Source organism: Lepisosteus oculatus, chromosome 29 (genome assembly GCF_040954835.1).
Source record: "Lepisosteus oculatus isolate fLepOcu1 chromosome 29, fLepOcu1.hap2, whole genome shotgun sequence".
NCBI classification, from domain to species: domain Eukaryota; kingdom Metazoa; phylum Chordata; class Actinopteri; order Semionotiformes; family Lepisosteidae; genus Lepisosteus; species Lepisosteus oculatus.
This window is the reverse complement of record NC_090724.1, coordinates 7354403-7425168: the sequence shown is the minus strand read 5'-3', so window position 1 is coordinate 7425168 and position 70766 is coordinate 7354403. Positions and strand designations below refer to the sequence as shown.

Here is a 70766-nt window from a genome sequence, read left to right as displayed (position 1 = left end):
CCAGAGTGAGCCTGTGACGTCCGCCACGCAGTGCAGCGGCTCTTTCGGTTCTTCTCCTCCTCTCTCTCGCGCTCTGCCTTCTAGTGAAAAAGTGCAGCGCTTGCAGGCGCCCGGCGGCGCCTCACTCCAGTGACCTTTACCAGCTGCCTTGAAGCAGAGCGGGGTTCCTGTACTTCCAGACCTACCCTGCCTCCTCGCGGCAGATAAGCCGTCGCCCACGGACGCCACAGCCAGGGCCTCGCGCCGCACCAGAAATTAATAATCGGTGACTGGCTTCACGCTTCATCATCTCATTTACCATCCCCAGCTACAGCAGGAAACCACTGAAGGGGGACCAAGCCTACTCACCCTACAGAAAACGCCGGCCTGGGCTGCTGCCTTTTGGCCTTATCTGGGGGCTGACCGTGCAGGACTCTGAAGCAGGGAGCTGGCCTCCGAAGCACGAGACGCTGCACCCCGTGCAAGGACAGCCCCCCGAGAATCTGTGTGCATCGGGCCATGACCCCATTATCATTAGCCTTGCACGTGCGTCTGTTTTTTTAAATCTGCACCTCGGCCACAACACGCCTTTTTTTGCAAGCTTTAGTTGGGCAAAGAACGGAGCCGTTGAGGCCCCTAGCAGTTCAGGAGGGATGACGAGGATGCTTGCCCAGTACTGGGGTATAATCCGATCTGGCTTGGCCCTGCTGGCTGCACAGGTGGAGGTGGGGTGGAGGAGGGATACATGTGTGCAAAGGCTAAAAGGGTGGGATCTGCTCTTGATGTATAAATAGCTCTGAGGGACGACTTTGGGAACGGTTATGATTTGGGACAGCTGGGAAGAAATTGGCTTCAGCTAAGAGCTTCCATTTGTCGGGAATTTAACAGACGGGCACAATCTGGGCGTGGGGTCAAGAGCCCAGGGTACCCAGTCACCTGGTCCTGTCTGGGCTCTTCGTCCGTACCCCTGCAAGAGGTGTATTCAGGAAACACAGCTCTAACCCTAAGTCTGAAAGTAACTGGCATTTCTATCCTGAAATGTCGGCTGGTTAGGGCTGACTGCTGACCCTAGATTTTCCCCGCTGATCAGCTCAACACTGTCGAAGGGTCAGTGTGCACTCTAGAGCATTCCTGATTAATTAACAGAGGGCAGCAGCAGATTTGTACCATGGGCCACCAAGAACAGAGTCAAGTGACGTATTGCAACTACAAAGGACGTGGGATACTTTCCGGCTCTGTTTCACAGAACAGGTGTGGTTTTCTAGGTGGCATAGTCGCGCAGGGGTGGAGAGCCGGGTTCAATTCTAGACCTGCAGTGCTGTCTGGGTGGGTTTCCTCTAGGAGCTCCGTTTTCCTCCCACAGTGCTGGGTTCATTGCCTCCTGGGAAAACAGGCCCAGGTGCGAGTGTGTGCGTTTGTGTCTGTGGGTCCTGGGTGTACCCCACCTTGCACCCGTTGCTTGCTGGGATAGACTCCGGTTCCCCTCCCCCCCCCACGACCCTGAATTGTGTAAAGCAGGTTGGAAATTGCATAGATGTGTGATCAGGTTTTTAAATGTTACTTACAGCCAATAATTGAAGGACAATGTCCATCTGGCCAACAGTGAATGCCCCAGCTAATTTGTTTGGACTTCGACGCGAAGTTGAAAAACCTTTTCCGGCCTCAGGGCGTCTGGCTGGCCTGGGGCCACGTTCACAGGGCCCTGCCAATCTCTCTCACTTGACGTCATTCCCAGTACAGAGAAATGGAGCAGCTCCACCCAGACACAGACCGGAGCTTCCTCTGCCCGCGGTGATGACCCGCGAGCCCGCCCCGCCCAGCACTGCCCGCTCCCAGATGCCTCAAGACCAGCCGGGTTTCCCGACAGCCCCCCCGCCCCGAGCGTGCCAGGAATGGGATGACATCACAGGAAGACCTTGGCGTGGGGGGGGGTCAGGGGACGGAGGGGCTGTCGACAGCCCTGGCTCCTCTTTCCCAGCGCAGAAGCACTGGACAGCAGCAAGTCCGCGAGCCCACCCCCGGGGGCAGCCCCCGGACTGCACTGAAGTCGAAAAATAAAGACCCCACAAACTATGCCCCTGGCCGAATCAAGAATAACCACGACCTATTATTATTTTGAAAGAATGACTCAGCTGCTTTCTCAGCAGAGCCCTGATGTGCTGTAACAGTTTTTTGGTGGTGTCAGATCCAGGAAGTTATTTCTGGAGCAACACTCTCGCACGGCTAAATTAGGAGTCCTTCTTCATTTCTGTTTTATTTTTATTTATTTTTTTAAATCTAAGAACAAAGGCTGTGCAAAAGACGCCTCTTGCGACCAGGGAGCCCAGCTCCCGAACTTCACATTACAAACTGAGGCCGGTCCAGGATCGCGCGAATGAGGAAGCGGAATTTTGAATTGCAGGCGGCGGGTTAACCATCACAGGCTTAGGGCCCGTCTGCCGTTTTCAAAACGCTTCTATGACTTGTTTTACTCGAGACTTCGCTCGGACGCCCAGCCGAGAGGCGCCTTCTTTTGCTTTCAATGGAAAAAGGTGTAGAGAGATCCCCCCCCCGACACTCCTCTTCTTCTTCCTCCTCCTCCTCGCTCCTCTGAGCTCGAGCCCCGGCACCGGAGCGGCGCTGTGACGTCATGCAGCTCCGCCGGCCGGAGCAAGGCCGGAAGTAGCCCACGAGGAGCGCGGAGCTCAATGCCGAGCCCTTTTGAAAAAGCGTTCCGCGCTCTAAAAACTATTGACCGCGAAGGCCTTGGGGGGTACAGTGAGGCCACACAAAGCCTGCCACCCACAAATGAGACACTGGCGCTCCGTGCACGTCGTGTAAACACGGAATCGGCACAGCCATCCTTCTGGGCCGCCGGCGCTCGGCAGGTGTTGACACTTAATTAGCAACTTAACTGATTAAGGCTTAAAAGAAACAGGTGATTTAACTTTGCATACGAATCATTTGTTGAAATAAGCTTTGGCAGCCAGAGGCGGAATGAAAGGCTGACATGACGACGCCGTGCCGGAGAAGGTAAAGACGCACCGGCACTGAACGCAGCTCTCGGGCTAAATCTGTTCTCGCACACTCAGCAGCGGTGCTAATGCCTCGAGCTCCTTTTTCATTGCCGTCCCCCCCCCCCACCCGAGAGAGTGGTTGAAACCAGAAGCCTGGTTTTGCGCAGATGGAAAACGGCCGAGTCTTCGTGCGCCTGAACGACTCCACAAGGCGTGGATGAGCTCCGAGGCGGCCTGTCGGGTATCGAGGTACGATGAGGCTGGGTTGAAGCTGCCTGGCTGAGAGCCAGGCCACGGGACGAGGAGGCTGAGACCCCCCCCGGAGGGATAGGAGTAACCAAGGGGCAGGTGGGGAGAGGCGGGAGGAGAAATGTAAGGAGATCGATTTGCGCGTGTCGCCTATATACAGTACTGTATATGGCTTTGAGGAATGACGTGAGGAATGAGCGTGATTTAGAACAGCTGGGACAAAGGTGGCTTAGTTGACGTCACCCCCACCGGGCCGCTTGACTTTCCAGCACGCACGCCACGGCTGTGAGCGCCGCGCTCCTGACGTCATCAATGCGGGGCGCCGCTTGGGGTTCTGGCCGCATGGCGTGACGCGCATGCGCACACCAACGGCGGCGCGTCACGCCCTGCCTGGCGGTAGCAGCTCGGAATTTGGTACCTGCAGCTCCTAGACGCACAGTTCGCGCTTGAGCGTTGGTGAGCGCGCAGGTCTGGGGTTGCTGCGAACGTCTGTCGGCTGCGTTTTTTTTTAATATCAAAATAAACTTTATTTCACAGAAACCCTCTCACAATAAATACACATTCATTCTGGTGATGCATAAGATCAATTTATTGGCCATATACAATTTCCTGCATTAGGAATGTGTCTTTTCGCACAACTGAGCTTGCTCTCCATGAGTCACACAGACAGGGAGAGAAGCTGGGGGTCAGAGCGCAGGGTCAGCCATTTATACGGCACCCTTGGAGCAGCTGGGGTGAAGGGCCTTGCTCAGGGGCCCAGCGGAGTAGGATTCCTCTGCCGGCTGCAGGATACGAACTGGCAACCTACCAGCCACAGGCGCAGATCCTGAGCCACAGAGCCACCACACCGTTATGCTCTAATCAATGAAGATTGTCCATTATCAATCGGCACAAGTGCATGATGGGGGGGGGGGGGGCAGATTGGCGCAACAGTGTGTGTGTGTGTGAGGAGAGGAGAGCGCTAAACCTACATTACAGGTGTGTGTGTGTGTGTTTGAGTCAGGGAGATCCTTCTACACGGAAGTAGAGGGAGTTCCTTTCCTAGCAGAGGCACGAGAAGCCACAATATGTTCCACTGTTGGCTTCCTGCTGCGACTGACAACACTGAGAGGAGAGAGACAGAGAAAGGGGTGTTGGGGCCTCTCGAGTGGCGTTCTAAACGAGCTGCCCCACTTCACGCTGGGGACAGGGTTCACAGCAGCGCTGTGTCTGTAGGAATGAGGATTCCCCGTGCAGCCCAGAGGGGAAAAGTAGCCGTACAGGATTTTACTTCCTCGTTTATTTGACCACCTCTCAAAACTGTTACTCATGTAGCGGCTTCACCCACCGTTCTGCCCCAATTAGCCTCTTTCAAGAAAAGGTTGGGTCAGTCAGATAGCAGCAGCCCCCCAAGCTGTTGGGGGGGTGGTGGGGTAACCTCATTTAGTAAAGATGGCACTTTAAGGGGGGCAGAGCATCCCCAAAGGTGGGGTGGGGGGGCATCTCGACAAGTATCTGGGGGGGGTTGTCTGGCCTCCAGTGGCAGACGAGCACGGCTTGCGGTCCATCCACAGTGACCACTGGGCTGGCCCGTAGGCTGCGTCTCGTCTGGGGCTGGACAGAATACCAGTGCTCTCTGTTCGTCTGCAGTCAGACCGCTGAACAGCTGTCAAATTGACATTTACTGCCAAAAATGCGGTGTGTGTGTGTGTGTGTGTGTGTGTGTGTGTGTGGGGGGGGGTTGTTATATATTTGAGAATTTTCCTTGCTTAGAATCTCCAGGGCTATGCAACAGCCTTTTCATAACAGGCCCATGTCTAAACCTTTTTGTGTTTTTTTTTTCTCTCTGGAAAACCCTGCTCATACTTCACAAAACCCCTTTTATGGTATTGTAAACACATCTTAGTAACAGTTCTTCGTCAGGGCCGAACAAAAAAAAAACTTGAATGAAACACAGGAAGCCCAGCTCTTGCAGGAAGTGGTGACAGTTGCCTAGACGACAAACCAAAACCATCGGCGGTTCGCAGAGGCCCTGCCAGTCTCGCTCGCTTGACGTCATTTCTAGTAGAGGGAGAGCGAGCAGCTGTAAAAAAAAAAAAAAAAAACAGATCGAAAGAAATAGACCAGCTTTTCGCACGCTTATAAAAAGCTTGACAAAAGCCTGCCAATTCAGTGGCTCTAGAAAGGAGTGAGACACCTTTGGCCTGTTCTTTCAAGAAGACCTCTCTCAGCCTTTTTGCATATTCCTACAGATAAGGAAAACACACATTTTATCGTAATAACAGTAATCATTTTAAATCTGACGCCCGCCCAGGCCTTCTGAAAAGCTCAATGAGACTGTGTACTTTACTACAGGAGGAGTGACGTGAATGCAAATCACTGGCTTCCTGTCTGGAGACGAGAGGGTTGATTGTAACGCATGAATTACCCAGGGCACGAGAAAAGGTCTTTGGTGTTGGGTGGACCCCCCAATACTGGACAGGTCTGGAGCTCCTGGCTGCAGGTGCTGGCAAATGCTGTTCTTCAAGGGGACTGGTTCCAGTGAAGTGATCTGAGCTGTTGTTGGCTGGCAGGCAGGAGGCTGTGGGACAGTGTAGGGCAGAAGAGCTGCTCGTGTCAGCCCTGTAGACAAAGGGCTCTTCCTTTGGGTCCCCCCCCCACGGGCATCACGCACATTTAAGCCCAGCCCTGGGTCAGCCTGTTTCCTGCCTGTTCCCAGAGCCATTAAAAACCAGCGACGGGCAGGTTGACACCACGTGTGCATGGAGTGCATGTGTGAATGCGCATGGGTTTTCCTTCTCCAGCAACGTGTGTTGCGAAGTCTAGAGCAGACACTTCCAGACTCCTAGTTTGGAAATCGGCAGCTGTGTGTTTTTTCTTGCCTTGTTGGTGGCTACAAACCTCTGCAGCTGCACACAGGGAAGGGGGCGGGGACATAGTCATCTGCCCCGCCCACCTCCAAGCCCCTCCTCTTTTTGCAAGGCACGGGTTTGTGTCTCACCGGCGGCACCACCAGCCTGTAAGTGCGTGGGAGACCACAGGGGGGCGCCGTGAAGTCCCTAGCCCTACCCTTGGTGGTGCCCAACCCATTGTGAGCCTCGTCTTCAGTAATCCCAGTCACAGGGAAACTTAGCCAGGTGGCGATCTCTTTAAACAGAGCGTGACTGAGGATACGCGCTATACCTCTGCAGACTTGACATTCACGGTATCTGTGCATCTCGAGGGACGATGGCTTCATCTATCATTGCTGGGCCTTGCTGTGGGCTCCCTGATGAAACGGACGCGGCGCTGGCGTTAGCCGAGATGGGCGTATTTATCCCAATACAGTGCATTGCGCAACTGACGTTATGAGATTAATTTGCCCATGTTGAGCTAAGAGCATGTTGGGGGAGGAGAGGAGGCCCTGGCACAGCAGAGAAAGGTGAGGTGCAGTGACTTTTATGCTGAGGCAGCTTCAGAAGAAATGATCTCGCTGCTGCAGAGGCTTCAGACAGAATGGGCCAGGATCCGGGCCAGAGAACCGGGCAGTAAGAAGGCCTGGACCTGTTCTGTTCAGCTGTGAAAATCGAAGGCGAATATGGCAGGCCCACGTTTTTTTTTAGGGAGGCAGACATGGACACTAGAGAGTCCACAGGTCTGTGATGTCGCCCGGGCAGCGCACGTGGTCCCCAGCTGTGCTTTTCCTCTTTTCCTGGCTGTGAGATTGCTTCAGCTCAAGCAGAGGTCGCGAACCCCCAGGTCGAGGAAGTGCCCCGATTTAAGCCAGTATCTCAACTTTGCGCCCTCTGTGGTCACGACCTCACAACCTCCGTGATGCGTAGGGCCTTGGCTCAGCTTATTTCGAGCTGCAGGAGAACATGAAGCGCTGCCTCTCTTTCGGTGTGCTTTTTTTCTCTCTTTCCGAGGGGGCGGGTAGGCCGTTTCAGGGCTACAAAAGCAGCGAACGGTTTCGGCTTCCAGCTCTTGAACAAGCGGAGAGTTTCGGGTGACTGTGGCGTCTCTGCAGCAGCTTGACATCGGAGGCCTTGACGCCCTGGAACGGATCTAGAAATGAAATGCAGCGGCCCAGCTCCCCGTCTGTGGGTTGTAGAGGCAGCGTCGAATCTCTCTCGGGACCGGCGCTGGCTGGAGAAATGACGCAACATTGAGAGAAGCTGCCTTCTGTGTTCAGGGGGGGAGTTTTCACCTGCAGGACAGCAGGAAAGTCACCAGTTTGAAAGAAACTTGCCGTCTTGCCCTAAAATATCTGCTTTTCCTCAGACTGGTTGACGACCTTTGCCCTCCCCGCAGAGCCCTGTACAGAAACCCCACCCTACACCCCCAAACCGTATGGACATGTTACAGTGCAGCACCCTTGAAAAGCAAACCACTCAACACCTCTGATTAAGAGGAAGATCCAGTTCCTCAAATTTTCTTCTTCCATTCGGGTGTCATATCGTTGCCCAAGAGCTGAGACCTCCTGCAGCTCTGGAACCCGAGCTCTGAGTGTGAGTGTAGTTGCTCTGCACTCACAATTTTATGGTGTAAGCCTACCAGAGCCCAAGAAAAAAACAATCAAAGTCTGCTGAATAACTGGAAAATTCCTATTAGAAAGCCCAACCTGGATTTGCCAGCACCCTGAACTTACCCAGGCAGAAGGTAATATTTATGTTTAAAGATTCAGTGTTACTGACATCATGGTTGTGAATATCCAGACCTGGAGAGACCTTGGAATGGTAGTTTTTCACACACCGCCTTCAGCAGACGCACTCTTTTAATCATAATTTCATTTTATTAAATGCAAAACCACACCACTTGGTGAAACTGGAGTGAACTTGCTCCCATAGCCCCCCAGCGTCCCCTGTCTCTCGTCAAGGAAGGTGCTCGCGTCTCACCTTTGACCTTGCCTTGGATTAGGGCTGCGAGCGAGCCCGATGACACCCTCTCGCCCGCCCTCGGCCTCCAGGCTCTGTCCTCCTAATCGAAAACCTAGCTTTCTAGAAAAGACGCCCCCAAGAAAACCGTTCGCCCGCGTGACAAGCTCCTGTCCCCTCCCCCCGCCCCCCATGCTTCTGCTTTTCCACAGCTGTGGAATTTTCCTCTTCAGGCACCTGTGTGTGGTGGGGGGGGGGGGAGAGTGGAGAGAGGCAGGCGAGACAACTCAGTAGCAGAAGTGGTTTGTCTGAGACAGACGAAAACACCCCACGTGAGCGTGGTGCCTTGACCCAGGCTGGGAAGTGAGGAGTTTGCCCTCGCAATCGGAGGCGTCCCCATGATCCCCTGCTCCCCCCGATCACGTGATGGACAGTCCTCTCTCGGGCGTGCTGTCGCCGGAGGTGAAATACGTCAGGCGTGACTTTCTGTGAAGCGTGAGAGATTTGCAGGGATCTATGCAATGGGCCAGGAATGTGAGTTTAAAAAAACCCCAACAGAAACACGTCTAAGATGCCTGCTATGTCATTTCCCTATACACTATACTGTAAAAAAGGTGCCGTCCTTCAGATGAGATGTAAAAACCGGGGTCCTGACTCTCCGTGCTCATTAAGAATCTGGGGGCATTTCTCTAAAAGTGTAGGGGTGTTACCCCGGTGTCCTGGCCAAATTGCCCATTGGCCTTTACCAATCATGGCCTCCTGATAATCCTCATCTCTGAACTGGTTTCATCCCTCTGCTCTCCTCCCCACTGAGAGCTGGTGTGTGGGGAGCGGACTGGAGCATCATCCAGGTGGGGCTGCACACTGGGGGTGCTGGAGGGGATCCCCATGACCTGTAAAGAGCTCTGAGCGGAGGGTCCAGAAAAGCGCTATAAAAGTGTGAGGAATTCTTCTTATTTCCCCTGTGATTCCCACACCCCGAGGGGGGAAAATCATCTTTTCAGGCTCAGCCGGCACCTGTTCCCACCGACGGCACCAACCTTAACCGCTCTCGGCCCGCTGCGCTTCAGCGCTCGGCGTGGTTGTTTGCCTTTCTCTTTCTCTCCCCGCCAGACGGAAGCCCTGACACGCAGGACTGCGGTTTCCTCCTCCAGCAGACGGATCCTCGCCGGTGTGTCTGTGCGCGTCTGTGTTTGTGTGTGCGCGTGTGATTGCTGGTTGCGGATCCTGGCGCTTCGGGCGCGCCGGGGCAGCTGACAGCCGGCTCGGCCAAGTTCCGCTTTGCGGCTGAGCTCCCGAACTCTGGTAACATCGGCGTTCGGATACCGTACCCTGTGCTTGGCCCTGCGTGTTCCTCTAACGGCCTGCTTGGACCTGCTGCCATAATCCGAAGGCACGTGGGCCTGGCTAATTCCTGGCCTGGGCACCTTTCTGCAGAGGATCCTAAACCCGCCCTGCCCCTTCTCCACCCTCTTTAATTACAGCCTCTCCGCCACGGAGCGCAGGAACGCAGCACCTCGCTGATTACTGTTTGGACGGTGTTAATTAGACATCGCTCCCTGCCAGCGAGACGGCGTGTTCTCCTATCGCCAGGGGGTGGGCCCGGCAGCCTGTTTAAACCGTGTCCCGTTCCTCTCGGGTAAATCCGTTAAGGAAACCGCCTGGAAGGAGGCCGGAGCGGGATCTCCGTGGGTCTGGGGTTAGGGGGGAGACGGAGCTGGAGGGAGGGGCGGCGATAGCTGGAGATGTTGGAAGGCGGCGTTCCGACAGGATTCGGAGTGAGTCACCTCCGCTGAGTCAGGCGCCGGCGACAACGGGGCTGGGGCTGTGCAGCTCGCCAGCCTGCGCTTTCTCTGGCGGTGTGGGTTACTTCGTTTGATTTCTTCTCCCCCCCCCCCGGGCACCTGCAGCGACGTCGGCCCGGTCTCATCTGACTGGATTTGCCTCCTCTCCGCCCCTCCCTCGAACCCAGAGCTGCCCCCTCCCACCTCCGCCTTACTTCAGCCAAGCACTGAGAAGGTGAAGGCGGCCGTCCCCCTGCAGGAGAGATCCCAGAAAGAAGCCGTGACACAGACGCCCATCTGCCTTGTTGACTTACTGGTGCCAATTCTGACGGGCACTGCCATCGGCCTGTTTTGCAAAAAAACCCAGGGACAGGACTGCCCTCTTTGTTTCGACCCGCCTTTCTTCATCAACTAAAGCAATCTCTCTCTTTTTGTTTTCCCCCGACTCTGCCCCGACAGGCCCGCACTAGAGAACCCAGTGAATTCCAGCGCAGCGCGCGATACTAACGCCCAGTCATTTAACACGCTTCTGTTTCGCTCTGCAGCACGGACGCGGCCTTTTCCCCGTGAGAAAAGGGCTCTGAGAGGTCTATGGCCGCCAGCAAGCGTTTAAGAACCGGGCAAGAAACGAACAGTGTAAAACCGCAGTTTCAGTAGGAAATGGTGACTTGTGTGGTAAGGAGATAATTGGCGCTGGGCCCTGACGAAGAGCAGCAGTGTTCTCCTGTCATGACAGAGGTGCCAACGGGGAGGGGGTAGGATTGAGGGGGTGAGGAAGGGGCTGGTCTATCCAGATGTGGGCAATCTCTGTGACGGATGAGCCTCAGAGCTCAGGGGCTCCAGGGAGCAGGCACGCTCGGGCCTGCTGTGGAGAGGAATCCTGCCATATTGATCTGTTGCCATAAATGAGACAACTTCCAATAAGCGCAGGCTCCAGCATCTCCCACACATGCCTGAAAATGCAGGCGTACACACACACACACACACAGAAAGGCTGAGCTGAGCGTGACCATCGTCAGGCGAGCCCTGCAAGGGCCCATAACAAAGTACAGCGCTCTGATCGTGGCCAATACTCCGGCGCCGCCGTGACACCTTTGCGGGATCGATCCGTTCCAGCCGGGCGAGTTTCAGAATCGCCGGGCGACGCTTTCGGCGTCCTCGGCCACCAACCAAGGCCCGACGGCGCCTCTCCTGCCCCGTACAGCCGCAGAACTGAGACTGTGACGCATTCTGCACACGGCCGGGCAGAGCTGTGTCACAGGAGCAGTGGTTCTCACTATGACTCTTCAGGGCTTCAGCTGTAGCAGCTCTCTGCTACGTGTCTGGCATTTTCGAGAAACGTTTACTGTAAGCCGCTCAAAACAAAGTCGCTGCCCTGTTGACGAATGCTGTCACAGCAGTTCAGCGGGACCAACCAGAACGTGGCCCAGGCCTCTCTGCTTTGGAAACGGTGCAGGCTTCGTACAGCTGCTCGTAAATCTGCCCGGTAATTCTGCAGTGGTCATGCACCGTGCATGCCTAATGGCACATATGCAATGACGAGCGGGACTCTGCTGTGGTTTCACGAGCCTCTGCAGTGCATTAACGTGCCTTGCTGGGAGCAGGCAGGACATCTGGAGGAGGGTTTTATAGTCCGCAGATCAGATGGCTGGAATAAGGAAACGCAAAAACGGATGCAGAAAGGGGAAAAAGGTCCAGCACTGTCATCCTCACACATGTGGTTCTGACATTTGACATTACATTTCGGAGCCGAGTGTGAGGGCTCTTTTATCTCTCTTCCTCTTCTCCCCCCTCTGTGGGCGCCTCCCTCCTCTACTCCTCTGGACTCCACCACCCTCCCCCTGCTCCTCAGCCAAGAGTCTTAGTGTCTCTCTTGTTTCCTCCCTGTCCTGCTCCCTGCACATTTCTCCTCTGGCACGCTCCAGCCCCTGTCCAGGCCCGCGGGCCAGAACCAGGACCTTGCAAACCGGGCCAGAGAGGCCGGCTTGGGCCACTGTGATTCCTGCTCCTGCTCGGCCAGAGTTTGTGACCCCTCTTGTATCTCTCTCCTGACTCCGGGTCAAGACCCTGGTTTTAAGTGGAGTTTGTAAGTTCTCCCTGCGTTTGTGTGGGATTTTTTTGGGGGGGGTTCTCCTGTTTCCTTCCACAGTCCAAAGACATACTGGCAGATTATTTGGCTTCTGGGGAAAACTGGTGTGAGTGTCCGTGTGTGGCCCTGCGATGGACTGGCGTCCTGTCCAGGGTGTATCCTGCCTTACACCCGGTGCTTGCTGGGATGGGCTCTGACTCCCCCACAACCCTGAACTGGATAGAAAATGAATGGATGAGCTGTAAACATGGAAGACGCCAGTCAGCTCTGTACTGCTCATGTCCATAATGCTTGATGATACATAATTGCTCATTTATTTTGCTTTGTGTTGCACTAATGTTGCACTTCCAGCTTTTGTGCTGAGCCTTATTGTCTTTTGATTATTTTACTGAACTTGCAAGGTTGTTTCCCTTTTGTATTTACACAGAATTTAGACATTGTTTAAAGCATGAGTCACCTAAGGGCATCTGCTAAGTAAATCAATAACAGCGATAGCTCAATAACCTTTATAGCAGGAATACTTGACAAATAGCGAAGGTAAATTGACACCCTAACAGAGTGGAATAGAGTATCTAGGATAATCGAGTAACAATAGACCAGCTGTTTCTGCGCTCTGTTCCTGTCCTGTGCAGTGTTAATTGGCAGTGCTTTTAAGCTCAGTGATTGAGGAGTGTGGAGCACAATGAAGAGGATGCAGTTGGTCTTGTGAGCCTGCGAAATTTCCTCTGCCGGATTAACTGCAGGCAGTCCTGAGCCCACCTACACCTGCAGAGTCCTTGAGAATGAATGAAAAAGGGGATTTGGGATGAATAAGGATAAACAGGACACAGCTTTGGGCTAGAAAAGGATGTTGTGGATGAGTAATCGGATCACACCCAGCTCTAGGGTGTAGATCTGGGTCTCCAAACCCCTGTTTCTCAGTGTTTGTCTCAAAACCCTTCCCCTCCCCTCCAATCTAACTACCAGTCCAGCAACCTCTTAGCTCATGAAGGGGAGTTCGGACCTCTAAAATATCAGTTAAATTGTTGGGATACTGGGGTGTGGCTGCAGCTTCTCAATAAAGATTACAGATACACATACAGCCTATGCTTGATGCCGATTGTAGTTCAGGAAGAGTGACAGTTTACAAAGTGTATGCAGAAAGGGCTCGTCCCGTTACAGTGCAAGAATATTTAAGGGAGGTAAGATCCTCCAATGGCATTTTATTAAAAGCTTGTATGAAAACAGCAATTTGCGTTCCCCCAAAAGTGAGCTTTTGTTCCAGTGATGGGTGCGTCTGCCTCTGCGCGGATCTCAGCGCTGCAGGTGACAGACAGTTCCTCTGGGGTTCAGGGGGGTCGGACCTACAGCGCGTTCAGGAGTCGTCAATCTGCTGAACGCAACTGATGCGCTCGGGCTGGGACACACCCCCCCGGGACGCCCCCCGCCCCCAAGACTGGGAGTCTCTGCACTTAATAAACCAGCACTGACCCATCACCTCCCCGGAAAAGTCTGAGTGGCTTGGGGCCTGGTCACAGTCCATGTCGTGCTGACCTCTGTAGATGGGGGAATCAGTGCAGCCCTCTGTGAGTGAGCCTGTGGAAGATAGGACAAACTATTCAGCACATCTTAAAGGGCTGTCCACTCCACACACTCAGTGGAAGAAGTTACATCCTCAACAAAGCTGGATCGCTGGGCTCAGGGACTGAAGAAATAAGCTGAGCCCACTCCCCAGTGCCAGATTTCCCATGAGGCACTATAGTCACAGTGCCTGGGCCGTACAAAATTCTGAGGGCCTACGAAGGCGGGAAACACTAGTGACTATTGAAAAACGAGCTAAAACAACACACTTGCAATTGCCTCTAGGTGCTCCAAATCAATAATCAGACGCTCTCTAGGCACTTTTGTAGAAAGTGGAGGTATGGAAGTGATGGTCTCTCGACTCACCCCATCAATCACCTGGTTTAGCATTAGAACAGTTTAAAGTGCATCATGCTGATGAAATTCAACTGGCGTTGACCCCTCTTCTGGCACATTTCAGAGTGAAAGTGCCCAGGGCCCACGAGCACCAAAATCCGGCCCTGCCTCTCCCCCTTAATAAAATCTAAATTTGAAACTATCCCCCTCAATGGTGCTGAAATTCAACAATGGAAAAAAAAAACATCTCAAAACAAAATCACCTGAAGGGCGTTAGGATTATTCCACATGGTCTGGAATAAGTGAAAAATCATGCTTCAGGATTCTCGGCGTTCATGGGTTTGGCGTGTGTAGAGTAGAAGATCGAGGGTGGTGTTATTTTCTTCACTGACACGGGAGTGTATTAAAATTTCATAGCACTGTGAGAAAAAAGATCGGTGCTCCCACCCACTAGGGTTTGAGTGTCCCATAATTCCTTGTGTCTGCCTACCTCTCTGTACTCTCCATATCCCCCCCCGCAGGGCACACAGCCCTGCCGGCTGGTAAATTATTCAAATAAAACTACAGCAATGTTGGACCCTTTGATGTGAATAATTTAGAGCAGAGTGTTATAGAGCTCACTGTAAGTGCTACTCTCTGTCAGTGTTCATTCACCTCTCAGCTGCTCATTCCCTCTCTCGCAATGATCTGTATCGACAGAGGGGAAGTGGTTCAGTTCTTTCCTGCTTTTGTCAATTGAGTTAATAGATTTCTAAACTACAGCGTCAGGAGTAACGGGAAAAAAAACATCCAACAACAATAAATAGCACTTCTCGGTCAAGAGGTCAAGAGCCCAGTGAGTTTTAATGAGGAACTCTTAAAAAGTAACGAAAGGGGCTGTTCCGATGATGCCGAAACGCACCCTGTGTGTGTTCAGGCTGGCGGTAAGATTGCTGATTGTCACGCTAACTGACCAGCAGGGCCGTCTCAAGGGGGGGCAAAGTGGGCAGCTGCCCCCCCCCCATCCCAATCCCCCTTCATATATGTTTAAATATTTTAATGAAGCGACACATAGAACTCTTATTTGAACTCAAGATGAAATCTGAGTTAGTGGGAGAACAGATGCTTTATTCAGAACCGGAGGCACTCATGACGTCATGGGCCATCAGTTGTGAGCTAAACGTTATTGTGGCCTGACTGCAGAGCGGTGCCTCTGTGGCTCAGGATCTGCGCCTGTGGCTGGAAGGTTGCCGGTTCGTATCCCGTGGCCGACAGAGGAATCCTACTCTGTTGGGCCCCTGAGCAAGGCCCTTCACCCCCAACTGCTCCAGTATAAGTGGCTGACCCTGCGCTCTGACCCCCAGCTTCTCTCCCTGTCTGTGTGTCTCCTGGAGAGCAAGCTGGGGTCTGTGAAAAGACATATTCCTAATACAAGAAATTGTGTATGGCCAATAAAGTGATCTGATCTTGACTAAACTAGCTTGGAAAAAAAGTTAGCCAGTGAAAAAAGGGCAAGCACAAGCAGAGATGGGGACAAATTTGGCAGATCCTACAGTGGGGGCGAGAAAATTAAAAGGGAAGCAGAAGAGGGAGGCTGCAAATGTGGCCCTTAAAGGGTCTTTGGAAAAGGTTCGGTGTAAAAAACCAGCAGCCAAGAAGAAACGGACACGTGTCTGTTTGCGCAGGCCAGTTAGGGAGCCATTTCATCACCTGAGCGCTGCTCCCTGGCGCCAGCACTACACACAACACCTCCTCCCCCCACCACCACCTTGAGACGGCCCCGCTGACCAGCCTGGGCAAAACAACCCTTCGGAATGAGATTTTGCAGAGCTGCAAGGAAGTGTGCCGAGGGGGAAGATAATTAGCGTGACGCAGTTTTCAGAAGCTTGGGGCGGCAAGGCAGGGCCCCAAACCTCCAGCTGTGGCAACTGTACATTCTCTGTCCAGAATGTTATTTTCGAAAAAGAACAAACGTTCGTGTGGGGCCTTCTCAGTACGATAGGCGTTTGGTTCCTGGCCCACGCCCGCATACCAGCAAGGCGAAAGGAGGCTCGATTTCCTTGTAATCGCGGCCCTGAAGACGCTGTCGAGGAACAGCTCACTGAAACCGATTTGTCACCCAGAACTGCCTTTCGCAGCTCTAGCAGAAAGGAACGAAGGTGTGAAAAGAGGCAGGGAGGTGTTTTTGTCGAAGCACCTGAAGGGTGGTGTCTGATAACCGATCTGCTTGCGCTCCTGTGCTCTTCTCTGCCCCCTCCTGGACGGTTTCACACGATGGGCAAAAGTTTTAACAGATCCAAACCGAGCCCATGGCGGCCACAAATCTTTTGGGGATTTTTTCTCTGTGTGTATGTTAAGTGGATGTGATTTTCAGATGCATTTTTCCTAAATAGTCATGTATACGATGGAGAGTCTTTTCATTGTTGCCATTAAAGACCACGTGCATTTGCTCTTTGATAAAGGATGTTTCAGCCAAGGTGTCAACTGCACGAGCAACACAATATTTCCACCAGAAACCAATGCTACACGGTGATATTTGCACCTAGGGGAGAAAGTGATTCATCAGAGTGAGGAAGTGCAGTGAAGAATTGGTTGTCCTTATCCTGCCGTGTGGACTTGTCAGTACTCAGGCAGTATTTTCGTGGACCAGGAGGACACTGGAGAGCATTACGTTGTGTTTAACTTGTGTTCCCAAAACCTTCTGATAAGGTATCCGGAGCCAGTATATGCAGGACCTGTGTGTTTATACCTGTGTTCTGGACACTTTCTAACAAGATTCTGAGGCCAGTCTGTTCAGGAATGGGGTGCTTACACTTGTTTGAAACAGCAGGGTGTATTTCTTTCAGGAGCCTCTGTGCCCCCCCATTCTTTGTAAGGGGAAAAAAGGAGGACATTGCAGAGGTGAGGTGTAATTTTATTTTATAATGTTTTTGCAGTGGTGCTTCAGCGGATATGTAGTAGTATTGCTCAATGATGAGTTAGCTGAAACACTGCATTCATGCAACAAGGCAACACCCTAATGAGGTTGCTAGTTGGCTTGCAGTGTTCACTGGGAATTTCCTTTAATCGTTCCAGCCTTGACCGTGTTTACACTGGTCTAAGTACACCAGATTCCAAACTCTTGTCTGATGAGTTAGCTTGAGTATGATCTTGAGGTTTGAGAGGATATAGTTGGATTCCAGAGTGTGTTGCATTCACACTACAAGAGGTAATCTGTCCTCCCAGTCATTGATATTTGTCCTAACATAAATGCAGCTGTAGACACAGGGTTTTAAGTTACAGTAGCCTTAAAAAGTCAGAGAGTTAAGACCTAGAAAGCATATTGACTGTGTGGTTAAAGTGAATCAGAGCTCAGCAGGAAGGGGATTCCAGATGACACTATGGCTCAGCAGGACCCAGGCTGTAACCCCTGTTAAGACCGTTCACCCTGCAACCCTTGTTAAGACAGTTAAGACCAGCTCTTTTGAAAAGGAACACTAAGAGTCCTGTCTTCTGCGCAATTGAAGACTCCAGAAGGAAGATCCCCGCATGCCGATGGACTCAGTTTCCTGTGAACACATTGTTATCCTGGTCACCCGTTCTGTTTTAGTTTGATTTTCTGCTTTGCGTTGTGCAGTCTGCTCTCCATGCCGCGTGACCCCTTGCTTGATCACGTGAGTCGCGTGGAATCTCATTGTCGCGTGGGGATGCTCCTTTCCTCTCAATCCTTCTCGGCCGCTTTCTGCGTTCAGATGACCAAACTCTCATGGAAGAAACAACACAGAGCCAACGACAGCGACAGCGAAAGTGTGACTCATCTCTCTGAAAGAAGGTTGGTGTGTTTACCCAGTAATTTACCCCGCCACCCTGCAAACCACCCATTGCTCTTGAAGTGATTAAGTATCTAATGCTCTCACGGTGGTGGGCAGGAACACAGCAAGTTGACGAGACACAGGATGTTGGTGGACAGACGTCACTCGACAGGAAGTGATGTTGATCAGGGCACTGGTGATGCTGGAGGAGGGAGGCTGGGGGGGTTAAGCAGCTTCCTGTCACAATTGAGTTATCATGGTACGTCACTCGGCCAGCGTGTTCAGTGCAGCAGATGGTCTGATTTCCTGCTCCTTCACATCCCCTCTGTATTTCCCCCCCTGAGGTGAAAGACATCAGCTCGCTCTTTGCTCAGAGTCTTGTTTGGAGAGCAAAAGGGAAGCACACACTGCTTTGTCAGCACAATCTAAATGATTGCAAGCATGATCTCCCTGCTGGTTGTACTCAAAAGACAGATGTTGGGGGGGGGGGGGTTGTCACCAGATTAAGGCTGTTGCTTTTTTTTAAAGATCCATATACATCTGACTCTCCCCCTTCCTAGAGAGCAGTGCTACTCCAAACGCCTGCGTCTCTGCCACTGCACTGTCGAGATTTCAGAGGAGAGTGACGTCACTGTTGCATTTTTCCTTGTGTGCACGATCCAGTTAACACACAGATGCAAAGCTCTGTTACAGCCAGAAATTCACAGTGAAGCTTCAGATCTCTGTAAAAGATTGTGGAGACCAACTGTGATTCCCTGCTGGCTGTTTCTGGAACGCCTCGGGTCACACCTGTGCACATGAAACAAAGGCAGGAGCCAGAAAGAAAGAGAGAGAATAAGGGGCAGGAAAAAGAGCTTTATCAGTGATTACACCTCTCTCCAGGGTCATCTCCTAACAGCTGTCTGATAAGTCCAACAGGATCGATTGTCTTTCAAAGGAGACTGCACTCTCCTTTAACAGAACTTCTGTTTGATTGTTTTTTGGTTTGACCTTTTGCACAGAGAGAACGAGGCAGATCAGGAAGTTCTACTGCTCTGCAGAGGTGCGCTGACCACTTCTCGTTCAGCAAAGCGTGCAAGGGGCAGGCTCAGACCCGAGAACGCCCAAATGTCAAAGCCAATCTGAAACCGCGGCCAGGAGCACACAAAACTACTGTCCTGCGCTGAGATGCCGTTCAGATGACGCAGCGGAAGAGGTAGTCACACCTCTCGGTGCAGCCTGATTTGGGGGGACCCTTTGAATCTTAATACACAGACAAGAAACTGTTTTTCGAGAAACACAGGAACACAAAAAACAGAAGAACGGCAAGATTGTTGCATTCATATTCCCTCCACAACGTGTGTACGGGACCCTTGTAACAGGGACACTCTGCTGTAAACAGGCGCCGTCCTTCGGATGAGACGTTAAACCGAGGTCCTGACTCTCTGTGGTCAATAAAAATTCCAGAGTGTTTCTCGAAAAGAGTAGGGGTGTTACCCTAGTGTCCTGGCCAAATTTCCCCCTGGCCTTTACCAATCACGACCTCCTAATAATCCTCATCTCTGAACTGGCTTCATCACTCTGCTCTCCTCCCCACTGAGAGCTGGTGTGTGGGGAGCGGACTGGTGCATCATCCAGGTGGGGCTGCACACTGGTGGTGGAGGGGATCCCCATGACCTGTAAAGAGCTCTGAGTGGAGCATCCTGAAAAGCGCTATATAAGTGTGAGGAATTATTATTATTACAGCAGTGAAGGGACGGCAGGGAGTCTTTATGTTGTTGGGGGCAAAGTGATGCCTCTCCCCAGTGACCCTATTTTCTGCAAAGCACCAGCCCAGCACAATCTCTTTTCTCAGCCTTCCTGCAGAGCTGAAGCCATTGGCGTGACAATCCTGCAGTTCTTCCCAAGGTGCAAAACACACCGACATCACGGACGAGGTGATCAAGGAAGTGTTAAAACATTATGCGTAAAAAAATGGGGGAAGGATCATCCGCCTTTACCGGGGTGATCTTAGCACGTTTGCAGACCCCCCTTGGCAGGATGTGAATTAAACTCTCTGGTTTGATCTTTCCTGAGAAGACTTGACGACGGGGGCAAAAGAGATTGTGCTGGGCTGGTCCCGGAAGTGTTTGTTTGACCGCACGTCAACAAACGACATGGGGCAAACAGTGCCTGCTCCCATCCCACGCTGCCCTGCTGCACCCTAACAACGCCCCCCCGGGGTGTTCAGACAGTGACTCACCCCACCCCCCACCTACACTGGGGCCAGACTGGCTCAGATCTCCCACCCCCCGATCAGACGCCATTATTGATCGAAAGCTGATCGATGTCTGGGTCCATCTGCCCCGCTGCCACTGACCCGGGTCACATGATGTGGGAGATAAGGAGGCCGCCTGGCCAGCTGCCTCTGACAAGAACTCTGCTGTTCTTATCGGCTTATTCCACAAAAAAAACACACACAATGCAGGCAACCTGATATGATGAATGAATAAGTGAATGGGTCTCCTATTTGTAAAGAGCAAATGGGTCTCCTATTCGTAAAGAGCAGACTGTTGTAAGGGGCTTAATTACAACAATGCTCCTCCTGAACCAGAGGTCGAATGGTGAAGTGCTGGGGAGACCTTCTGCAATGGCAGGAGGCAGCAGCACAGGACACCCAATATGGCTTGGACCCTGTTCGTTTTTTAAATAACGCGTAAGTCGCCAGGGCCGGATTTTGGTGTTCGTAGGCACTTTCACTCCGAAATGTGCAAGAAGAGGGGTCAACGCCAGTTGAATGAGCACTGTGACTTGAAAAACCTCCAATCGCCATCACGAAATAGATTACATTTCCAGGAATGAGCAGCACCATGTTCTGTCATTCAGAACGGCAACGGAAGTTGGCCTGTTTAGAGTCTAATAGTAATAGTATTACCTTGTGCATGCATCTCTTTAAATCCAATAGACATATTGATCTCGATTTGGTCGGTTCTGCTGACCAATACCACTTACTTGTTAACTCTGCATGCAGATCACATTGGAACATTTCTGTGGTGAAATGTCTGTTGCACAACCTGCACTCATTCGCTTGTACATCACAGTGCATCAGTCATCACAGTGACTAGTGAGCAGGAAGGGCTGCATCACTTCACAATTCTCACGAACTCTCCCTCTCGCCTGTGGCGAGACCAGGGGCTTGCAACAACACGGCGACTATCCAGAACTTTCACAATGTTCACCACTTTGGCCTTGATTCGGAATTTGTTACTTTTTTTTCCATTTATTTTGGCGCCGAGATTTAATAAGCAGTCTGAGAAAGTGGGACCTCAGTTTCTCTTTTACTGTTTCCCCTTTAAATCAGTTTCCACTTTGGAAAGGAAGGCCTGTGGTCCTTATTGTTCGCTGCAGGCTCCTCTCCCCTCTCTGGGTGCACTGGTGAGACAGCTGCTGCGGCCCACAATGGGATACTCTGTGTTCATTGTCTGATTTTCTTACGGAGGAGGGTGTGGGGGACATGAAATGGCCCCCCATTGTCTGCCTCCCCTGAACTGCCTGGGCACACCTGGGTAAGGAGGAACGCGAGAGAGAGAGAGAGGCGAGGGGAACTCGAGAGAGAGGAGCTATTGTCTGAGCCCGAGCAGGCTGTCAGGCCTGAGCTAGGGCAGGCCAGAGAGCGAGACAAGCCGGCAGGCAGGCAGGAGGGGAGGGAGGAGACAGGCATGAGAGCTATGTGATGATTATCTGGAGTGTACACAGGGGCTGTTCTGTTCAAACCACAGCCAGGCCCAGAGGCACCAGGCTGGGGCTCCAACCAGGTGTGCGGAGCAAGAGGAGGGAGGGAGGATGGGTGAGGCCCTGCTCACAGAAGCTGGGCTGCAAGAGCCGTTCTGAGGCCAGGACAGGTGAGGCTGCAGGCATGCCGGAGTGTGACTCATTCAGCTGCGCTTCCCTTTAAAGAAGGGTATTGCCCCCCTCCACCCCCCCCCCACCCCCGAGCTAATCAGATGAAGCCTGTTTCAGTCACGGCAATCAATAATCATCGCAGGAGAAGGTTGATTTTGCACGGTGACCCATTTTTTTTCTCTTTAAAACAAACCACAGCTTTTGGGCACACGGTAGGGTTGGGGTGGGGTTTTTGCACCCGGCAGCGGCGGAGGAGTGCTCCGAATCGCCCTGTCATCCGCAGCTTTGATCCATCGGGGCTCTCAAAACCCCCCCTGGAAACACTCCTGCCTGCCAGCAGCTGTGCAGCAATGGAAACTTCAGCAAAGACAGGGCTGAGGGCCTTGTAAGAAGAGAGCTCTGGCTGTAGGGAACAGCCTGTCGTTTGTGCTCTCGTCTGTGATCCAACAGCAAGATGCTCTGTGAGCAAGCTGACTTCTGCACGAGCAGAAGGAGCGTCTCTCTCTCCTGGATTCATGAGGCACGTGTTTCTTCTCGCCGTGCACAGGGGGTGTGGGGGTTATAGAGGAGTTTGGTCGCGTTCTCGGCGGGCTGGAGTCAAAACGAGACACAAACCGTCCGGCCTTTTCCAACATCGGACATCGCTGAGAGATCCCTTTCCAGAGCTGTAGCAGCTGCAGCAAAGGCAGAAACGCAGCAGAGAAAAATCGACGATCTAGCCCTGCTTTTGGGTTTTCTTTGGTTTTAGGGTGCAGACAGGAGATGACCAAAAGGCTTTGTTTACCCCTTTGGCTTAAGGGCTATGTGTGAACAGCATTAAAAGGACGTGTTAATTAGAACACAAACAAACACAGACGAACAAAATAAAAAACATCATAAAAGCAACTCGCGTTTATACCCCTAGAGGTGTTTGTGAACTTAAAGGAAGGTGCGTGCATCTGACACGGCAAGCCTCCCTTCCTGAGAAACGGTCTGGAAAGGCCTGGAAGTCAGGGAGGGCAGTGAGAAGGTGAGACGAGCAAAACAGATCTAGCTTGTCCGACCGAACAACACAATTAGAAACATGCGCTTGACTGGAGATACGCCTCACAGGCGTCACTGCTCACACAGTTAACCCTGTTCCTGCCTCCGCTCACCTGTCCACCCCACACTTTGTGCCTACAACCACTTCCTGTGCCTCGGGGGCTCTGACCACACAGAATCAAAAAACAAACCGAGGAGACCCACACAATGCCAGTGGCGTCCAATAATCAACTACATTTAGGGCTCTGCTCAGAAGGCAAGATTTCTGAATTGTTATTCATTCATTTGGCTGGATCAATATTTTAAGTTATCCAAAGCAACGTATGTTTATATGCATTTATGTAGATGGACATTTTCCTAAGGTCCTTTGCTCAAGGGCACAGGAGTGTCCAAGCCCATAACCTCCCAGATACAAGCCAGGAGCCCTGACCAGTGCTTCACCCTGCAGGCTTTCGCTAGCACTTAGCCTGCAGCACCTACAGCTGCTACACCCAGCTCTTTAATTATTTAACTCCTAATCACTGGGGGTTGATATAGCAATTAAGGAGCTGGATTGATCCAAATTCCGGAATGGAATGGTCTGGCGGCGGCACAGCAGTTAACATCGGGGATTCGGTGCTGTGTGGGTGGAGTTTGCATGTTCTCCCCGTGTTCCTCCAGGTTCTCTAGTTTCCTCCCACAGTCCAAAGACATGCCGGTAGGTTAATTGGCTTCAGGAAAAATCGGCCCTAGGTGTGTGTGTGTGTGGGTGGGTGGGTGCCCTGTGAAAGACTGGTGTGCTGTCTAGGGTGTACCCAGCCTTGTGCCAGTTGCTTGTTGGGATAGGCTCCTGACTCCCCTGTGACTGGTTAGAAAATGAATGGGTGCAATTGTCTGGAGAGGCTGCAAACGAGGCATCCTTGGGCTACAGAATATGGTGGGTGGTGTAAAACAGCAGTTGATAATCTGGTAATTCATGGTCATGTCGAGCGCTGACCACACTGAATCATAGAACATATGAGTCTGCATCAAACTTTGGATGGTTTCTTTGTCAGGGTGTAGTTGCATAAACCAAAAAAATCCATGCACCTCCAATTACTGCTACTGAACTGCTGACCTTTTTCAAGAATAGCTGAAACAAGGTGGAAGAGTCCACAGCATGCTCAGCGGACATTTGAGCTCGTCAGCTAGCGAGAGAGAGATTACGCTGCTGTGCTAGACTGCAGCTGAATGATTCATTCACAGCACAGAAGCCAGGACTGGCACGCTAAGACAGAGAATTGAGTGGTCCAACTGTCTAAAAGCAGCCTTTCCGAAAACCAGAGATAAAACTATTTACAGCGACGGGCTTCTTGAAGACTGATTATCGCTGACGTCTCCTGACAACCGAAAAATGGCCCTTTTTTTTCAAAACCGTGGGTGTCGGGGGAGACTTCTCGTGAAAGGAAGTGGCCGGGTTGTGGTCCCCATTCAGCCTTTCGGATTTCGAGAAATCGCCGCTCGCTGCTTTCATATCAAATATCACCCCGGGGGCCAGAGACACACACCAGCCAGCACCCTGGAGCCTGGCCGCAAGTCTCAGCAGCACTGCTGCTCTGGAAGGCAAAAAGTGCAGCTTAAAGCAGCTCAAATGTCAAGCCAAGATGTAAAAAAAGGTAAAAAAAAAGAAAAAAGAACGATCGTTGCTCTTTGTGGTTCTTTCGGGTTGGGAGTGACTAAACCTGTGTTTTGCTTCTAGTTGGGCATTAAAACGACCCCCCTGACGAAGCCGGCTCCCGCTGTATGACATGGTCCAGTGTGCACGCTGGGAATGAGAATTTGGCTCCTTCTGATGCATCAGAGCTGCAGGCCGGCCCACTCTGGACTGATCGTGTTGTGTTCAGGGCTGGTTGTCTTGTTTCTAAACTCCCACTGAAGATGTTGGGTTGCTGTATCCCATTGCAATAAGAAAAGGAAATAGAATAATAATAATTCCTTAACTTTACTCTCCTGGGCTCTCCAGAGTGCGCCAGTCCGCTCCCCACACACCAGCTCTCAGTGGGGAGGAGAGCAGAGTGATGAAGCCAGTTCAGAGAGGGGGATTATCAGGAGGCCATGATGGGTAAAGGCCAGGACACCGGGGTAACACCCCTACCATATTGTACAGAGTTGCTTTAAGACTGGTGGAAGTGATGAACCTCCCAGTGTTGCTACATCACAGAGACCTTATCTGATCAGGCATCCAGCTAATGGGGTTGTTTTGAGCAGGGAGATGGGATGTGAGCCACAGCTGGGTCTATCCCACCAAGGCTGCTCCCCAGTCATTCAGCTGGGAGGACTGGAGATACTGGGGTAGGATACAATGCTGCAGGACAACAGCAGTGTCTGTCCTGGGGACTTGAGCCCACCACCATCACCACCAGCCGTGAGTTTAGAGATTCACCCACTACGCTGCCCGGTGGATTTTTCCAGAAGTGAGTCACTCATTTTCTTTTGAAAATAAAACACACGTGTCTTTGCTTGGTGTGGACGGCACCGATCACATTTCCTGTCTTGCTCGGGTGGACTGCCTGTGCGGTTTCAGAAAGGTCACTTGGACTCCCCGTGTCTCACCTGGTGGTCACGCCCCCCAGTGGAATAACCACTTCCTGTAGAGGTCGCTGTACTTCCGCCGAGTTTTACAGCATGGGGGGGTGTCATGAAATTGTCTTGTTACTTTTATTGCAAATGTTGTACATTTGGAGCTTTATAGCGAATGACTCAAAACAAAAATGAAGATTGCCAGTTTTTCCAATTCTGGAATAAAGTACGTTCGGGGGGAAAAAAATGAAAATAAAACTAGTGTGTTTTTTTTAAGCACACACGCAACCTATAGCGTTATTTGACATTTTTTCTAAAGTCGTATTTAAGAAAACACAGACCCGAAGGCGCCCTGGCCATCTGTAGTTTATCCTTCACTGACATCGCTGGACAAAACTGCTGTTAAGTGGTAAGAGGGAAGTGGACTTTGAGCTTTATTTTAAAAGGGCTATACAAAATAGTTTATTAGTAGTACTGTTATAGCTATACGATTTGTGTTAAGTATGTTGTGCTGCTTCGGCTGTTTGTTACGTTTATATTCAAATTGTTCCACATACCAGCGCTTTTAAACACCCACGTTGTGTTAGACCACACTTGCACAGTTTGTTAATGTTTTTATACCAATTGACAAGTTTATTTTTTTGCTATTTGTTGAAAATCCGTTAAAAAAAGTATTTGGGGGTGTTGGAGAACTAAGGGACCCCCCCCAGGTAACTTTGTTCCGAGTGATGCTTTGCTGTTGGTTTATTTGGGCAAGTTGCAGGTCTTTCCCAACGCGACGCTGACGATCATCAGGGTGAAAACGAGGGTTAAATATTTATATTAACGAGGGTTATCTCATCTGCCCCGCAAACGAAAAAAAAAACACAACATCGTCCGCTGCCCTACGGTTTTGGGTGTCTCTTGTCCTAAATTTCAAACGATTTGAAATGGAGGGGCAGTCAGTCATTTCGGGGGAGAGAGAAAAAGAGGAACAGCGTTCACACCCCTTCGCTGCATCTCAGCACACACTGACAAAAACACCTCGACGACATAAATAAGTAAATGCGTATACATCGCTCAGTGCAAAGAGTAGGCTGGGGAGACGTGATCGGGTTGCAAAGCGCCGCCGGATGAGAGTCGGTGGGAGGTGGACACTCGCTAGAAGCAGAAAATCCCGAATCGACGCAACGCTCGGGACGGTATTGCCTTTTATTTAAAAAAAAACACATCCTCGTACTGCATTACACAGCACCTCACAGGGCTTTCTGAGGTCCTCAGAGCGGGCTGCAGTGCAGATTGTATGCTTCTCTGTCTCCATGCATTTTTTCCCCCCACGCAGGTTCACTAGTGTGTCAATGCATATTCATTGAGGATAAAGTATAGCAGGCGTGAAGGTGATGACTTGGTGAAATAAATACACACGAGCTGGGAAGCGAAGGAATTCTGTTTTCCCCCCTGGGCTACATGAGCCACTTTGTCAAACGCCTTCGACCGCTATCCCGCGGGTCATTGGCCAGCTCTGTTTTCAGGGGGTTAAAACGTGCAACCTCGTGTGACGCACTGGTGGACTGAGCTGTCGTGCAGATGGTCCACCTTGAGCACACTCTGGCCTCAGCGCATGGATCAGGCCATCAGCTTGATCGTTATTCCGCTGTCTCCGTTGCATTGACGATATTGCCTCACTGGTCAAGCATAGAACAGGGCCGTTCCAGAACCAGTACATAAGGCAGCTGCTTAGACAAAGGTGTGCAGATAGGACGGAGGGCTCTAAAGGGGCCGAAGATACCAATCTGAAACATCTTGACACCCCTGTGAGCTCAGACCCTGCAGTGACACTCCATTTCTACCCACTAGAAGATGTTCACAAGGGATGGACCTGGGTGCAATCGGTGTGCACAGTCTGATCCTCACCGGGATCAGTTTAAAGGATGTTAGTTTAAAGCTCATGTTAGCTTGCATCAGTGTGCGAGGAGCAAAGAAACCAGCTCAGGCTGGAAACAACTCAAACCCTTATGTGTTTTTTTTTTGTTGGTGCTGTGTGCGACTCGTCTGGGGTGGAAATATCAAGAGCTGTTTTTTGCAGAAAAGATTAGATTACTGCGAACGGTTTAAACTGACCGCCTCTCTGTGACAGCCGGGCGGGCCGCTGTCAATGTAGGAGCAAGTCACCCAGCGAAGATTAGGCTCCTTGACTGTCCACTGTATGTGTGTTTCTATGTGCATGAGTGTGTGGGCAATTTCTGGTTTTCAGCGCAGACCCTGTTCCTTTTTCTCAGAATCCAAAAGAGGAACTGGGTGTTCAGTGTCGTGATACCCAGAGCTTAAAAACAAGCCAGAAGAACAGGCAAACATTAATTAACGATGAAGATCTTCTCTGGCTGCCGATAAAAACAGCCACTTGCTGTAGCGTCACTTGATTTCCTTCTCACTTCTTTCTCTACGATTTCTTCACCGAAGGAAACACCTCACTCAGTATCAGGTCAGATCAGCCTTTACGGTACTTCAGATGCACCGCCTCGCATGAGCAAGTGCTTTTAGCACACTTTCAGTTCAGTTCAGCAGCTGATATTCTTCCAGGGAGCTCCTATCATTAAGGTCCAGTTCTTAGTAATCCCCACACTGGGGAGCAAAACAGCAAGCAGTCACATCCTTCTAGCAATTGTCAAAATGGAAAACGGGTACTTCTCTATGTGGGCTGGTCGTTGTGGGCTTAAGAGATTTGACTCCGTCTCTTGTAATGGAAATAGTGAATGCCACATCCATTGTCCAACATATCGGGGCATCTCTGTGTGTGCTGCTGCAGCTGGTCAGTCCCATCTGTTGTCAAAGGCTGTGGCGTCGATATGCATGTGAACGAGCATTTCTGCCTACCTGCAGCTCAGGTAAATGAGCTGCTGATCTCGTTAGCTGGGCTCCACAGCTTCCATCGCAAGAGGGAAAAAAACGCAGAGGGGAAAAACACATGCAAAACTGAATTTTGAATCTCTCTCTGTATCTGGGGGGGGTCTGATATGTATTTGCCCTCCGAATGCTCAGGGTGTGTTTGGAACTGCAGCAAAGACACTCTATAGGATAAAGTGTGCAGCTTGGATACTCCCTGCATTCTTTATTGGAAAAAGTGACTTACACCTGTAAGGTTCATAAAAACCGAGAACAGGGGACACGTTTCTACAGACGAGAGTGTGGGTGTCTGGAACAAGCTGCCCAGTCATGTTGTTGAAATTATGGCTTTTTTTTTAATGAGAGATGGATGAGCAGCTAACAACCAAATGACCGAGGTGGGCCACCAAATAGCCTTCACTTGTGAATGACCATTCTTGTGTGCCCCAGAAGCATGTAATGCAAGTACCCTGGATGGCCTTCCAGTCTGAGCATGCAGGCAAACACAGGAACCATTCAGAGACCCCCGATTAGCCTGCTCTATGGGAGGAAATTGGAGTGTCTGCAGAAACCCCATGCAGACTTGTGGAGAACATGCAAACTCCACACAGATGCCACCCAGGGCTGGACTTGTTTTCTGAGCCCAATATTATGAGGCAGGAGCCTCATAACCACTGACTGAACTCCCCCCCCCCAACTCTCTCCCCCCCCCACTGTGTTAGCTCAGATGTGAATGGGAAAGCACTTTCAGCTGCATCAGCAGGATGCCTCGGCGGCGGTGCGTTGGCGAGTAGGGGTGCAGTTCCGCGGGGCTCTGCCTGTTTTGCTGATGATCGCTCGTACTGGCGCGGAGCTCGGATCTGCTCGACTCTCTTCCAGAGCTGTTCCCGGTAAACACAGTTACTTAACGCCATCGTCCCACCCCTTCAGTTGCGAGGGAGGGAGTCTGATCAGTGTCTTTCCTCGTGCGTGTGTGCGTGTGTGCGTGTGCGCGTGCGTGCGTGCGTGCGTGCGTGTGTGCGTGTGTGTGCGTGTGCCACTAACTGGCATCACTGTGCACTGGCTTCATCGGATGCCTTCTCCAGGACTGAACCTGTTCTCCTCTTTATTTTTTCCCTGAAAGGCTGTGAACCTCCTCTTTGCAAAGGATCCTCCTGGTTGCAAGGGGGGGTCACATGGCTTCAAAACCAGCTGTTGGGTTTGGGGGTTTCAGGTGGCATTAAAAGCGAGGACTGACAAGTTATCCGTGACCTGTGCCCCACAAAATATGTGCTAACTGGATTGTACAGAGCCCTCTCATTTTAAATGGAAGCTGCTGTCCCAATTTCTCTTGCCGGTTATTAACTCTCCGTGCTGAAATAAATCTGCAAATTTCAAGTTAAGCCCGAAGTCATAAACTTTGTCGAAGTTCCCGTGGTCCCCATGGTGTCGACAACCCCTGGTCTCACCACGAGGGGTGGGGGGGAGAGCGAGAGTTTGTGCTAATTGTGACGTGATGCTGCCCTTCCTGCTCACTAGTCCCTGTAATGACTAATGTAATGTGATGGACGAGCGGATCAGCAAAACCGTCCCGAAGTCGAGAGCAGTATTTTTATTGCGTTACGAGAGATGTATTCACTAGCCTGCTGGTTTACAATGTAATAGGGCTGCACACATCCCCAGATGTTTTGTTGGCTTGTTCTAAAACGTAGAACATGGCGCTGTGCACACCTGGAAATTTAGTCTGTTTTGCGATGTAAATTGGAGATTTTTAAAGTTACTGTGTACTTTTTACTTTCATTGTGCTCTGAAATGCACTCATCAGTGCCAATTCTTTCTAACTGGAAGTGCACAAATAGTGGTGCAGTTTCCCTTTAAAAAGACTAGCCTTGACGCTGAGCTGAAATCCCAAGGCAGTCGTGGCACAGGCATATGGCAGAACACTGTAGCTTGGCCTTGTGTGCCTGGTGCAGATGCACATGCAGGGTTTATACCACTGGCGGTGTGTGTGTGTGCTGGTGTTACTATCACAGGACGCTGTAAATCTTCCTCTCTGTCCGAGTGTGTAGAGAAGTGAGTAAGGTTTCTGATCCAATTACCTCTCGCAGGAGGTGATTGAGCGATTATGAGGAACAGAACCTTAACTAGATGCTTCTGCTTCCTCTTCTTCATCCTTATCTGCTTCCCTTTTTGTCCCGTCTTTCCTGATTCTGGGGCACGAGAATATCCCACCTTTGGACAGTGGAGTGGAGTAAGGGGACTCGTTTAGTTTTTTTGCTCTTCTGTAGATTCTGTAATCTCTAATGCCTTTTTGTACAACCCATGAGTATTAGGTAATGAATTAGGTGTTGTACTGTAGTGCTCTTGCTCGTTTTGATAATATAATAATATAAGGATATTAAATAAGTGGTTTATAATGCTAATAAGAGCCCCAGATCCCTAAATGCTTCTGACCTGCTGTGCATTTCTAAATAGTGGTCATGGGTTCTCCCTTTGGGACCTTCAAGGAAAGGAGTGTTTCAGACCCAGGGGGGTTGGGAGTTCGTCCCGGGAGAAAACCGGGTTTCCCTTCCGTTACTGGGGGAACCCACACCGCATCTGTGGAGCGAGGAGGTGGTGGTGGTGTTAGCGGAGGGGTCCCCCTCTGTACCCAGCTGAGCGAGCGAGAGAGGGGCTGTCGTGACTGTGCCGAGGCCCGGAGCTTGCCGATTCGCAGATGCGTGATCGCGCGGCGGCGGCGGCGGCTCGTGGCGGAGCCGGGGGGGATGTGAAGTGTGAGGTCTGATTCCGTGCCCACGCGTCTTCTGAGGCACTTCTTCAGGAGCCCACGCGTCCTCGAGCCTGAAATCCCGGAGTGTGAGGGAGGCAGGTGTGAGATGTCTGGGAGAGAGGCTCTGCTGTGAGCTGATGGAAGGGGGGAGGGGAGGACACTCTAGGTAAAAGCAGTGGAGGCTGATGCACGTATCCCTGCCAGGTATAAGGTCACCTGACGCTCTTCTGCTAAAAGGCCTTACATGCAGAGCGCTAATTGCCTGCAGCTGTTCAGGGCCAGGTGATTCACTGAGGAGGAAGGCTGTCAAGGAGATCCCCTCTCCTTTTTTTTACTCCCCTCCCCCCCCCTTCACTCTTTCTGTCCTTCTCAATACAATTTCTTGTATCAGGAATTTCTTTTCGCAGACCCCAGCTTGCTCTCCATGAGACACACAGACAGGGAGAGAAGATGGGGGTCAGAGCGCAGGGTCAGCCACTTATACTGGAGCAGCTGGGGTGAAGGGCCTTGCTCAGGGGCCCAACGGAGTAGGATTCCTCTGCCGGCTGCAGGATTTGAACCGGCAACCTCCCAGCCACAGGCGCAGATCCTGAGACACAGAGCCACCACTCCGCCTGATAACAGACTGATGATGGCCAGAGCCGTGTCCTGTGTCCTCTGGGTCACGCAGACGCTGGCCGTTATCAGTCTGTTATCGGGTGGAGCGGTGGGACTGTGGCTCAGGATCTGCGCCTGTGGCTGGGAGGTTGCCGGTTCAAATCCCACGGCCGGCAGAGGAATCCTACTCCGCTGGGCCCCTGAGCAAGGCCCTAGTTGGAAGTTGTTGGTTCCCCCTCCATCGCCCCGTCGTCTCTGTCCGGGGGGCCCATCGAGGGGACGGTGCAGGCCGATTGACGCCTGGGCGGCACAGCGCAGCGTCTGCGGCCTCGTTCCCTTCCCTCTCCTTCGCCGCCTCCGTTTTCGCGGTGTGGCGTGACTTTTCAGGGCTTGCTGGGATGCCTGCTGCTCGTGCCAGCAGTTGCCAGAGGCACGTCTCATTTGTTTCAGCCGCTTCTCAGGAATCTGGCTTGCGTTTTAGAAGCAAAGGGAGTGCCTCTCTTTTTAATACGCATCAAAAAGCAACCAGTAGGTAGTGGGGGCTGGTAACTTCTTTTTTTGTCTAGAAAAAGTAAAAAAATAATCATAGTGACTCATTATTCCAGCCTTTCTCACCTACATTGACTTTGAATTTGCGTGATACACAGGAGAGCAGTATATTATATAGCCAGCAGCCATATCACCCTGCAACTCACAACTGGCAACGAACGTGAGCCCAGCAGGTGTGAGCCTGGATGGGAGACTCCTGGGAAAAACTATGGTTACAGCTGGAAGAGGTGTTAGTAGGACCAGTAGGGGGTGCTTACCCTGCGGTCCGTGCGGGTCTTAATGCCCCAGTATAGTGAAGGGGGGGAAAAAAAGACACTGGCCTTCGGATGAGACATAAAAACGAGGTCCAAATTCTCTGTGGTCATTAAAAATCCCAGGGTGTTTCTTGGAAAAGAGTAGGGATGTTACCCCAGTGTCCTGGCCAAATTTCCCCCTGGGCTTTACCCATCATGACCTCCTAATAATCCCCATCTCTGAACTGGCTTCATCACTCTGCTCTCCTCCCCACTGAGAGCTGGTGTGTGGGGAGCGGACTGGCGCATCATCCAGGTGGGGGTACACACTGGTGGGGGTGGAGGGGAGTCCCCATTACATTGCTTACATTAGGGGAGGTCTTCAAGGGTCCTGAATCCTGCAGGATCTTCCAGATCAACCAGCTGGGGTTCTTAGAAAACGGGGGATTTGGCTACAAATTGGTCCGGTCCAGACAATTTTTTTTGTAATTGTCCCAATGAGCTCCTGCGTCTTTGTTACCCCTCTGGTTTGTTCCAGGTTAGTATCTATCTATTATTTTTCTGCGCCTGCTTGAATACCAACCCGTTTAGTCGGCAGTGGGCAGTAAATTCCTCACGAATTCAGTCATGCAGGTAGTTTATTTTAGTTTTCTAACAATTTCCCCAGTTGGTTGGCCTGACTTATTTCCTGGAGGCCGGTTTTTAAAACCCAAAGCCCTTTTATGTACCGGCCTGGGCCTCTGTACACTCCACTCAACTTTTCCTTTTTTTTTTTTTGCCGTACGCCCGTCTGGTTTATTTGCTCCTGTCAGACCACACAAACCCTCGCCCTAACCATCCGCATCAATCTCTGTCACTTTCCCTAGCCCCCCCCGTCCGAAAAATTCGAAAGAACAAAACTCGACCATGGCCTGAGATGAAAAACCCAGCGATGGGGTTTTAGATCCCTTGTTCTTGTTGGCGAAGGTTCTCGGTGCCTGAGGTTCTGCAGCGGTGTGTGTTGTCTTGATAGGCATGTGAACGTGCTTGTACCTCAGTCTTGGCTAGCAGGCTGGCCTGATGTAAACCAGTCATGTTGTGTTTAAAAGGAGAGAACAAAAGATGTCTGTTTATTTGTAGGATACCCCCCCCACACACACACATACATACACACCTCCAACACCATTTTCTCGGTCCGGGTGTCTCTTGGGTCGCCCAGCTGAGCTCTGGGGGAGTTGTGCAGGGGGTTGGGGGGGTCTGGTGATCCCGCGTGCCTGCAGTGTTCCTGCTTTTCCTCCGTGCAGGAAGAGGAGGGGGGTAGATCGTGCCTGCACGCGCTTAACTGCAGTGCACCAACAAACAAGCCTCGTGTTAGTGCCTGCCAGAGAGCCGCTTATTAACACGCAGGCTGCCTACCAATTACTGGCTGCGGGGCCAGTCAAAATAAAAAAAAAACCCTCTTCCCCACTCCGCCGCCCCCCGTGCGCGTCTGATCTCGCGGTTTTGTGTATCCGAAGCCGTCGTTATCCGGAGAAGATGCATTTGCGGATCTGTCCTGCCTCAAAGCACGCGGGATAATCGGATGCGGTTTTTGGGAAAAGGGCCAAGGGTGTTGGGTGGGGGGGTCGGGGGGGTTCAAAAGCGTATCGTCCTGCACAAGCTCCTGCAAGAGTCCTCAGCATCGTCTGCCGGGGGAATTCTCAAGAATTCAGGTATCGCGACACCCCTAGGACGAGAAGGCACAGGTGCGTCTCTGCAAAGTGTTTGGGGGTTGTTGCGCCTGAACTGGGCGCCACAGACGCTCATCTCCTGTGTTTTTAATGAAACGATGCGTTTCTTGTTTCTCCAGAAGCCAGGCTCTTGGCGGCTCTTTCTCCTCACGAAGTTGTCCGTCCTGATTGACCAAAGGACCGCTGATATGTCATTCTTTTGACGTTCCAGAGCACTTTTTGCGAGCGTGGTTTTCCCAAAATTCAAAAAACGAAGTCGAGCCTGGGTTGAAGAGTGCGCCCTGCAGCTGACCCCCGAGCTCGCTGAGGGAGAGGACAGGCCCCCGCCAAGAGCGGGCAGGCCTTTCAGCGCCGCGTTTCGGGATTCGGGATTTTCCAGTTTTGATACGGTATGACTGTGTCAGTATGACTTAATCTTGTGCCTAAGTCGTAGATTTGGGGATGTCTTGGGAGCGAGAGGGTGGAGTAGCCTGGGTTTACCAACGGTTATTCGTAGCTGCTTGCACGAGGCCTGGCACGAGGTTACAGCCACGTGTGGGCAAGGGTCAGAGGTCGCCGTGAGAGGGCCTCACCTGCTCCCAGCTTGTGCCTCATTTCCGCTGGGCATTTGCACTGGGCTTTCACAGTGCAGGTCTAAAAATGGAGCAATACCTCAAAAACTGGGAGAAAAAGAGTGAGGTTCATCCAGCATCAAAATCTGTGAGAACACCAGGACATGCTACCTTAAAAAGGGAGGGTCCTGGGAATGTTGTGGCTGTTGGTTAGCTTCATCCAGCAAGGAGCCTGTTTAATGGAGACAGTAGATAAGACAGATGCGTAGTCATATATACCAGTTTCCCGTTTTTAAACAAAAATCACAAGGGAACCTAACATGTATAGCCTAGTGGGATAAATACCAAACTCCTTAATAAGCAAACCTCCTGGGAGACACGTGCGAGGCACACTAGCGTCGGCGCTGCAGCAGATCTGTGAATCACACTTTCCCTGCGTCGGGCCTCCCAGCGCCCCCCCCCCACCGTGACCCGAGCCCCTGTGTTTACAACCCGGAGCGTAGGTTAGCGCTGTGGGCGGGGGCAGGCAGGCAGGCAGGCAGGCGGGCCTGTTTCCCATTTCTCGTCTGCTGGGGAAATCGCACCTCCTGTCTGCCGTGAACGTCAGGCCCTATTTACAAGGACCCACCGAGAGCCGGGCTGGTCACGTCTGGGCGTGAGGACCTGAGGCCCAGCTGAGCTCCCCTTCCAGGCACAACGCACGAGGGAGTGGGGTACGTTGACAGCCCTATTGTGTTTTACTTTTAATAATAATAATAATAATAATAATTGCTTACAGTTATATAGCACTTTTCTGGACACTCCACTCAAAGCTCTTTACAGGTCATGGGGATCCCCTCCAGCACCACCAGTGTGCAGCCCCACTTGGATGATGCACCAGTCCACTCCCCACACACCAGCTCTCAGTGGGGAGGAGAGCAGAGTGATGAAGCCAGTTCAGAGATGGGGATTATTAGGAGGCCATGATGGGTAAAGGCCAGGGGGAAATTTGGCCAGGACACTGGGGTAACACCCCTACACTTTTCAAGAAATGCCCTGAGATTTTTAATAACTACAGACAGTCAGGACCTGTTTACAGTATAGTGTCCCCGTCACTATACTGAGGCATTAGGACCCACATGGACCGCAGGGTGAGCGCCCCCTGCTGGCCCTTTAACACCTCTTCCCAGGAGTCTCCCCTCCAGGTACTGGCCAGGCTCACGCCTGCTGGGCTCCAGTGGGGCTGCCAGCTGGGAGCTGCAGGGTGATATGGCTGCTGGTCTACTTTTGAAAGTAAAACACGGTGTTCATGAGCCTGCTGGGTAGGCGTGCAAAGCTACCGTAGGGGAAGAGCAGCAGCAAGGTGCTGTTTTCAGCTGTCGATGTCCAGATTTTACATTTCAGTGCATCGGCGCTGAAAGTTTCAGCGTTCGCTTCCTTTTTCCATTTGAGATGCTTGCACGCCCCATCCTTGCCTCTCGGCACGCTGAGGAGCAAGCAGCAGGTGATGAGCGGTTCGGCAACACCCCCGCCTCTGGCTCTCTGAATACTCGCCGTGTGTGCGCGCGGCCCGCACCTAGTCGTCCGTCTACCTTTCTGACCAGAGCGTCGTCCCAGTTTTGCACCCTGTGCTTCCCAGATAGAATCTGGCAGCCCTTCCCAGGAGTAAGCGGCAATCTGGAAGGGTTTACAAGCACATGGTCGTCGTTAAGGAAGGCAAAAAACAAAATCGCTAGTTATCGCCTCGAGTTTCCCCGATGAGCTGCAGCCAAATCTCTGTCGCACTTCTGTTCAGACGGTTCCTTTCTTCATGGAGTTGGGGAAAAAAAAACACCGTTGGGGAAACTTAGCAGTCACTTTTAAGAAAGGGTATCAAAAACGCCTGGCTTTGGCAACAGTTTTGGACTCGTTGCCTAAAGCACTGAGAAATCACCCAGTGTTACTGTTAAACATGTGATACAAGAACTTGAATGAAGGTGCTAATACCTTGTAGTGCCCATGGGTGACACATATTGGTGTTGTGTACATGGATGAGCAAAAGGGAGTCTGTTTGGTCCACCTTGACTTGTTTGCATTAGCGAGCTGGCCTCTCAAGCCCTCCTCAGTCCCCTCGGCACTCCCCCTCCACCCTTCTCTCCTGCTGGAGATGAAAAGGAAGCAGGCTTACCCTGGGGCTTGACCTCTGACCCCAGCCCTATAATCTATGGCCCAGGCAGTGAAGCATGGTGTTGTTTGAACAAGACTTTGGTGGGGAAGGGGGCGGGGGGGGGTCGGAGACTCTGGGATGGAGGGGGATGGGGAATTAGGGGTTGATAGTGTAGGCTGGGGTGACTCAGACTTTGTGGGCTTTCATGGAAGTCTGCGTCTACAAACACCTGGACAGTGGGAACGTGTGTCTATATATTTTTCTGGTGGTGGTTTCAAGTCTACAAAGGCTACAGAGTTCATGATGGGGAGGAGATACCCGAGAACTGGTATTAAATGAGGCATTAACAAATACATTTAGGATAAATTAAGGCAAAATACTCCTCTGTGCCTGTAAGTGGCAGGTTTCATGCAGTTGCTTATCTTTACAGAGGGGTGGTGCTGTTAGCAGTGGCTCAGGTCTGACCTCTGCCCTCAGGGCTCCTGGCTCCTGGGCTGTTACACCACTGAACCCCTCTCTTCTCTCCCTCCCTGTATTTATATCTCTCATCTGTGGTTCTCTTCGCCTCGCCTGCACCAGAGCTACCAAATTCAGTAAAATCATCTCTGAAAACAGAGCAAAAGTCATTCTGAACGCCGAATTCTGCCCTTTTGCCTTGGGAACTTTTGATAATCCAGGTACCACCACGGATGTCTTTCGGGGAACGTATTCGCAAGGCCTGTGAGATGAAAGTTGTAGAAACCCCTCCAGTCAAATATTTCAGTACTGCGCGTCTCATTCTAAATATGTGGGATAGGTATAGGTGATTTTCCAAAAAAATAAAACCAGTTAAAAAATATACTTAACGAATGGAAATAAATTCCAGACTGCACCTGTGCATCTCATTTTCATCTAGCAACCTCCTGTTAATGGCTCATTTGATCATGGGGAGAAAAAAACCCAACAGGAGGCTGATTTTTGTCTGTTAATGGACCACAGCAGCCAAAAAAAAAAAAAGAATAAAGAAACAGATCAATAAATAACCCGAAAGTGCGGGGGACAGTCGATCCTTTTATAATCCCATTCAAAACTCGCTTTAATGAGCACTATTTTTACTTAAAAGGATTTGTTCTCCCCCCCCACACACACACACTTACAAAAAAATTGCTAATTATCATTATTATTAGGCCTGGTATAATTCCCTCCTCCTTTGAATTCTGAATGGTGTGTGTTGGGGGGGATTTTTTAAAAAACCGTTTTTGTCTTTCTTCACAAACCCCCCCTCGCCACCCCGCCACGTCCGTTATTTTTAAATTCAAATCGCCGGTGTGAAAAGAGGCGGCTCGGGCTCGGGCCCGGGCCCGGGCTCGCGTTCTCTCTCTCGGCTCGGCCGCCGGTGTCAAGTACCTGGAGCCCGCGGGCAGCGTGAGTGACGTCGCCTAGCAACGCCGAGGGGAAGCGAGGGAGCCGCGCGGAATGAAAGGGCTCCTTCTGAAAGCGCGGCGCTCATTCACGCCTTTGTTTGGACAGCTATTTTAAGCCCTGCAACATTTCTTTTCCTCTTTTTTTTTCTAAACAGCGACTCCTTTATTTTTAGAGCTCCACAATCCTCATTCCTCCTCCCCCCCCCCTTTTTTTGTCCATTCTAACCCTCTTCTAACTGTTCTATCCTTTGTCGCGGCTTTCGCTGGGTGTAAATTAGGATTTTGGGGGGTGGGGGTGTTGTCTTGTTCGGTTTGAATGGTGTGTGTGTTTGTGGGGGGGCGGGTTAAAAGCTTCAGGTATGATTTATTCGTAGGAAACAAATGACCTCTACTATATAGCTGTGTATACTGGTATCGGTGTATTCTGAATGTTTTAACCAGTTGCAGGTGAGGTAACAGCTACAGACCAGGAAAAAAAAATCTGCCTGGGCTGTTTTGCGGACTTGAAGCTTCGCTTCAAATGGAATCGGTTTGAACCGATTTCCGTTACCGCAGGGTCCGCTGTAACAGGGGTTTTATGGGATGGCCTTGACGGGTGTGTTGGGAGCGAAATGCTTCACTGGAATGAACGTGGGGCAGGAGCGCGTCCCTACAGTGTGGCCTGCTGGGATAGGACAGGCCTCGGCCAACCAGGGCCCCGACCTCTCTCTGTGCTGCAGGGACACCTGCGGACTTGGACCCCGGTCCTCCAGTTGGCGTGAGCTCTCTCGGAGGTCGCCAAGTGCAGACGCCCTGACCGGCACCGGGCAGGTTGGGAGTGTTGGGCTGGCTGGGTGGGGGTTTCTTCTCCCCTGTCTCGTCTAGGCTCAAGAGTCGTTTCTGCGGAGCTTGTCCCGCGCGCCTGTCCAGGATGGCGGGGTGTTCCGGCGGCGCCGAACCTCCTCCTGTATGGGGCTGCTTGCCGGGGACGCGCTCGAAGGCGAGCAGGTCTTGGGGAGTCGGCCCCCCCACACTTCCACGGGCTCCTCCATCTGAGGTCGCGGGGGTCCGGAGCCCAGTGAAAAACGCCAACGTCGAGCGAGTGCAGCCCAAGGCAGTTGGCGGTACTGATGGTTTTTAAAAATAATTGCCATTGGGGCTTAAAGACCGGGACAGCCCACGATGCCCAACTCCTCCCATTTGATTTACATACATCCGCTGATTGACAGCACCATCCATACCTTACTAATCAAAGACACAAGCAGCAGATTTCCCAGAACCCTTCAGATCCTTGACGGCAAGGTTAAGGGTGCCCGCTCTCGCCCTAGAACAGCCCCAGGAAGCAGCTGTAGTTGCTGGATGGGTGGAAAGTCAGCTAGAGAACCAGTCAGATACTCGAACCACCTTCGAAAGCTGACATCTCCAAACCCTGACCCCCCCAGTGGTTTGTCCTCTGCATAGGGGCCTCCCTCACTCTGGGGAAAAATAGGTCGTTCAAGAAGACAGAACCCAAAACGCGACGTTTCGTTAATAAAGAACCTGCTGAGAGGGCAAACAAGCGCTCAGCCCCTCACACACCCCTGTTCCCATGAAGTTCTCTGCTGCTGCTTCTTCAGAACCTCTTTCACACGAGGATGGGAGAGTAACACTAAGAGACGTGGGAGGGGGTAACTCCAGAGGAGCCAAGGGTGGGGGGGAATATTAATAGTGCATCGGCGTGCGCGTGTGCGCGTGTGCGCGTGTGCATGGCCGTGCTTTTGCACGTTCGGTTTTGTCCTCGTCCGGTTTAAAAAAAAAAAAATCTCGAGCCTGAAAACCGACAGCACCAGCCAGGAAAACAGGCCCATGTGACAGTAGACGCGCACATGTGAACGCAGTTGGGAACGCAGGGTGTACGTACCCCCTGACCCTCCGCCTTCTGCTCCGACCAACTGCTCCGAGTGGCTCTTGAACCCAGAGAAATACAGACGCCGGGCAGAGGTGTGTGCTCATTCGACCTCAGTCTTCCTCTGCCCTCCCCCCCCCCCCCCCCACCCGTGCTCTCGCGCTAAGCTAAGCACGCTCGTGTTTTCTCTGCCTTTCCTTTCTCGTGCGCACAACATGCTCGCTCGCACGCTCATGTGGACACCTCCCTCCCCTCGAAGCGTCCAAAATAAAAGCAGCTAAAAACAACAGTGCTCGTTGTGTAGGCGTTCTGTGCGTAGGTCAGGTTATGAGGTTGCCCTGGCAACCTATTTCAAGCCTCAGTTCGCAGTGCTTTTACAGGACCTGAGCACGAACGAGAGAATGTCAGCCCGGCCTGGGCTTTACACACCTGACACCCCCTCAGTGCCACCGCAGGCGTTAGTACGAGACTAAGTTAAAGGCCAGATTTGCTGAGGTTTTCTGGACTGTGCACGGTGTGTTAGACCAGTTTGTCTTCTGTTGTTTTTTTTTGTACAAGATTTTTTTTAATGCTCTTCAAATCTGAAATGGGACAGGCGAAAGAGTCTGATCTCCGAGTGGGAGCCCTCGTTTCATTGCAGGGTGATCCGAGATGAACTGGACTGCATATTTGCCATCTGCCGTTGCCCCTGTATTTAAAACAATAAACGAACACAGTGAGACACTTAAATAACTCGGTAGCATTTCTTGTTTCTCATGTTGCAGGATCAAAAGCTTAAGTACTGAACCACAAAAGCTGTTTGGTGTTGTGAACTTGGTTCCTGATAAGATATTGGTCAGAGAGGTAGGAATACACCACAACTTGTCCTGGCTTATTGCCTGAAGGGGACTTGAAGTTTGTGAAATCTCAGAAGAGAAAGGTAGGTAGTCTTTTTTGTACTGTGTCCACTGTCATGCTGTGGTCCACTCTATTCTGTAAATGTTTACAAGGTGGGATCGTGCCACTCTTGGCAGCTGAGCAAGTTGTAGAGAAGAAAATGGGGTGACGTTCTGGTGGTTGTTTTCACCTACAAGCTCCAGGCACACTTGTTTATTTATAAGTCAAGCTAGCACTCATTTTGTGTTCTATGTTCAATTTTTGAAGGGAAAAGAAAAATTATTACATGGTACCATATCCAACAATAAGAAATGTGAACGATCATCATGGCACAAAAAACTCCAAATCGCACTTTTTTTCGTGACTTTAAGATTCGACACTCCCTCCAGACTCAGCTATTGGTGTCCTGCTGAAGTTAACTCCAAGTGTTTGAGGTGTCTTTTGTTGTTTTTAATCAGCCGATGGGCTGGTTAGTTTGGAAACCCTGTCACAGCGTAATGGCTGTTGAGGACTGGGACCCCTGTAGGAGAGGCTCTGAAGAAAGCTGCCGTTTTTGTTCTTGTGTCTTTGGGGGATTTTGCTTAGAGCCGCTGTGCGCTCGCAGAGTGAAGCTGCAAATAGACCACGGTGAAATGCAAGCGCTTTTCAGGCACTGTGACCACAGTACCCTGCTCTTCCAGCTATTTTGGTCAATGCCTTTGTACATTCTACAAAATAAGCCTCCAGATCTGGTTAATTCTTATCATATAGCCACAGCAGCAATATCACCCTGCAGCTCACCACCGGCAGCCCACTGAAGCTCAGCAGATGTAAGCCTGGTCAGTACCTGGATGGGAGACTCCTGGGAAGAGGTAATAATAATTATCATAATTGCTTACACTTATATAGCGCTTTTCTGGACACTCCACTCCAAGCACTTTACAGGTAATGGGGATCCCCTCCACCACCTCCACCAGGTGTTAGTGGGGCCTGTAGGGGGCGCTCACCCTGCCGTCTGTGTGGATCCTAATGCCCTAGTATAGTGACCGGGACACTAGACTGTATAAAAGGCTGCGTACTTTGGATGAGCCAAAAAAACGAGTCATCTGTGGTCATTACAGATTCCAGGGTGTTTCTCAAAAAGAGTAGGGGTGTTCTGGCCAAATTTCCCCCTGACCTTTACCCATCATGGCCTCCTAATAATCCCCCTCTCTGAACTGGCTCCATCACTCTGCTCTCCTCCCCACTGAGAGCTGGTGTGTGGGGAGCGGACTGGCGCATCATCCAGGTGGGGCTGCACACTGGTGGTGGTGGAGGGGATCCCCATGACCTGTACAGCGCTTTGAGTGGAGTGTCCAGAAAAGCGCTATATAAGTGTGAGGATTTATCATTATTTGGTTCCCTGGATGTGTACATAGCTCTTGCCCCTCCAGTGACCCAGGGAGGGAGCAGTGACCAGCAGGAGGACTGTTGGCAGAGGAGGTTCTGGCACCGTCTGGCAGAGCCGAGGAGGAGGGCGAAGCCAAAAGAGAACCGAAAAGCACAGGGTGCCGGGTGCAGGGGCAGAAAAACAAACCCCTCCTTGTTGTTACTTCAATTTCCACTCGATCCCTAGCCGACGGCCCCTAGCTGAGATCATGTTTGCTCCATCCAGTCCCTTAATAAATAAGCTCTCTCTTTAAAAGGTATTTTATCTCTGGAGCGTGGCTGGTCCAGGTTCCCGTTTCATGCTGTATGTGCATGTTGGGAGTGAGAGTGTACAGGTCCTCATGTTGGCATGATAGACGCTATTTAAATACAGTGCGTGTGCTGGACCTGCTGGACTGTGCCTCTGCCCAGGCAGAGTTCTGTGCCTCCTGGGCGATTCTCGGCTGTCTATATGGGTCAGGTTGCCCGCAGAGACGCCAGGGTCCTCTGTCTGTGTCGCCCATCGGCCCAACCAGTTCCTGCCTGGAAATTTGCAGAGAAGAGGACTTGACTACCCTTTACAGCTCGCTGTCTCAGGAAGGCTGGGAGTATCCCTCAGGATACCAGTCATCCTGGTTCCTCACTTTTCTCCCCCTGCCCTCTGGTCAGCGTTATAATCAGCCGATGATTATAACAACATCAGGAGCATAAAGACACGAACTTCCAGATTCAGAGACGGTTTCTTCCTTCAAGCAGTCAGATTACTGACCTCTACCCCTACCACTGACTCATACTGATATGTGTTTTAAGTTGTGCGTTATTTAACTTGTTGCTGCTGCTGCTGCTGTTCTGTGTTTGTGTTTTTGGTGTTTCCTTAATGTCTTTGTGTGGAAGCAGACGTGCAAATCCGCTTTTCGCTGCACTGGTGCACATGACAAATAAACTGAACTGAACTTTCCAGATTTAAAAGCTGTACACAGGTGCCAAAAAAGGGGGGTATTTTTTTGGTGGCTGCGGGGCCAAAATAAAAAATCCGTCCTCGTTAAAAAAGGAGGACTTTGGCGCTCAGGAAAAGGGAGCGCTGATGTGTTGGCCCTCTTGAAACATCCATAAACGCTGCGCTGCACTGGAACGTTTGGGAAGAAAGGAGCGCGAGGAGGAATTGTCTGCAGCTCCTTTGGCAGCCGGAGGGGTTGGTTGGGCTGCAGAAATTCTTCAGAGGTGACGCAGAGAGGAGGCCTAGCCAGCAAAGGCTCCTAGCGATCTCCCCCACAACCCCTCCATCCCCAAACAAACAGCCCCCCCCCTCCTCCTCTCCCCCATACCGCCTGCAGCCTGTGCCGACTTAACAACTCCTGGTGCTCCGGCTCCGATGCCCAAAGGGCCCTGCTGGCCTCAGAACGTCTCTGTGCTCCCAGCTCTGCGGGTGGTTTTCACCCTGGGAAAACACAAACTTCAATCGGGAAACTTTCTATCCTCCCAAGCAGCCCCCCTGTAGGCATGGGAGGGGACAAAAAAGTTCCCATTCTTGGCCTGTGGGGTCACATTACATGTCGTTACATGTCTTCTGAGGACGTGGGGGGGGGGGAGGGGATAAAAAAACAAACTTCTACCCCTGCAGTTTTGGGGGGAGTTCAGAGGTCTTCGGCAACTCACCTGGGCAACTGTCCGGCGGCGATTTTGAGTCCCAGGACTTGTCCAGGTGTTTCTAGTAATGTTAGTCTGCTGGTAATTCTGGTTTCTTAAAAAAAAAAAGACTTTTTTGCAACGAATCCGGGACTCAAGCCCAACAACTAGACCAGCGAAAGGGGGCTTGAACAGTTTTGGCTTGGCGTTTATTTAGCTGACCACAAAATTAGGGGTTGGACTGTCCACAATGTGGAGGTGTAGTACAGAGCCCTAACCGCATGGCCACTCGTTTCTATAGTAGTATCTCTAACATTGTCACACTGGGATGATAAGCAGCATGTGAGCCTTAAAGAAAACTAAAAAAAACTTTAACTCCAGAAACCTGCATTGCACCGAACAGCAGTATCTCAAGTTCTCTAGTTAGCAATGTCAGCAAATAGTCAGCATCTGCTGCTCACTGGAGCCCAGCAGGTGTGAGCCTGGTCAGTAGCTGGATGGGAGACTCCTGGGAAAGCTGAGGTAGGGGTGTAACCCCGGTGTCCTGGCCAAATTTCCCTTTGGCCCTTACCAGTCATGTCCTCCTAATAATCCCCATCTCTGAACTGGCTTCATCACTCTGCTCTCCTCCCCACTGAGAGCTGGTGTGTGGGGAGTGTACTGGCGCATCATCCAGGTGGGGCTGCACACTGGTGGGGGTGGGGGGGATCCCCATGACCTGTAAAGAGCTCTGAGTGGAGGGTCCAGAGTGGAGAGTTATTATTCTCTAGTTTCTCCTCCTTGCCGTTGGAATACGCCCCCCAGATGTTCACCCTCCACCCGAACCTCCAGACCTTCCGGCCTCTTCTGTCTTTTGCTCTCCCTCTTGCCCAGCACCCCTTTCCCTCTCGGTCCAGCTCCCTTGTCCCCCCGGAGAGAGGCTTCGCCACGAGGGGCTCCTGTCTTCCTGCACAGCTGCTCAGATCGGTGAGCCCCTGACACAGCTCCCTGCTCTTCCCTCTTCTCTCAGTAGGCGGAGGGTCCTGGCGGGCTGTGGGAAAAGCTCTCCTCATCTGGTCCAGCTCTGAAGCTGTTGGGAGCTGGAATGAACATGTCCGATGTTATCTCGTGAGCTAGCTCCCGGCCAAACAGACCTCAGCACTCCCGAAACAGCGATCACTTATCACTCGACCCCAGCTGCTGCCCCTGTCGCTCTGTAGTGTAGCGGAAGAGCACTCTCCTCGTTTTAAACAAGAACAAGACACGAGCTGCTCAGGCCTGTGAGCAGGAGGAACACTTGAGCTGAAACGCAAATGCAGGCAACGTCTGACCCTTTAAATCAGTGGTTTCTTAATGTGGGGGCGGGGGGGCACACAATCTTCTTTCTGGGGGTAGAAGGTAAATCGTAGAAAACACAAATTGAGCCCAGGCGCTCTGAGATCAACTGCGTTGTTTCATCAAGCTAGGTGCTTAAGGTCAACAGGTGGGGAACCGCCGATTGAAATCAACAGGCCGTAAGGCGTTGTTTTGGTTTTTTCCACCAGCTCGCCTCAATAAGGGCAGCGTTATAGAGGTGGGAGGTCGGATTTAATATCCCAGCTGACTTTTCCGCGGCTGGCAAATCGTTTTCCACGACGGAGGGAGAGTTTTTCCGACGTGACCCCACAGCAAAGCGTGCTCGCGTGCTCGTTCAGGGAGGGGAGGCGCCGAAGCGGAGGAAAATGAGCAAGGCTGCGCTACATGTGACGGGCGCGGGGGGGGGGGTCTGCCTCCCCACGCAGGTCGGTTCAGGGTCAGGAATAGGCAGCCGTTATTTATCCTGGGAATGAGCTGCGGTTACATGGAAGGACAGCCTGTCACCGGCCCCCGGGCTGCAGACTTTAACGCACTGGCTTCCTCACGCTGCAGAGCGCCCCCTGCTGTAGCGTGCCAGGGGGACGTCTGCGCAGCTCCTCGTGGCTTCTGAACGCACACCAGGCGTTCGAAGGGGCGCCTGCGTCCTCGCTGTGCGCACAGGGCAGGTCCTCCCGGGACACTCGAGCGACTGAGATCTGCGAGAGGCGAGAGTCGGCTCAGATGCGCCGGCCCTCCGAGATAAGCCGGCCGGGCACAAAACTTGCAACTTTTTTTTTTAGTGCCCTCCAGCAGAGCAGCTTAAAAAAATGGGCGTCTGTGATTGAGGTCTACCCTAGGAAGTTTAGGCTGGCTGGAAAGCGGATTTAAAAGTTTGATTTTAAATGTTAATAATAATAATTGCATACACTTGCATAGTGCTTTTCTAGACGCTCCACTCAAAGCGCTTTACAGGTCATGGGGATCCCCTCCACCACCACCAGTGTGCACCCCCACCTGGGTGATGCAACAGCAGCCAGAGTGCGCCAGTCTGCTCCCCACACACCAGCTATCACTAACAGAGTGATGAAGCCAGTTCAGAGATGGGGATTATTAGGAGGCCGTGATTGGTAAGGGCCAGGGGGAAATTTGGCCAGGATGCCAGGGTAACACTCTTTTTGAGAGATGCCCTGGGATTTTTAATGATCACCGAGAGTCAGGACTCAGGTTTTACGTTTCATCTGAAGGACGGCGCCTTTTTTACAGTACAGTGTCCCCATCGCTATACTGGAGCATTAGGTCCCACAGACTGCAGGGTGAGCGCCCCCTGCTGGTCCCACTAACACCTCTTCCAGCAGCAGCCTCAGCTTTCCCAGGAGTCTCCCATCCAGGTACTGGCCAGGCCCACACCTGCTGGGCTCCAGTGGGGCTGCCGGCTGGGAGCTGCAGGGTGAGATGGCTGCTGGCTTGCAGTGCTGTCAGAACAAACTCGTCTGTGGTTGTATTTTCTGTCTGGACAGTCTTCACCTCGCGTGCGCCACAGAATCTAAAATGTAACGGCCCCGTCTTCTCCTTTAATGACTCCAGGTTCCCCTCAGGCCGGCAGCGGCCGGTGGTGGTCACCTTGTGCGGCCGAGAGGGCTTTTCTGATGCGTCGCCAACGCCGGCCTTGAGATCAGTGGGCTGGTCCATAGGCTTCCCCCCTGGTTAGCTTGATCTTTTCGGCCCGCTTCGGAAAAACACCCTTCCGTGAATCCGCTGCTCGCTGGCGGAGGGGGCGGGGAGCAGACCTGTTCTGTGGTTTGAATTGTAAAAGAGGCCAGCTCTGTGCTTTTGCATGAAGGGGAGCTGAGTTCAGTGCTAAGCCCTTGATGTCTGGAGATTCCAGGACATCAAACTTCCACTCCGGATGATTATCCACGGCTCCCGCCCCGCCCCCCCCCGCTGTCGGCTCTCTCTGCGGCTCCGTCCGGTCATGTCCTGAAGGAGTCGAGTTTCTTGTTCCACAGACTGCAGCACCACTGACCTGCGGCCTGGGGTATCCCCTTCCCTTCCCCTGCAGCCTCCTGGCAGCTGTGTCAACACGGGCAGCCTCCCTCCCTTACACAAACAATGGGAAAGCCATTGTCCCTGCTCCCAGCACACCGCTCCCAGCCAAGACCGCCGCCGGCCTGCCCACCAGGCAGGGCTCCCCTCTGTGGCTCCTCGCTGGGCCGGAGAGCTCGGGCCACATCGGAGACGGCACCGCGGCCGCCCCCTCTTTCTCCCCCTGCCCGGGACCGCTGGGGCGCTTGGCATCGTGCCCTGCTGGGGATCGCGGTGTCGGCGAGGGGTGACTGTGTCCCGGGATTAGCACGTCGCTGGTGGCTGTCGTCTTCGTAGACTGCGGAGGGGGGGCTCCGAAGCGCCCTGCTAGGTGGGATTTAGGGAATCGTGTGGCTGGGGGGGGGGCGCAGGGCCAGCGACATGTCATGGTGCCCTCTGCTGGGAAGGAGATGGCTGGAGCAGGAATCCTGCGCTTCCTAGTCAGGAAAAAATAGAGGAATTAAGGGTGTATTGGAAGACTTTTTCCCTTTAGTTTCAACTTTTATTTAAAAAAAATGTACATTTTTACCTCCGAGTTTCCCACTTGCATCGACGCATCGAAGCACAGAGGGCAAGAGCATAGAGATGCTTTCTGGTTTAATCACGGCACAGCACACATCTTGCAGGTAGAGATCACGCTGGCTTCGAAAGTGCTTCTGTAGCGGAGCTCCATCTAAAACGATCATCGGTAATAGATCTTCTTTTTTACTTCATAACCGAAGTAACGCCACTCACAGCAGCAGCCTCCAATCCCAGTACAGACCCCTCCCAGCCAAGCTCGGACTCTGAGATCAAGAAAATCAGAAAATGAGGCCGACAGTGGTGGGCATGCTGTGCACTAGTGACTAGCAAGTAGGATCTTCTTTTACAAATCCAGCTGAATAGGAAATGATTCTATTGGATTTAGTCAATGTTCTAAATGTAAAAATCTGAAAAGGGAAAGGAGAGAAACCACTCGTATTTTTTTTCCTCTCCCAGTTCCAGGGTTAGAAAGTCTGTTCGAATAACAGCCCCCCCCCCCCCCCCCCACCCCCACCCTTCCCCCTCCTCCATGAATGCAAATCTTCCTGGGCCTGTTCTTGTACTTGCTTCAGAAAGAAAGCAGATCTTTGCTGGATTTAAGCTGCTTCCCGCCTCACGCCTGAGCTTTCTCCAGGCTGGGCTGATGAAGAGAACGATCTGTTGATTTCGGACGGTGATGTGGCTTTCCCGCACCGGGAGAGGCAGAGCATCGGCGCAGGGCCTTGTCTTAATAAAATCGCCTGCTGTTTTGTTTACCCCCTTGAAACTCATTTTCATGTGTTTTGAATTCTGTTGAAGGGTGTATGCACGACTGTACTGACCACCTCCCCTTACTGGAACAGTAGCCACACCTGTCAGTTTCTTCTAACCTTTCAGCGAAACTAACCTGTTTCCCTCCCGGTAACGAAACCCTGAAGTGTCTTCGCTTCCTCGATACTGCAGTTTCACCGAATAAATGCTCTTTGTCTCTCTCTTTCCTCTTCAGAACAGTGGGACCTGTCTATACTTTGACAGAAAAGATCGGTTCATAGGCAAAAAAAACACCCTTTTTTTTTTGCTTCTTGCTGGTGTGCAATCTGTGTGTAATGGTTAAAAGTTGAACAGTTTTGAAGTGAGTTGTGCACTCTGTGGCATTTGGGATTAAGGTTACTTCATGCTGTATTCAGAACCTGTCTGAGTTTCCTGTGGTGTTAAGTCAACCAAGAGTCCAATTGATGGAATACCAGTCCATTCTAACACCTGAAATTTCTGCTTGCCGCCTGTTGTGGTTAAAACGCAAGCAAACAAGATTTTGAGGACATTTGTGTGCAAACTAACCTTTAGAAGACTTATTCTTGCCTGCACCAAAATCACTGGGCTGATGAAGATCTTTCTAGTTAAAGTATTTATGTTGATTCCTTTTTATTTGCATGAGGTCTGACATGCTGTACTGTTTTTGGTTTTGTCTCGTTCTTTATTTTAAATGTATCATAATGCAAAGAGCTGTGTGATTTGGCTACGGTACCCCAGCCGGTTTAGAAACTCAATAACCTCAGATATTTGAGAACGCAAAACATTAATGGAGCCGCAAAAGAGCAAGCAGTCACTCTGGCTTGCGATCGGGGGACGTGTTGGCCATTTGGCGCTTTGGTGAGCGGCAGGCCGGTCCTTTAATAGCTGTGTGGATAAGCTTCGGGCCAAAATGATGGAGTGCAAGACGCTCCCCCCACTCCTTGCTGGGCAAAAGCCGGACCGAAAACTTCCACGGTTCCTTCGCGCCAGAGCTGTGACCCACGATCCGGAGAAGCTACGCTTCCTCTTGGGCGCGAGAGAGGCGGATGCACGCGCCAGGCACGCAGATGAACATTGAGCGCGCAAACATCGGCTCTGAGCATTGCAGAGCTGGTGGCTGTCCTCTCTGACCTGCAGACAAGCAAAAATTGCTCCCAGTTGGAAGGGACAGAGCCTATTCCATTTTAATTTTTTGGGGAAAGCCTGCATCTCGTGCTCTGGCAAGCGATACCGCACTATTGAAGCAAGAACAGCTGACTGCAGGGCCTTAGACTCGATACACATCTGCACTATTCACTTTTTGCATGGTCTGTGATGGGTTTTTTCTCACTACTACATGTTTACTGGACAAGATATTATTGTTCCTGTTATTATTTATTATGTTTGTGATGTGCTGCCTACACGGAGTGGTGCTGCCTGTTGTACTGTGTATGTCCCAAGAGATCAGCGTGACTAAGAATTCCAATATACATGTGCATATGGCAATACACTACTCTGCTACTCTACTCTTTTCACAAGCTACAAATGTGTGAGATGTGGCAATGCGTCCCTCTGTGCTGTCTCTCCTTGAAGGTTTTGGGTTGGGTGAAGAGCTCTCAACAGTACCTCAACTCCGTTTGGCACATATGAAGTTTAGGTTGAACACGTTGAAATTATATTTGTTTTATTTTGTGCCCGCTCCCCCAGAGGTATCTAAAGCATTTTTCCCCATGAAGGTTCTGATTAAACACCAACCTGTCGCTGTGAAGTCCTGTTGTATCTTTACCTTTCATGAAAGATTTTGTTCATTAGAGCAGTGGCAATTTTGCTTCTATTTTCCGAATAGCAGACCTTTTCGTGACTTAAACGTTCTCAAATTAAATGATTTTCTCAATGGCCCGCAGTAGCAGAAGCAGCTTTTATCAAGAATTTAACCGAGATGATAGAATAGTTCTTTTCTTGGAGGGGATTAGAATTAACCAGCTGCAGTAAACACTTTGCCATCAAAATATTGCCTCTTTTATGGTTGTTCCCCCCTGTGGGTCTGGTATTTCTGGTGTTGCTGTAAAGCTGTAGTCACTGCAGGAACGCTGTTCTGCAGCAATATTCAGCTCTGAAGCTGGTTCAGAATGTTCCTCATTCCACTTTTTTCACTTGCTCTGCACAGACAAGCCACCATTGTCTTCCTGTGGATGACAGGGCTCAGTGGCAGTGTTTACGAAAGCCCAGCGTATCTGATTAGCTTGCATTTGCTAGGCCTGCCTCTGTATATTTTTCTAGATAATGTTTACAGGGAGTTGCAAGAAGTTCAAACGTGCTGTGTGTGTGCCGCCACATAAACACCAGCCCTCTCGCCTTGGTTGTGCGCACATTTTTTCTTGACAAGAACCCAAACACTAATTACTGTTTGCAGCAAACGTGGCCTGAAAAGAGAGAAAAAGGTCCCGCGTTGGAAATTTCTTGCTGTTAAGCTCTCCGGAGCCCAGATGTTTTTGGGGTGCTTGAATGAACCCTTTTATTGGAACAGGATTTGCAAATGTCAAGCTTCTCAATCTGGAGAGCACGCGGGGTTAAGGCAGAACCACCGAAGGGCAGGCATCAGCCTGCTCAGCTCTAATCAACACCAGCCAGTGAATGAAACAGGGGTTACGAGCTCAGTTCCTGGAGGGCCTAGTGTCTCCAGCTCTTTGTTTGAGGTCTGGTAGTCTAATTATTTAATTGCTTAATCGCAATTCTGTAAAAGACCTTAAGAATAACCCTGTTTATGTCAAAGTCAGAAAATACTCAGCTTTAAAATATTCGACTTCTCATTTTGGAACAAAACCAAGAAGACACTAGGAATTCCCAGGATCTGATCTTGATATCTCTGGTTTATAGATTTTGGTTCTGCTTAAGTTCAATGCAATGCGATTTTGTTGAACACCTGGAGACTACGTAGGGCGCTGTATATTCATGGTCTTTGTAGGACTTTTGCGGCAAGTGTCGAGACGGACTCACAGGTGCACGATATTGGCCAAAGCGCATGTTAGTGTATCCTGGGAATGGGGTCAGGATTATTCTGCACTTTTCCGTACCTTTTGTCTTTTAAAAGAACAGTAACTAACTGGGTAATCAGTGTTGTAAAACTATACATTGATCACAAATACAGTGATTGATACATTGCTCTGAAGTCAGGTAAGGAAGAAACGAGGTGGGTGCTTAAAGTTTGAATGACAGGCCCGGCCGGAACCTGATTTAATCTTGATTCGTACTTGTTTTATTTTCCACCCTCCTAAGAAACGCCGACGTGTCCCGGCAACCTGCCCTCCTGCAGAAGCCTTCGTCCATCCATTGACTGGTTGCACGGCTCCACGGAGCACCAGAGGGGAGAAGGAGGGCGTAGCTGCAGACTGGTCGTCCCATCTGGTCCACCCGGGCTGCGTCTCCACCAGATTGGACGCAGCAGCTGAGAAGGGTCCGTCTCACAGATCAGCCCCGGCGAGCAGGCGAGAGAGCAGCGCGTCTCGCTGCCAGGCTGCCGGAGGAGCCGCCTGCTGCCAGCATGGTGGGGGGACCCCCAGCCGGCTTCGTCTCAGCCTGCTGCCCGCAGCGGCGCCATGCCGGTCAGCTGCTGGCGGCCCCCGGGGTTCGTCCTGCTGGTGCTGGGGGTCAGAGCTGGTCTCAGGTCTCTCTGGCCTCTGACAACGGGTTTAAAACAGCGAACAACAGGACCAACGTGCTCTGGTAATTGCAATTGAAGGCTCTCCTCCGTTTTTAAACGGGCTGGCAGCCCTTAAACACACAGTGCTGGTGTCGGCTGAAGGGGAGGGACCAGCACAGGGTGAAACGTGGCATTGCAGTGTCGAGTCCGATTCGTCTCCTGTTTTTCCACTTCTTTCTCTATCCTGTTTTATTGGCCTGACATGTTACACGGGTCTATATCCAGTGGCTTATGTGCTCAATAGCTCATGCCTCTCTCCTCCTCCTTCCTGACTCCTCCCTGAGCTAAGCCACTGTCCCTTACCCTTCTGGATCCTGGATTCACCACACGTGCCTTTGTGCCGATGTCCTCACTAGGGCCTTCCAGTTTTCCCGGGTCTGTGGGATTCCCAGGAAAACTCCCCAGCGCAGAAGCCCTCTAGAGTCAGGTCAGGGCTCATGCCTATGATTTGCCATGTGTTGAGGCCCAGGTGACTGAGATAAGTGTGTTTATTGTGAATCACGATGTTTGCATTAGAACATATTCTAGGGCACTTTTAAAACTTGCGTGTGAGAGGCGGCCATTAAGCTCATTTAACTGCTTTGGTTGTTTGTGGCTAAGCTGGGCGCATAGCTCCAGTACTGCAGGACCAGAATGTGTCTGGTTTTGTTTCTGTTTGAGCTTTATGGCCTATTAAAGAAAGTCACGATTTCCTGAACTGGACAAGTTGAAAGCCTTTCCCTGCTCTTGAGAGGCTGGCTATTTTTAAAGCACTGTTATCAGAACTGTTGGACAGCAGCCCTTGACCCCTCTGAGGTCAGTGATTCGGGGATTTCACAATGCCGTTTTTTTTAAGGCAGCCAGGACGTCATCTTTAAGGTCGCAAAGCTTGTCAGGCGAGGTGAAACATGGGCTCACAGGCCGTTTATACTCTGTTAGCGGTTGTTCATTTGAACAGAAATACATTCAAGCCCCTTAAATCAAAACCAAATGATAGACAAAAAATATCGGAGAAAGTCATGCTTCCATTAGGAATGTTCCATAAATCTGAGCCGTCAGTCAGGAAGATGAAAGCCCTGATATTAGGATGTGACTCACAAACGCAAAGCTTCATATTAACTCACAAAAACAAGACAAAGATAGCTTTTTTTTAAAAAAAGTAGTTTTGACAGATTTTGGCGCAGCTCTGTTCCTAACACAATAGCTGCCTAACCAGATGGGATTAGTTAATGTGATTGTTGGCTTCATTGTATTGAGATGGGATAAAAACACCACTGTAAGTAAGTAAAATCCCCTTTTCAGGCAAAAGTACTTATCCCGGTTCTTGTGTTGTGAGATTTAAACAGGAGCGATCGGCGACGCACGCGTGTAATTTTGGTGACAAGAACTGAAAGAGACATAAGCACACGTTGCAGAAGAGAAACCTGGCAAGGGGAGACTTTTTCCTGAAAGGAACGCTTGGCAGCCTTGCTCTGGAAGCACCAGGAAATTCTTCCGAACTCCCAGCGTAAGGGAGGGCGGTCACGTGTAGCAGGAGGTCTTCAGCCTCGGGCTGGTTCACTGTTCCCCAGCGCAGGAGAGGAGGGCTACGACACAGGTCAGCGGCTCTTTTCCTCCGCTGTGTACTATGGCATTTTACATGAGCGGGCCTCCGTGTGCTGCCTACATCACCGTACTAATAAGTCCTTACAATTATATAGCGCTTTTCAATAATGGGGATCCCCTCCACCACCACCTGTGTGTACCCCCACCTGGATGATGCGCCAGTCTGCTCCCCACACAGCAGCTCTCAGTGGGGAGGAGAGCAGAGTGATGAAGCCAGTTCAGAGATGGGGATTATTAGGAGGCCATGATGGGTAAAGGCCAGGGGGAAATTTGGCCAGGACACCGGGGTAACACCCCTACTCTTTTCGAGAAACACCCTGCGAGTCAGGACCTCGGTTTTAAGTCTCATCCAAACAGCGCCTTTTTACAGTATGATGATTGCTTACACTTATATAGCGCTTTTCTGGACCCTCCACTCAAACCGCTTTACAGGTAATGGGGATCCCCTCCACCACCACCAGTGTGTACCCCCACCTGGGTGATGCGACGGCAGCCATAGTGCGCCAGATCGCTCCCCACACATCAGCTCTCAGTGGGGGGGAGAGCAGAGTAATGAAGCCAATTCATAGATGCGATTAATAGGAGGCCATGATTGGTAAGGGCCAAGGGGAAATTTGGCCAGGATGCTGGGGTTACACCCCTACTCTTATCGAGAAACACCCTGGGATTTTTAATGACCACAGTGAGTCAGGACCTCGGTTTTACGTCTCATCCGAAGGACGGCGCCTGTTTACAGTATAGTGTCCCCGTCACTATACTGGGGCATTAGGACCCACACAGACCGCAGGGTGAGCGCCCCCTGCTGGTCCCACTAACACCTCTTCCAGCAGCAACCTTAGTTTTTCCCAGGAGGTCTCCCCTCTAGGTACTGACCAGGCTCACACCTGCTGGGCTTCAGTGGGCTGCCAGTTGTGCGTTGCTGGGTGATATGGCTGCTATATAGTGTCCCCGTCACTGGACTGGGGCATTAGGACCCACACAGACCGCAGGATGAGAGCGCCCCCTACTGGTCTCACTAGCACCTTTTCCAGCAGCAACCTTAGTAGCCAGGTGTCCTCTCATCCAGGCACTGAGATCGAGTGGCCTGTCCGCATGGAGTTTGTTCCCACTGCCTTCACAAGGGTCCTTTTGGTCCTTAGTCCCGTGAGCGCCCCCCTGAGGTCGTAATCAAGTATGGGATGGACAGAAAGAGACGCTGGGTAACTCATAGCCTTGATCCTCTTTCTGTCTGGGCATGCAGAGCTCCCAGTGCCTGTACCATTCAGTAGCATTCAGCATCAAAACATATGGGGTCTGCCCCTCTGACTCCCCACTCTAATCCCTTCCCTTCTTGGTCCGATGTCGGCAGGGCGGAGTTATTGAAGGGGGGTGCCGGCTGTGTTGGGGGTACCGGTCTGCCCCGGCGTGTGTGAGCAGCCCTAGGGCACTGTGCCACTTCCTCTGCAAGCTTCTGGAGGAGCAAACTCATACCAGGTCCCGGTTACACAGCCAGCAGTGTGTGGGCTCAGCAAGATGAAAACAGGAGCTTTCACTAACCACATCGGGCATGTGTGGGCTCGGTATCTCCCTGGGCTGCAACCAGAAACCGACGTCGTGTTGCTCGCTGGCACCCGGGTCACCCCAGCTCTCGTCCAGCTGCTCGCTGCTACCCAGAGTTCCCTTGGCGGGGCGAGCTACGGGGCTGGACAAGTCAAGGGGGTGAACTGCTGCACGCCGAGGAAAACCAACCGTCGGCCCCACCTTCCGAACGTTTGATCTGATATGGGATTTTCACGGGGACCGCCCTGCGCGATCCTGAGCCAAACACAGACACACACTGCAGACTAGGCACGGCGCAGGAGGGGTTAAAGCTCTCCTCTCGTCGTTCCCATTGAAATGGGTTTTGTCCCCCCCCTGCGCTCAGTCTTGCATGTGTCTCTGCTCCTAGAGGCACAGGGCCCAGACTCTTGGCTTCATTTCGCGAGTCCGCTGAGTGTAGGAGGGGAGGAATGTGTGCCCAGATAAAAGAAAGTGAAAGAAAAACAGAACGGAGAAGGGGGGTGGGCAGAGAGAGAGAGGGCAAGGGAATAAAAGGACACCTGAAAGAGGAAACTACAGGAAAAGGGAGAGCGAGGAAATAAAGAAAGAGGGGGGGTGTAGTGTTAGTAATGGGGGGCACGGGCGGGGGAGGGGGGGGATCTGGGTTAAAAAAAAGGAGAGGAATCCGTGGAAAAAGGAGGAGGAGGAGGAGAGGGAGAGAGAACAGACAGAGCGAGAGACGGAGGGTGACAGACAAAAGAAAGAGAAGCCACATGAAATGCAGCCCACTCAGAGCCTAATAATCCGCATTAAGCAGACGCCTAATGGCTTTCGCAGGTCTCGCTGTGAAGAACATCTATTCCTATCACAATGCTGCCTCCGCACCTCGCGGCGACAGGGACCTGCCTGGCTGGGTTAGAGAGGCACGGGGCGGCGGGGGGGGACAGCAGGAGCTCACACAGGCCTTTAACCGCAGTCCTGCTGCCGTTTTTTGGGGGTAAGCCTGAGCACGCACATACCAACGCGCTCCAGTGACCCCTGGGCGGGGAGAAACCCCGGGCCGGCAGCTCTCTGGGGTTCGGATTCTGAGCTGCTCGCTCGGATCACGGGTCAGAAGCTAATTCTGCTGCCCCCTCCCTGCCCTGGCAAAGGGAAGGTGTCGGCCTCCGAGTGGGGGAAGAAGAGAGCAGGGGGGGTTTTCCTAAGGCGCAAAACGGTGATGGTTACTCGCTAGGCACAGGACAGAGCTGTCAGGTGCGTCAGGTTACCTGAAGAGATGCCGATGGGCTACTTTTCACTTCCAAGACTGCCAGGTGCTAACCCCCCTCCCCACTGCGCTGGCTGAATAAATGCCCTGTGTTTCTGTGCAGGCTTAGTTTCCTCAGCTCTGTTTTGAGAAATGTGTGGAACAGGATGCATAAAGCGGACTACATGCAGTGACTTAGACATACAAGGTGCGTACAAGACACAGCTCTATCAGCGCAGGTGTGTCATTTTCAAAATGTTCCTCTCGGCGCTCCGGGTTATGTCTGAGTTGGCCTGCCGAGATCTCCATGCTCACGGTCTGCCTCTGTCTTTGTCTCTTTCGTTTTCCTCTCCTCTCCCTCTCTGTCCATCCCCCGCCTCCTCCCCTCCTTTTCGTCCTTTCAAAACTGAACAGGCACGTCTATCGCTGTCACCGCGGTGTCCGGCCGCTGGAAATCCGGGCGGAATGCAAGCCGAATCCTTATCCTGCCGCGCGAGAGGCCGGGAAGCCCAGCAGCCAAGCATTAGGAAGAGGAGGACAGCACATGAGGCGACCATGTGTGTTGACACGTATGCTTCCTCTGAGGAATCTCCTGTAATGGGATCCATAAGCTAGATGGATTTGGCCTGAAAAGACTTAAGGTTGGCTTTTAAAAAGTCATTACGGGTCAGGACATACGGGGGCATCGTTTAGCACCATCGTAAAGCACCAGCCAAAAAAGCAAGTGCAAAAAAAGATTGTGCCAGACGTTACTGCCCAGTATATTTGGTCTAAAGGACACAGACTGAGTCTGGGCAAAGTGCCCTTCTCATTTTTTTAATAAGCACCACTGAGTCACTTCGCATACTGTTGAAGAGGCACTGCAGTTTGTGGTGGCCCACTTTTTAGTGCTGATCTGTAACATGCATCTACTGTGCCAGGAGCATTAATAGTCCTCATTGTTGATTCAGTATCCTAGTAAAGGAGGAGCCTGACACAGGCCTAACGGTGCACAGCTCTTTTAGCTCTTTTAAGCCATCTGCTGCAAACAAGCTGTATTCCCAGCTGCACTATAGAGGGTATCAGAGAGGCATTGAGGGTAGTGTGAGAGCATATGGATGAAAAGCGAAATAATAAAGTAACAGATAGGCTCAAAATGCTATTGACTCACAAAAGCTGCAAAATTAACTCCACGCGAGGCCAACGGTATGAACTCTGACCTCATAGGTAGGCGGTCACATTCAATCTCTCTCGGCCAGCTCAGCTTTATTGACTTTCACCTCTGACCCCGAGCAAAACCCACACAGGACCTTTGTCCCAGCCCCGATCAATGGCTTCAGACTGATATCCTCATGCGATGACCCCCGAGGAATATGAACAAATGACCACAGAGCACAAGGGCTACTGTCTGATTTAATGAATTAAACATGATGGGGTTGGGGGTGGGGGTCAGCATGGGACACAGTTCAATAGCTTCTTCACCTCTCCAGTCCTGCATTCCACATCCAGCGTGTCCCGAAATCCCCATGGGTGAAGGATCACATCCTAGATGGCTCCTGGATTTTATTCCCCGAGCCGAACCAGGGGTCTCGAAAACAGACGAGTAAAATATGGAACACATTACGGCACACGGCGAAAGGATCCATCACCTGGCAGGTTTCTCACACGCACGCAGGCTTCACGGCCAGCTTGCACAAAGGCACGAGACGACACCCATCTGCCCCCGAATGCAGACGTCATTTTATAACCCAAAAATGAAAATGTCTGAGCCTGCAGAGAATTTGCGACTTTCGGTTTTGGTTACTGGGCCGTACTGATGCATCATATCTGATTTAAAAAAAACGCCCCAGTTTGGTTTCACACGGTAGCTGTACCCTGGCTTTCCTCCCAGCTGGTGTTGTGCGGATAAGGGTTGTAATTTTGGGGAATTCTCCTCTTTTGATTTCCCAATATGACACTTTTACAAAGCAGAAGCAGTGTCTGACACAATAGGGAGTGTGGTACCGGGCTAAGACACTGCGCTGAATTACTCACAAGTAGCGTCTGTTTTGATACTCAGCAAGAGTAAACGAACTCAGCGATACTGCAGGCCCCCAAGGTGTCTCTGTTACGTAACAGCTGTTCCAGTAGCACAGAAGTTTTCTTTGATGGATTACCTTTCTATCTAGATGAAAGACGTCCGCCACACTCTTTTTGTTTTGTTCTTCCTGCTCTGCAGCCACTGGCCACAAGCGACCTGCTTGACGTCATATCTGGCACGAGGGGAAGTCGGTTTCCTTGGCAACCAGGGACCCTGATCATGGGAAAACTGCAGCGGCGGCTCATCTGAAGCGCCCGAGTCAGGGAGCGGGGATCCTGTCTCCCTCCCGGAGCGGAGCTGAACAAAGCCAGGCGCTGCCGAGTCAGGCAGAAGGATCCCCCGTCTGATCGGATACCTGGCGCTGAGCTGGCGTCTCTCACACATAGGGGCCCCGCGGTGCTTCAGGTGTGCAGGGCGGGGCGTCTCTCACCGCTGGGGAGGGGGGGGGGGGCTCAACTACTGCGCAGCTCTGCGCTGGCGCTGCCTGAGCCGGGCTCCGGCTCTGAACGCTGCGTTCCGCCGCTGCCACCAACAGCCCCAGCAGCCCTGGGCTGAGCCTGCTCGTTCTCTGTCACAGAACGACCGCTGCCTCTCTGCCTCCAGACCCGCTGGGGTCCTTAATGTGCGCTCACTCTCCTTCTTCCTCTCCCCCCAGAAAAAGTAGGCAAACTCATTTCCATACAAATGGAGCGCGAGTCCAGAGACCCTATGGAATTTGCAAATGTTTCGGACTTTGCCTGGAAGCCTGCTGCTGTTATTCCTGTGCTCTACCTCCTCCTCCCTCCCCCTCTCCCCTGCCAGCATTCCTGGCTCTCCAAATAACCAGCAACTGCTGCACCAGCATAGTGGGCAATTGCTCTGCTAAACTGACAGCTTTGTTTCACCTGGGGGCGGTATGGTGGTGGTGGGGGGGTGGTCACTGGGGTCCTGGGTTTAAGCCCTTCTGTGTTGAATCTTCTAGGTGCTCTGGTTTGCTCCCACAAGCCCAGGACGTGCTGGCCCTGGATTGATCTAACCTGTCCCACTCTGGGTGTGAGCGCACCCTGCAGCTAAGTGCTGACTTGTGGCCCAGGCTTGTGTGATAGGCTCCAGGCTGCCAGAAATGTCTGATAACGCAGGGAGAGGTGCTTCACTGTGCAGGAAGCAGCACTGGGCTCCAGCTCAGTTATTTTTTTTTCTGCTAGTAACTGCACGAGTGGGTTAAGGGGAATATCCCAACCGCCACAATGACATTGGGGTACACGATCAGGACTGGCCTGGCACCCGCAGGTTTTAGGGATTTCAAATACTCTGTAATCAGACGATAGGTGGTTGGGAAACAGAGACAGAAGCGTAGCTCATCTCCAGTTGTCTTTGAGAGAGTACCTGTAGCTGCAGGAGCAGCAGTAGGTTATTCCAGCTCGATTCGTGTGTGATACCCAGGAGAGCACAAGAGCTGTTGCCCAGCCATGACAAACAGGCTGTAGGTCACAGCCTGCTGCAGGTAAATAGTGATGGTCCAACAGAAGCTAATCCTCCAGCCCTGTTCCCTGTCCCTGATGTCCTGGCGTTGTTACCAGAAGACCATCAGCTTAAGGGGGGCCGAAGCCAAAAGCACAAACAGGATTTTCTACAGACAGCCTGTGATAAGAAATGCATCGTGCATTAGTGGAGGAAAACCAGCTGACTGAGCAAGCTTTTTTTTCCGACAAGAAAGTAGGAGCAGCATAAAAATTGAATGAACGGATAAATGATTCAGTCTTCTTTCTTTTAGGAGGAAGTGGGTACAGCCTGCTGGGGGATGTTCTGCCTAGGAATCTGTGTTCTCTGTGTCGTCTTGCGTGTGTCAGGGAGAGGGGCAGGGAGGGAGGATGTCTGTGTGTGCGTGTGGACTTTGCTCCTTTGCGTGACTGGCTTACTCAGTCCCTCTCGTGAGAGGGCACAGCTAGTGCTGGTACAGTCACACTCCTTGGGGAGCCCTGAGAAAGTGGAGGAGAAAGGTGTCGTTCTCGTGCAGGGGTGTGTAGGAGTCACTGACTTCAGGCCTCAGACTTTAGGATGTACACTACCAGGCCTGACCTCGGCCCAGCAGCCTGAGGTGTTGCCAGTAGCTTAGTGCCAGTGTGGTTTAAATAAAGGCTCTGGGGCCTATAAATAACAACCGCTCCTCCATGCATTGTGAAAATCTCAGCTTGGCCTGCCCACAGAAAAATGCACTGTGATGTCTCTTCAGAAACAGAAATCCCACGATCCGATCCCTGTGTGGTTTTTCGCTGTGCTAGACTGGCCATGCCAGGAAATTTCAGCAGTCCCTCCTCCTACGTGGGGCACAGCGCCACGCTGTGAAAGAGCCCCTTGTGCCCTCTGCTTTGTCTCTCTGTTGCTCTGTTCGCGCCCGGCTTGATGTTCCCACTCCTGCCCGAACCCGGTGGTCACATGAAACGAGTAGCCCAGCCACAATCGTTTTATTCTGAATGAAGGGAACCAAGCTGCTGCCAGTGAAGCCCACTCGAGTGACGTGTTTGGCCATTCGGATATTCTGGAGGTCGATGCTAATCCGGTGTGAAATGTATTACTCCAGTCAGATACAGCAGCAGCAGACATTGTTAGTGTGGGGTATGACTTGGCAGTGCTCTCCTGGTGGTTATTTAAAGTTCGTGTCAGTTTTTTTATGAGTCCCTTTCAGCGGAGATGGAGGAGTTTTTGAAGGAATCGTCCTTGTGCACGAGAGAGACCACATTGTAAGAGAAGGAAAGGGTGCTTTTCCGAATAAAAGCTGCCTTTTGCACCCAGCAGCCATCTCACCCTGCAACTCTCAACTGGCAGCCCCACTGAAGCCCAGCAGGTGTGAGCCTGGTCAGTACCTGGATGGGAGACTCCTGGGAAAAACTAGGTTGCTGCCGGAAGAGGTGTTAGTGGGGCCAGCAGGGGGCGCTCACCCTGCGGTCTGTGTGGGTCCTAATGCCCCAGTATAGTGACGGGGACACTATACTGTAAACAGGTAAACATCCTTCGGATGAGACGTAAAACCGAGGTCCTGACTCTCTGTGGTCATTAAAAATCCCAGGGCTTTTCTCGAAAAGAGTAGGGGTGTAACCCCGGCGTCCTGGCCAAATTTCCCATTGGCCCTTACCAATCATGGCCTCCTAATAACCCCCCTCTCTGAACTGGCTTCATCCCTCTGCTCTCCTCCCCACTGAGAGCTGGTGTGTGAGGAGTGTACTAGTGCACTATGGCTGCCGTCGCATCATCCAGGTGGGGCTGCACACTGGTGGTGGTGGAGGGGATCCCCATGACCTGTAAAGCGCTTTGAGTGGAGGGTCCAGAAAAGTGCTATATAAGTGTAAGGGATTATTATTATTATTTTGGAAGCCACTGTAGCAGAACCTCTGTCTCTCGGTCTCTGTTTGGTGAGGAAAAGCTTTTCGGATTTAGCATGTCAGAACACAACGGCATGGGGCTCTCGCCATCAGCGCCAGGGGGCGCAGAGGGGTGCATGCTTTGAGGGGCGCCCTCCTGATACAGAGGAGACGGGGGGGGGGGGATGAGGAGTGATTGGGGTGAGACAGAGGAGAGAGTGGGTGCAGGGGAGGAGAACAGAAACGGGGTTGAAAGTGGCAGAGAGGGGGAAGGATATCCATTAAGCCGTCACGGCTCAGAGGTTTGCTTTTAAACCAGAGTTGAGGTAATACGAGGCAGCTCCCTGCTTCTGTTTTTTTTTTTGTCTTTGCTCCGTTTTTTTGTCTTCTTTCTCTTGGTTGAAATAAAGAGGCAGTCGGACGGAGGAGAGGGAGGTGTGAAAAGTGAAAGATGACAAATGGATGCTGTTCCCTGCCCACTCATGACACCCGCCCACCTGTCCTGCTGCGCATATACCCCCCACCCAGCACACACCAGCACCTCGGCTCGGTGCTGATCGCCTTTCTCTGCTGCCCGAGCAGGTGTGCCCAACCCCCCCCAGCTCTCTCTTCTCTGCCTCATGCCTTCTCGCCTGCCCACCTCTCGCATGAGGACTAACTGTGGGGCCCCTGCCCCCCCACCCAACCCCTCATTTATCACTTCCCACAGCTGTCTCCAGATGCCCCCTCCCTCCAGCGCCCGGCCTGCCCTCCTCCAGGTCTGGGAGCCCCCCCACGTCAGTCCGAACTCGCCCCGCCGTTCTGCGATCTGTTCTTTACTTCAGCCATCGGAGACGTTCTCCTTTCATCCTCCCCCGGCGTCGGGGGAAAAAAACAGCTAGTCGTAGATCTCCCCTCACCCCCAATCCCGATTCTGGATCCCAATCCCGGATTTCCTCCATCCAAACCCCCGTGCTCCCTGCCCAGATAGTGAGTGGGAACTCCAGCGAACCTGCCTGTGCCTGTGCTGGTTCTGATCCGGGGGCCAGGTTTGGCTGGTATGTGTGTCCCTGGCTCGGACCAGCTGGTTCTGGTTGACCTTGGGACCTGACGGGTAGAGATTGGCCCTGTACAATTTCTTGTATTAGGAATTTGTCTTTTCGCAGACCCCAGCTTGGAGAGAAGCTGGGGGTCAGAGCGCAGGGTCAGCCATTTATACAGCGCCCCTGGAGTAGCTGGGGTGAAGGGCCTTGCTCAGGGGCCCAGCGGAGTAGGATTCCTCTGCCGGCCGCGGGATTCGACCCGGCAACCTTCCAGTCACAGACGCAGATCCTGAGCCACAGAGCCACTGCTCCGCCCCGAGTGTGTCCTGATACTGTGACCTCGTATGGCTTTTAATGCTGGCTGGTGCAGAGGTTGGCATTGCTGTCTTGCAGTGCTGGGGCCCCGGGTTCACTTCTGGATGCCATCTGTGTGGAGTCTGCGCGTTCTCGGTTGGAGAATGAATTGGATGGCTTTCAGTTTTGGCCCCGACAAGGGAGGGCACTTCTGCAGTCGTCCCTGGATTGTCCCTTCACTGGATTGTGTTTTCTTCGAAAAAAGCACACAGATATGTGAGCTGTGCAAATATCTGAAATATATGAGTGGGTTCGTTAAAGACGGACTTCAGAGCAAGGGGGAAGGAGGGATGGGTGATTTGTTTCTGAAAAGGCAGTTGTTCTTATTCTAGCAAGTCGAATGAGGGAATCCCAGTTCTCTCCCCCCCCCGCCCCATTCCCTCCATTCCTGCATTCAGTGCCTTGGCAACATGAGTCAGCACCCCCTCCCACCACCACACACTCCCCCCCCCCGTAACGACACCTTTACCCCTGGGGCAGAGAGCTGGAGCCTGCTGATGTCACCCTCCTCCCCCACCAGGCGATAGCAGCTCCCTTCCTGCCTCTTTCTGAGAAAGAGCCGCTCTCTGTCGACTGGCACGCTCGAGACGAGAAAAACACACAGATCTGGGGGTGTTTTGCATAACATTTCACCTGTGGCCAGAGAGAGAGAGAACAGCATGAGCTCGAATCTGACAGCTGGTTACCAGACCCAGCGCAGGGGGGCCAGAGTTATCTAGGTCAGGGTGGTTTTCTGAGTGCAGCCTCCTTTATTTCGGAAAAAGGCCTCTTCTTCCTCCTTATTTTTGGCTGAATCCCAGCCGTCACCCCCCGGACCAGGGTCCGTCACCCCCACGCACGTGCATGTGGAACAGGAGCTGAAGCTTTTGCAGCTGGCTGAAAGACGGCGTCGGGCTCTGACCTGCCTGCACGGCCTTTGCAGTCAATGGGACGATGCAGCTCAAGAGACGCCGTGTGACTTTGTTGGCTTAGCGTGCAAAGCCCAGCTTGTAGGCACGTCTGCACACAAGGGAGAGTGCATGACTCCCCTTTTCTGTTGAACCATTCTCTCCCCCCAGGCCGAGAGGCACTGCTGTGCACTAATTAGGTGTTTCAGGCTCTTTGCTGTCTGGACGTGCTGGGTGATGGAATCTTGAAATAAGAACAAGTGCAGGAAAACAACACACAGAGCAAAGTGGAAGAACTGCTTGACGAGCAGTTCAGTCACATCAATCAAAGCTCCAGTATCTGCCATTGGAGGGAAGATCTGCAGGGGTTTGTTCCTGTTGCCTTTTTGTAGTTAAACAGTGGTTTTAGGGGTAAAACAAAAACACGGTTCATTTCTTGAGCATGCTCCACTGTCTGGAAAACACAGCATCCCCCAGACACATGATCACTTTTTCTGCTGGGTAAAAGGAGAAGGAGATTGGTGGGGGGGGAGGGGGAGGGGGTTGGCGCTAATTTAAAACTTGTGAATGCAGTACAGATGTGGGCTTAGAATTAGAGGCAGCGGGCCCAGGAGTTAATGAAATCAAGCAGGCTGTCTGTAGCTTGGTCTGTACCCCGTCAGAGCCAGACAACAGTGAAGACTGATGGGAGAAATGAAGAGAATTGAGGGCTCGGGATGAAAAGAGTGGAGCTTCGGACAGAAGCTAAGACCAGTTGAAAACCAGGAGGTTTCTGCCCAGGTCCTTAGCTTGTTAGTTGTTAATTGAGCTGAAGTTCTCAACCAGCAGCTTCTTAAGCAAAGCCAGCTTGCCACCTCAAACATGATGGCTGGGTAGCTCGTTCCACACTCCCACCACCTTTTGTGTAAAGAGGTGCCCCCCCCCCCCTCCTCTCGGTTTTATTTGCACTTCCCTGTAGTTCCCACTTTTGTCCTGGTTTCTGCATCCCTGTTGATTATGAATATTTGAACCAGGTGCCCCTGTAGTCTGCTCAAGACTGAAATGATTTAGTTCTTTCAGTCTGTTAGTCCAGGACAGGTCTTTAAGCCCTGGAATGTCTGGGCTCTCTTCTTTAGATTGAGCAGCACGAATGTTTTTGTACCGGGGTGGCTAAAGCTGCACACAATGTTCTCACTGGGGTTTCGCTAGTGTGTTGTACAATTTTAGCCTCGGCCGCTAGGAACTGGGAGCGACAGGGAGAGGCGAAGGGAAGAGGAGAACGAGCTGCCCATGGCAGGAGGGGGGTAGGGAAGCAGGAGAAAGTGGGGTTGGGATGCAGGATGTAGGGGTTTTTCCCCGCATGAATCCATGCAGGAATAACACAAAGCACACACTCTCCCGTGTGCGCGTACACTCTCCCGTGTGCGCGTGCACTCTCCCGTGTGCGCGTGCACGCTCGCTCGCTCCCTTGGGGACACAAACACGGGTGTAGCAGGGGACTGGATTGGGCAGCACGTCGTGCCGTTTCCACGGCAGCCAATGGGGGTGTTATTGTTTAGGATGGGCATGCTGGGAGTTCTTGGCGGACAGCAGTATAATCAAACCCACACCCAAAAACCCACACGGCGCAGCCACCCCCACCCTCACACCGGCTCCCCCACACACACACACACACCCCCACTCTCACACCGGTTCCCCCCCCCACACACACACCGCCGCAGGCCGGCGACCCCGCCGTCCCCCCCCATTTCGGCACCGGACCCAAAAAAGAAACAATCCGCCCGCGGGTTATGTATCCGTGAAAACCGGTCATTAACGCCGGGCCGGAGCTGCCAGCCGGCGCTGGAGTCCAGCTGCTGCTCGCCTCTCCCGCCCACGGCCTGCCTGGGCCGCCCGTCTTGATCTCGCACCGGCCCACCACGGACCTCCACGCTGGCCGCCCGCTCGTGGGACCCGAGACCAGAGGAAGACCAGCAGCGCCTTCTGCCCTCCAACAGCCCCCCCGACCTTCAGCCTGCACACAATCTAAGCCACAGCTCCTGTGATGGGGGGGTGGGGGGGCAGAGAGAGAGCACGAGAGCAGGCCGGTGACTAACGGCAAGAAAGGTCTCAGCCGTGAGTCACTCTCACGCTTTGCTTTCTTTGTGCTCCTGCAGGAACCCCGAGAGAGAGAGGAGCCAAAAAAAAAAACGGACCACAACTTTCACTGCTCTCTCCCACTCTCGTCTCTCGGGCTGCTCTTTCGCGACTTCTCTTGTGCTTCTTTCCTGCCTTCGCCGAAGTCCTCATCCTCCCTGCTTTCGTTTTTTGTTCTTCTGAAAGAGGGCCCGGCCTTCCTGCTCTCTCCTGGTCCCGGCCGCCGGAAGGGCAGGGGTTACAAGGGGAGTCTGAATTTGCGGTCAGGTCTGACCTTCCTTTATGGGCCTGCTGTCTTGAAAATGGCCGCCCCCCTCCCCCAAAAAACACCAGGCTTGTCCACAGTCTGCAGCAGCTCCCTGCCCTGGAAATGCAAAGCACCTGTGCACTCTTCTGTGTCTCTTCCCACAGCCGGGTGTTTCATCAGCCCTGTCGAAGGCCGGCAGTGCACTCTTTCACAGGGATGAGGTCCGTACACCTGCTTCCATTCTCCCTCCGGTGCATTACCCCCCTCTCCAGCCACACACACACACACCTGCCTCCATCTTCCTCCCGACCTCTTCTCCCCCCGCCCACCTCTTTCTCCCCTCCGTCCCTCTTTCCCGGCTGGGCCTCCCCCCCACCTCCTCCTCCTCCTCCTCCTCTCTCCGGCTCCCCCCTGGGGCCCTGGATGCCTCCCGCATTCCTTCGTGGTGACTCTTGGTGTTTACGCTGACATCCTCTTTCAGCAGGGGCAGACAGCCGCGAGCAAGAGAGAGAGAGAGAGTTCGTTAACCCCAGGAACAGAGAGAGTGTCTTTCTTTTCGCCATGTGGAGCTGTCTGCCTAAGCTATGGGCTTGCACTCCCCGGTAGCTTTTTTTTCCCTAAGAGCAGCTCCGCGCCCCAATACGGGGCGGTGACAAAAGCTGAGGAATGAACACAGGAGCAGAGGAATTAACACACAGCTCTTACAGCTGAGAGTGAGATAGAAGACCCAGCTGAACCTCTAGTAAACACAGCAAAGTTTTATAACATTTCATCCTAAAGCAGTTTCTCTTTTAGGGCTACAGGGTCATCCTCCACTTGAAATGCAGCCTCCCCTCTCTGGCCCAGTATTGAATGTCTCTCATCTCTTTAATGACCAGGCTCAGGCTTGCTCAGCTTCTGGGCCAGCATCGCCTGGCTCGACCAACCTTTCCGAAAAAGTGGATTTGCAAAAGGCCTTCGGTGTGTCGTAAAGAGACCGCGGGTGTTGAAAGAATCTGACGCATTCTTGGGCAGTTAAGGTGAGGTCAGCTTTCTGACCTCCCTCTGAATCATTCTTATTGTGCCAGCTTTCCGGAAATGACCCATTGTGAAATCAGACCTGCCCTGTTGTTGGGGCTATCTTGTGTAATGCTACAGTGCTTGGCAATGAGCTTCTCCTCTGTGCGCCTACAGATTCGAGCTCAGGGGTGTCTGAGAAGATGGGAAGACTGCTCAGTCGGGACCCAGGGCTCTCGTCTCTGACCCCAGACTTTGAAAACCTGCTGAACTCTGAATCCTGAGGTGGGGATGTCGTGTCTCCTGGACTCCAGTCATTCTGCAAGCCCTAGCTGTGGCCTACCCTCTTCTGCTCTCATGGTCGCAGAGACAGAAATCAGAAAACCAGAATGGGTCACTGAGATTGAGAGTGAAAGAAAAGAAAAGCCAAATAAACGCCTGAGCAGCTCTTTCACTTTTCGCTGACAGAGATGAACTCAGGCGGCTGGGGCCGGCAGGCTGGTCATTGCATCACACAATATGAAGACCGACAGAGGAAAGACGAAGAGAGAGGGATAGATAAAGACAGGCTCTATTAACTACACCCCTATCAAGAAGGTCATCTTTTTCCTCTGCGTGTCACCTGTACGTTACCTACAAGGAGACAGTCAGCACATTCAAATGTCATCCGCTGCCTTCCTCCTTTGTCAACCTCTTGCATAATTTTCTTGCTGTGGAAATCAGTTGTACAGAATACAGTGTTCAGAACCTCGTGTTTCCTAGTACGAGCTCTTGTGCAATTCCACCCCCTCCGCCCCTATAAGAAACCGTCCTGCTTATGATACAGCTACCGTGACATATGGCTGTTCCTGAGTAGTTTGCATTTTTAAAACTCCTTCCAAATTAATCAGCCCTGCGTCGTTTTGCCGAACAGGAGATTTTTGTGAGCTAGGTGTAGTTTTCCCCAACACGCTCTCCACCTCCTCCTTGTGAATTTGGCAGTGCTGAAGGCAGCAGTGTGGGGTACTGACTGGGAGAATGAGAGTTCGAATCCCGAGTGCAGCAGTGCTGTTGTACTCTTAATCAAGGTATACTGCAGTCCTCTGCCTGCTCCGATGCAGATACAACTGTTGATCTGACTTATAAATGGAAGGGGGTAAAGTTTCTTGTAATTCTGGAAGTGTAATAAGAGTAATTAGTGCAATTATAAGAATATATGTTTCTGGGGCTTGAGGTTTTTAATGTTTATTTCTAATCACGTGACTTCCTGTGAAACGTACTTTTGAGCTGATTCAGGCTGCTAGTTAAGAAGACAAGAATTGGGTAATTATGAAACAAGGTTGTTTCCTTTGAAGTTCTTGGCTGCACTCTGCACAGGTTGTCTCCTGTGTTGGTTGGTGGCAGGCTTGAGCCAATGGATACTACATCCTCAGCTTGTTCGTCTCATTCCTCTAGGAACCCCATTTGCTCTCCAGACTGTCTTTGCCTTTCGGGTTGCTCTAAACACTAATATTACTAATGTTACAGTGGAAAAAGCCATCTGCTTTCACACTGCCTGGAACCCCAAACTGCAGCCTTTTGAAATTTTAATGGTTTGTAAAACCCAGCTGCTTTTTCTAATTCGAGGACATTGATCTCTTAGAAGCAGAAAAGACAGTTTAGAGGGTGCCTGAAAACAAACCCCAGAAAATTAGAAACATATGTTTAGAACATCCTAAAATCGTGTAGTCTTTAAACTTAGTACATTGTAGCAAAACAGGGTAAAACACGGGTGAATTTCCCAGGTGTGGGGTCGTCTTTAGGAGAAGCACATTCTTCGGATTCTCATGGGGAAATCGCTGAATTGACGGCACATGGAGACTCCAGCTCCCTGTGAAAACAGTCCCTGGGGCAGGGAAAGAGGTTGCCTTTTCACTGACCCTCATGGTTGAGTAAGACTGAGTATTTCTAAGACAACTGGCAGATAAAGGTTTTTGTTAGGCACAATAAATCCCCTTGTAGTGGGATAATGTTGGTCGTTTTCCGGGTCGGGACGCCAGTCAGTAAGAAGACCGTTATTGAGTGCACCTGGCCAACCGGGAAAGAGCAAACTGCATTCCTCGCTCTCGTCTCCTCCTCCTGTTATGCTCTTGCCCTCACGCGTAGCTCTCATTGCCTGAACGCAGGGAGGGGACAGCACACGGCCCCCTGCGATACTGCAGACGCAGAAAGGCTCTGCAGCAGGTGACAGTGCTGCTTTATCTCTTTATCTTGCAGCGAAGCGAGCCCAGTGCTGGTGCAGGGACTGCGCGCGGCGATCCTCCATCACGATGCGCCCCCCCACCCCCCCCGCACGCTGCAGGAGCCAGCTGGGGGTTAACTGCCTCTCTCATTCCTGCTTGGGGGGGGGGACGGAGACCAGCAGAAGCAGCTTTTAACAAGGTATGATCTCAGGGCGCTGGAATCAGGAGAGCCACTGGTGTTTACGCTGCTGAGCCTCTGCACCCACACCCAAACACCCACACGCCAACGCACCCACGTGACACCTCCCCCCCGCTCCCTGGGGGGGGGGTGTGGGGAGGTCACAGGAAACATTTCGACATCTTCAGTCTTTGCCTGACAGGGCAACATCCATGAGCCAGCCTAAGCATTGACTTCCATTGCTCTTGTCCCATTTGCTATACGTCGTAGTTAATCATCTGGGGTTCTAGCTGGATTAAAGAAGGCCGAGTCCTCCACTGGGAGCCTGTGGTGGGAATCAATTCACCTGAGAGTTTCCGTCTGTCAGTGGCCACCTCTGCCCAAATTAAACATGCACACAGCCGGCAAGTGCATCAGCTGAGAGAAAATCCTTATCCAGGGTAAGGAGCTGCTGCAAGCAGGCTCGGGGCTGGGAATTCTGACAGGAGACGGAACAACAGGACACTTGCACTTTGCATACCGGCATACATTTCGGCATCTTCAGTTAGACCACAATAGCAGAGCACCGGAGAGCGTGATGCTGGACACAGGGCGCAAAAGGCCAGCGCCAGACTCGGGTCCCTGCTGACGTCTTTCCTACTCTTTACACGCTCGCCTCGATTCGAAGCCTTTCACTTGATCAGCACTCTCCTATGCAAATGGAGCAACGCTTGTGCTCGAAACACGAAGCTTGGGGAAATGAGAAAGAAGAGCGCTTGTCGATGGCACAGCCTTTAGGTTAGCCTGCCGTTATGAGTCACAGCTAGGGAGAGAAAAAAAAAAGAGATGTGTTTAGGCCACTCTGGGTTTTCTGTTCTGAGTACAGTGATTAAAGTCAGTTCAGCTATCTCCTTCTTTCTCATCTTTTGATTATGAGTAAAGGTGTCCCGTAACAAGTTAGGAGAATACTGTATAGGCCAAATGTAGGCCAAAGGAAAAAAACAGCTGTCCCTGATTGATGTTGAGGGCCCTGTTCACAGAAGGAGCTGTTGTGTGGTGAAATCCAGGGTTCCACTGAAGTCAGCCTGGCTGATGTCATTCACTTGAACAGCCTAACCACTGTACCG

At 51.9% G+C, this 70766-nt stretch overlaps 1 long non-coding RNA gene across 2 annotated transcripts; it reads left to right on the top strand.

Moving 5' to 3' along the window:
• Window positions 1-35295: 35295 nt before the first annotated feature.
• LOC107079695 (uncharacterized) lies at window positions 35296-70436 on the top strand. 2 transcript variants are annotated; one of them, XR_011184030.1, is made up of 7 exons: window positions 35296-38872; window positions 40424-40578; window positions 41286-41386; window positions 51492-51938; window positions 56678-56820; window positions 58461-58727; window positions 69517-70436. It is a non-coding gene; the product is annotated as an uncharacterized lncRNA (long non-coding RNA). The 2 variants fall into 2 exon arrangements; XR_011184029.1 differs by having other exon boundaries at window positions 40424-41386.
• The last annotated feature ends 330 nt before the right edge of the window (window positions 70437-70766 follow it).